The sequence below is a fragment of the Cupressus sempervirens genome, chromosome 4, assembly GCF_028749045.1.
Source record: "Cupressus sempervirens isolate cs-2001-9-10 chromosome 4, ASM2874904v1, whole genome shotgun sequence".
Classification (NCBI taxonomy): Eukaryota; Viridiplantae; Streptophyta; class Pinopsida; order Cupressales; family Cupressaceae; genus Cupressus; species Cupressus sempervirens.
Genome location: NC_143121.1, coordinates 27,239,560 through 27,311,648, shown reverse-complemented (window position 1 = coordinate 27,311,648; position 72,089 = coordinate 27,239,560). Strand labels below are relative to the sequence as shown.

At 36.0% G+C, this 72,089-nt stretch overlaps 1 protein-coding gene and 1 pseudogene across 1 annotated transcript; both read left to right on the top strand.

Moving 5' to 3' along the window:
- Nucleotides 1-20,388: 20,388 nt before the first annotated feature.
- LOC149559779 (glutathione S-transferase U28-like) lies at nt 20,389-21,645 on the top strand. Its single transcript, XM_089823503.1, has 2 exons — nt 20,389-20,739; nt 20,968-21,645. Exons 1-2 carry the CDS (start codon nt 20,419-20,421, stop codon nt 21,322-21,324), a joined length of 678 nt encoding a protein of 225 aa, XP_089679629.1. The 5' UTR covers nt 20,389-20,418; the 3' UTR covers nt 21,325-21,645.
- A 4,657-nt stretch (nt 21,646-26,302) lies between these two features.
- LOC149559778 (glutathione S-transferase U21-like) lies at nt 26,303-60,482 on the top strand (annotated as a pseudogene).
- The last annotated feature ends 11,607 nt before the right edge of the window (nt 60,483-72,089 follow it).

The following is a 72,089-nucleotide window of genomic DNA, read 5'->3' as shown; positions in this document are numbered from 1 at the left end:
AAGAAGAAGAAGTAGATGGAGTAAGAAGAATATAGACAAGAAGAGGAAGAAGAATTCCAAGTGCTTTGTCCACCTATAAGCTTGAAAAATCTGCAAATACTATGAGATAGACTATGAGTTCCTTTGTCTTCTTCATACTCATGTGGACCTACAAAACCAATTTATACAATCCTACCAATCACAAAAATAAGAAAAATTAGCCAAAATAAGCAAATGACATACAAAACTTGACTAAAAAAGCTAATGAAGATGACCCATGTGGGGTCCCACCGGGCGTGCCAAAATGTATATGAGCAATGTTAGTATGCTAATAGAAACCAAATTTAAATAAAGCTTCTACAAACTAAACAAAATTCATAAACTTCAAGATAGACTAAGATGAACTCTCAATTGAGAATATGAGCCATTAATGGGCTCTCTCAATGAGAAGCTCTCTTGTTGAGTAGCTTTGTCTAAATAGATAGGATGTATGCTCAATATGCTTCCAAAGGCTTCAATGGATGATTGTGGATTTTTGGTGTGGATAGATGGCTTTAGTATGGATTTGGCTCTCAAAATAGCATTATAACTTTACTTCATGGATTGTGTTATTTTGCAAAGGGGAAGGATCCAATTTATAGGCAAGAGGCTTAAGGGTTTGAGGGCTAAGATGCAAGGATGGAAAAAAGCTTATGGAGGGCTCAGATTGCATGAGAGGAGAGCACATGGATTGTGCTTCCTTATAGCCAATCAAGGAGTGACACATGTCACATGGTGAGAGGATGGAGGAAAGGGGAAGGATGAGTCAACAAAGGAGGCTCAAGGGATAAAATCTTCATAAAGACCCTCATAATGACTTGTAAGAGCAATAAAAGGGCTTGTAAGAGTCATTTATGACCTAGTGGACTTCATAAATTTTTATGGTTGAGATATTTTGAGGGTGATGAGAGCAATTTCGACTTGGACTTGATTAGGAAGGTTCTAAGCTTGCTTAGGCTTGTGCAAATGATTAGAGGATGGATTAGGATGGTTTAGGATTAGCTTAAGGATAGGCAAGTGGATGGCATTTAATGAGGGTGGGTGAAGGAAGAGATATTTGTTAACTTTGGCTTGGGTTAGTAAGTTTTAACCCATGTTTAGGGAATGTGACAAGGTTAGGAGGGGATTAGGATTAGGTTTAAAGACATCTTCTAGAAGAGTCTAGTCTTTGGATGAGGATAAAGACTTTCTAGAATAGTCTAGAATTTCCTAAGATGAGGATGAAGACTTTCTAGAAGAGTCTAGAACTTCTTAGGATGAGGATAAATTAGATTTTTAGGAAATAAATAAAGTTTTATTTATTTCAAGGGTTTGGGTTGAGGAGATATTTATTAAAACTTTTTTAATAAACATGAGGATTAATATTTAATTTTAATTAAATATTTTGAGTTGGGGTTAGGGGTAGGAAATGATGAGATTAGCCTTTAATCGAAATTAAAGAAGGATTAGAAGATTTTGGAAGAGGTTATTGGTCATAAGGAAATTGGCCAAGTTTTGGGCAAAAAATAAATTTTTTATTTATTTTAGGATTTTTGGTCAATTTATTAATTAAATAATTAATAAATAAGAAAATAATGTTTAAATAAGATTTAAACATTTTTGGGAGGGATTCCTTAATTAAATATTTTTAATTAAGATAAAGGGATTTAATGGCATAAAAATTAATTAATTAATTAATTAAATAATTAATTAATAAATGATGATGTCATCAGGACTTTTTCAAAAAATAAGAATACTTTATTTTCTAAAAGTTTTTAGGTGTCTACAATAAGAACTCTCAAAATGGAACATGAATCATAGGCTATAATGATATGTAAAATTACTAAACAAAAGAAAAGAGCAGTTGATGATAAGGTCATGATGGAAAATGACAAGAGGAATCTTGCAAACAGACTTGAAGAAAAATGTACTGAACTGACAAGGATCTCAAACATGCAGATGGATACACTTGCCCAAATGATGAACCTTCATCATGAACTCAATGTAAAGGATATTGAGATCTCTACCTTGAAGATGCAAAATGAACAAATGTAGAATGAATTGAATAGAGAAAAAGAGGTAGCAGAGAATCTCAACAAATCAAATGAAGCAATCAAGTATTTTGAACAGTTGCTGAAATCACCAAAATCTGCTCATGATACATCAGGACTAGGATACAATAGCACTGAAGTTGGAGAATCATCAAAGAGTGCTGAACAAAGAAGTGATAAAGGTAAGAATTCAAAACCCACTTGTCATTTTTGTAATAAGAAGGGACATACAGCTAATGTGTGCAGAGTAGAAGATTCAATCAATCAAACATACCCAAAAGTTTCTGTCACAAGTGCAACATGCAAGGACATATGACACAAAATTGCAGATCCAAAGTCACAAGGACTCAAAGATTTGATGGACATTGTTATAATTGCAAAAAGTATGGACATAGAGCTTTTGAATGTAGATCAAAGTCTAAGTGGATAGTAAATCAACTAGCAAAGACATCAAACCATGAATTTTGGGATTATAACACCAGGTACAGCTGTTACTATTGTCAAGAATATGGACATATCCCACAGAACTGCATAAGAACACATTTTAGAGGGAACTACAAAAGATGGTTGAGTCAAACCACATGTTTCAGTTGCTTAAAAATTGGTCATGTCAGCAAAAATTGCCCAACAAGGTCAAAGGCATCAAGTTCTGAGTTCAACAATGGAAAGGCAAAGATAGATGTTGGACATATCAGGAGTGAAATGAATAAGACATGGAGGAAGAAAGATGATTCTAGCACATCAAGTATAGAGATCACTTCACCTAATAGGTCAAGTGATCACACCTCATCAAATTAAGCAAAGAATGAGTGTGTGGGATTGATAAACCTAGTTACATCATAAATCAGTCCCAAGACATATAAGAATTGCAAAAATGAAATCAGCATAAATAGAGATGCTAAGTCAAAATTGAGAATTTTTGTGAAAATCTGACAAAGTTTCCTTTAGGAGCCGAGTTGCTAACAACGACCGAGTTAATAGTTGATGCCGAGCTATGAAATATCAATGGGAGCCGAGTAAAGTAAAACATAATGGAAGCTGAGTTAGGTCAAAATTTCTTTAGTACCGAGTAGACAGTTGGCAGTGTATTAAGCATTTATTACTCTATTTTGAAGGGTACATAAATCCGATTTTTGATCATTTTCCCACCATTCGAATGAGAAGCAAAGCTGAAAAAAAGTGGAGAAGATCGAGATCAGCTCAGAAGCCATTCGTGAAGACTTCAACAGCGATTCAAGACAAGTTTCATTGATTTAAGGTATTTTACTTAAATGTCGAGCTACGTAGGACTTATAAAATTGTTTAAATTATAAACCCTAGTTTGGAAAACAATGGCATCTAGGTCAAGAATCACTACGGGTATAGACAGTCATGAAGTTCAGTTGGTCAGCAAAAAAGTTAAACAACCTGAATTTAAGCCCATTCCAGAAGTAGCGTACAAGAATGATAGGAGCAGGTGCATTATCAGTTATTTCGAATAAAGTTGTTATGGTCCAAGATGTTCACAGATGTTATAATTGCAAAATCAGTGCCATAGGAGACTTAGAAATTCATAATGCATATGATAAACTATGTGAAAACAAAGTACTGAAAAATTAGTTTTCAATAATTGAAAGAAAAGGATTGACCAAAACCCTAGCATTTTCGACTGTTTTCAAAACTGAATGGGTACAGATAGTTTTGAGCTGAATACATGATGGAGCTTTTTGGTTAGAGTTAGGACCAGTAAAATTCACCAAGAAAATTGTTCATAGGGTTGCTGGTATTCCAACCCTAGATTGGCCAAAGACCCTGCGAAGTGACAAAAGGGAAGTTATAGAGAAAAATACAGGTGCCAAATGGAACAATAGAGGAATGACTATCGACACAGTCATAGATCCCCTACTAGATTTTGCTGTGAGAATCATTTCACACAAATTCTATCAATCAAGCAGGTTGAACAATGTACCTTGTATAGCAGTTGATGTTGCATACAAGATAATCAAAAGGGATCATACTTATGATTTGGCAAAGCTCATGTTTCAACAGATTAATGAAAATTTGGGAGCCATAAGGAAGAGCAAAGGAGCTTAATGCAAATTTGGATCAGTTTTGATGTGCATGTTTTTCTATCTGATGAAAGAATTTCCTTCTAAGGGTAAAGTAAAGTGGAATCCAAATAAAACAATTGTTGAACAAATTAATGGATACATTGAACAGATGGGTGAAAATTTTGATGCCCAAATGACTGGTTATTTTGAGGACTTCAAAAAGTCCATGAAACAAAGAATGAGAATTCCAGTCTCATTAACTGAGAAATATGAAAAAGATATTTGTTTTCTTGTAGATATAGATTATACCTACATACAAGCAGTTATACCTAGAGTAAGATGGCTTAGGCCACTAGGTTATGAACTTGATGTTGATCAAGCCTTTGCAGCAATAACAGCCTTACTTGCAGAAGAAGCTGATAAAAATGCAAAAAAATTTGGAACTTATGATGTTGTCAAATCAAAGGTCAGACTCAAGAGTCAGGAGAAGAAAAAGAGGAAAGTGTTGAGGTAGAAGAAGCCAAGGAAGCACCAGTTAAGAGAAAGACCACAACTCCTTCTGCTCCTAAATCCAAGGGGAGGAAAGTAGCTGCCCTTGCATCAAAGAGACCTACCACAAGGGCTACAGCACAAAAAGCCCAAGAGGAGGAAAAAGGAAAGAAGAAAGACTCAAAGAAGACTGCTGCTGAGTCAAAGAAAAGGAAATTTATTCCCCAGCCTAAAACAGATGAGGAGAAAATAGAGTCAGAGGACAATAGTCAATTTCAAGTGGTAAGACACAAACCCCAGACTGTTGTTGATAAATTATGTTCAAAAATTAGGAATAATGATTTAAAAGGTTTAAAGAACTTGAATTTTTCTAAGCTCACCAAAGAAGAGAAAAATAAATTAGAGGAATCTGTGTATGCTATGATGGCTGAGTATAAGCACACACCTCTAGAATTAGATGAATCTATGCCAAGAGAATTGTATAAAATTGTAGAGGATAAATGGCATTTTTGTTTACAAATGGAAAAAGAAATAAGGGAGTCAACATTAGCTAGATTGTTGCCTAATTTGACTAAAGATCAAATAATAAATGCAGTAAAAAGGCATAATAACAATTCACTCCCAAGTATAGAGCATTCAACATATTGCAGAATAAAATTGAAGAAGTAGTGACTAAATCCACAAGATTGTGGAAAATAGTTTACAAGAAAATAGAAGATGTATATAATGAAGAATATAAGGTAGAGGCAAGTGCCAAGACAAAGGAAAGGAAAGTGTCAGAAACCAAAGAAAAAGAGAAGAAACTAGTGGAGGAGAGTAAAGAAGAAAAGGAAGAAGAGGCACATAATGAGGAGAAAGAGGAAGAGAAAGATACAGCTGAGCCACAAGATCAAAGTATGCAAGACATACATGTATTCCCTCCTAGTCCTCCTCATTCCACCATCACACCTGCAAATTTCATAAAAATAAAGGATGTTACAGATACTTCAAATCTAAACATCAATCCATTAACTACAGAGGATTTGGAAATCCTTGACCAATCGTCACTAGTAGCAAAATTACATTCAAATCCTATATTGCTCAGTGTTGATGAATTACAGAATCCAGAAGTTAAAATAGAGATAGTCAAGGTAAAAGCAAAAGTGCCACCTTTGACCATACAAACTACTGGTATTATATTTCTTCCACCACCACCTCCACCAAGTATAGTCACTTATACACTCCAAATGCCGAGTACAGCAGCAGGGGAAATAAAAGAAACATCTAAACAACCAACAAGTTCAACCCCACCTAGCATTCATAAAAGGGATATTCAAGTTGAAGAAAAAGATGAGACAAAGAAGAAGGAGGAGACTGCAATACAAACATTGGTTTCTTTACCAAAATCTGGTACTCTGACACAAACTCTTCAGCAGCCGAGCACAGATGGATTACAGTTGAAAATCAGAACACCAAGCTTGAGCTCATCAAAGGCAGTTAGGAGACTTCACTATGGAGTTCTTGAGCTTGATGAAGAAATAAAGATCCCATATTATGAATCTAGCACTCTTACTAAAGAAAAGATTAATGAAATTTAGAGTGCATTGGACAAAAGAAGGAGACAAGAAGCACTAAGAAAGGAATACAAGCATAAGCTTACATTGAATGAAATTAAAGATATATTCACAGAAGATTTTTGCTTAAAATCTCCAGATGAGTCAAGACCAATTATGGAACAACTATCTGATATAGTTGACCAGGTGACTAATGAAGACTGGGAAACAAATGCCAGATTGCTTGAATGGTTAGAAAAGAAGTTCCAAGGTAAGGTAAATAGTAAAATATTTGGTGATATAGCACTGTCACAAGAAGAACTGGCAAAGAAAGTTATAACAGTTAAAATTGTACTAGGAAACATCTTTTTCCCTATACAACAAGTTGTGTGATTTTTCCACATTCACACAGGACACTAGCCAGAAAATATTGAGCTTGGAAAACAATTTGAAAATTTCTACCATGCAACTCCCCACAGATCTAGCTCAGAGTGAGAAGCATTTTTTCCAATCGCTTCACACACAAAGAGAGTTAGCTATTTTAGCAGTAGAGGAGGCAACCACAAAAGCCAAATTGATACAAATTCAATCGTCAATGACCCCTCATTTGGAATTACTTCACAAGGAGCAAATAAATGCAGAGACAGTCCTTAGGAAAGACCCCAATCTTTCTTCATCTGATGGACTTGTACACCTAGCAGCAGAGATTGCCATCCAGCATAAGACATTGGATGTCGCCTTAGCAAATTGGGATGCAACTCTGAAGGTACTCCTTGAAGTAAATGGCACATTTTTGGCTAAGTGGTGCATTTCATTGTAAAGACCCTTGACATAAGTGTCAAAAAGGGGGAGATAAATAAGTAATAAGAGTTAAGTACAAAAATGAAACGATAAGTATGATAAAAGGGGGAGATAGTAAATTTTGGGAAGTATGATAAAAGGGGGAGATAGAAAATTTTGAGATAGCAAAATTTTGGGAGCAAATTTTGAATGTAGGATAAATTACTGAGTCACATGGATCTTAATTAAGTGTTTTTGCCACTCATGTCAAAGGGGGAGATTGTTAGCTCAAAGAATAAATTTGGCAACTGAGTGTCAATACACTTAACCAAGATCAAAGAGTAAGTGTCGAGTGCAACAGGTACCGAGTGATATCAAGTGCCTAGTGATAACAAGTGCCGAGTGCAACAAGTGCTGAGTGACAACAGGTGCCGAGTGATAACAAGTGCCAAGTACAACAGGTGTCGAGTGTTAACAAGTGCTGAGCACAACATGTACCGAGTAATACAGTTTTGTTCATGTGCTGAGCTATCTAGGAAACAACATGTGCCGAGTATCAGAAATACTTCAGGAGCTGAGTAACTCAGTAGATCAGTATAAAAGTTTGAAATTGCACAAACTATGATGCAAATAGTTTTTTGCAGCCGACAGAAGGTAAACTTCGAAGGACTTAAAGATAAAATTGAATCTTTTATTTTTCCCATGCAATTCGCATGTAGCCAATAAGAAAAATGATAAAGGCATGTAACCAATCAGAAAAAGATAAGTATTGAGCGAAAAATTGAGAATCAATATGGATCGTAGATCCAAATAAAACCCTAAGTCTTTGAAGTCTTTATAAGGAAGATGAAATTTCACTGTAAATATACATATGGAAGGACATACAAGGGTGCATAAGCAAATCTATTTTCAGAAGCAAGAGTTATCAGATCACAAAGGATCAAGATCAGGAGAAGGCGGAAAAGGAGCCTGTATTCAACAATCAAGGATTGTAATCTATCAGGTTTATTGTATCTAATACTCTCTAGCAATTGTATTAGAATGAAAATCCTATGGTGATAGGTTAGCTTTATAGCTATTTTGAAAGAACCTTTTGATTAGGTGATTAAAATCCTTTAACCAGGTGACACTTCATGTTAAGTGTTTGAAATCCTCTAACCACGTCACTATTAACACAGTGTAAAGCCTTTAACAAGGCAGGCCTTTAACAAGGCAAGCCTTTAACAAGGCAAACCATCAGAACTGGTTGAACAATATTGTTGCAGTAATTTTTGTGGGTATCATCCCCACCTTAATTTTACCTTCTTATTCCTGGAGGGTTTCTAGGTTACCAAATTCCAGTGTTATGAGTTATTGATGCATGAGTTTTGTTACATGTTTATTTGATGTATTTACATGCATGCAAGTTAGAAGTTTTATTGGCTAAAGTATGATACTTATGATTCACCCCCCCCTCTCATAAGTACTCTTTCCATATTTGAATATTCCAACAGCTCACAACATAATTTTATCCCATTCTGCTACTATCAATATGTACAAGCAACATTTCAAGGTCTCAACCTACTTTTTCAAATTGTGGAGGAAGGCTAACTCAATGGAGGAAGGTACTTTCTTTGTGAAATTTTCATGGATTAGCTAGGAATCAAATCTAAGTATGAACTTTTTAGATGATCTTACAAGTTAAATGATATTTCTTGCATGCAAGAGAAACATAGAGGGTGCATTGGTATAACTCTTGATGCCAAGTGGTTTGAACTAATGTCGGATTTAGTTGAAGATCAAGATGCTACTCAGAGAGCATGAGATTTTGAACTTGCATGGTAAATACATTCAAAGAAAGAGGATGAATTATTTATTTTTAAATTATTCTTCATATTATTTTTTCACAATCTATAAACTAGAATATGATTATTTTTACTCTTAAACATTTACATTTTTCAATCAAACACATTTAATGATCCGTTATCAAAATGAAAAAAAAATAAAAATCCCAATATCAATTGGAAAACTTTGACATAAATTGTAACCCTTGATAAAAATATGGATAATAATTTTACATAAGCAATTTTAAACATTATCTCCTTAAGGTATCATCCATAACTCCTACAATCAAGACCATAGAATTACCAAACCTTAGCATTGTATCCACCAACCAATGACTTGCATGAGAATATTATTCTCACTTGGTTCAAGGATTTTATGTTCATACATATTCCCTATCACAAGATTAGTTCTCAATCTTCACCTATATACACATAAAACATCATTATTTTATCATTTGAAAACTCTTTCATAGTTCATTATCTCTCTCTCCCTATTTAATTTTTTGCATTCACCATGATTGCATTTGTTTGACCTACCACAACACTATCCTATTTCAGGCCAATCATCCTTCACAACAAAACATGACAAATCTAATTAGGCTTTGCATGACTTAATGAGGATACTAAGCCCTTCCACAACTTCATTTTGATGAAAAGCTACACCTTTGGAATACTTCACAACGAATCATGATGTGATCAACATTTACATTGCCCATATCCCAAACTTGACAAGTTTTCACTTTCCTATTAGCATATAGGTTAATGCAACCATCTAGTAACCTTGACATATAGTATCTTCCTTACCTCTACCATTAAAGACACTCTTATCATGATGTGATCAGCATTTACATTGCCCATAACCCAAACTTGGCAAGTTTGCACTTTCCTATTAACATATAGGTTAATGTAACCATCTAGTAACCTTAACATATAGTATCTTCCTTACCCCTACCATTAAAGACACTTTTAAACATCTCTATTGATTTTCCAAAACTCCAACCATCTTGACACACTAAATATCTTTAATCAAATGAAATAAAAACAAGTTTTATAACTTGCTATCATGTCATGACAATCTACTCCAAATTTGCAATTTCTTGTATCCAATCCAAAAATCTTATTTTCAGACTTAATACAGATCTTTCACACATCAATATACTCTTATTATACTATTTTCACAATATTATATCCATATTTTAACCACCCACCTAATGGACAAAGCTCTATTGCAACTTCACACACTCAAAAACCTTACCCTATGACAGTTTACTAGTCACATTCTAGTAATCAAATGCACATTCTTTCCTTGCATCGGTTCCTAAAAATTACTTGGAAATTTTTTGTCTACACCTCTCCACATTATTTACCAAATGTCAAGTTTTATTCAACTGAAATCACGCAAAATATTACATTGGAATGCTCTCGAGTTATCCAGGATTAAAGGTTTTCTTGTCAATCTTCAAAAGTCGATATCTTCCAAAGTAGACCATTAAATTAAGTGATTCAAAAGATTATTTGCAAATAATTTAAGATAGTAACATTATTTTGCATTTTATCCTCAAAAAATACATGTTCAACCAATAGAATTCAGTCTGCAAGTTGTTGCAAATTTTTGAACATGAAAATGTAGATAAGCACTCTTTATTAGCATTCAAAAGTTTATTACACCAACTAAAGAGAAAGACATTAATATACATAGTTATTGAGGAATAATAACGTTGTGGAGAACATGGGATATGTAAAGATCAATAACATAGGATTAATCAATCTTAGAAAGAATATAAATGAAATGTCCCTTTACTGATTTTTATTGATATTTCCAGCCTCAAATCAGAACTTTAAAATCAAACAACCAATATTACAAAGATCTGCCAATTTCCCAATAAAACCCAAATCGGGTATGTCCAAATTAGTGCCAAAAACTTCACAACTTCACAAATTATTAATAAATCTGAAAATGGACATTTTTTACAGAAATTTCAGCAGCATAACAGCCTAAAAAATGACATTTCCAGATTTGTAGAGTCTTTATACAACATCTCACAAATGTAGGGCAAAACTATGCTCAATCAGGCTCCCGAAATTAACACAAAAATGCCCGGAAACACCACAAAACACTCATAAACTATCTCAGAAGTTTAATCATGACCCAATACATATATTCAGATCTATTTTAACATCATAAAGTCTAAAATAAAGCAGCAAACCAAACTGATATGAAACACTCAACTGAAAACCCAAATTCAAACCAAAAACAACCCCGAAAACACCCAAATCGGCACTATCCAGCACAAAGGAAAACTCTGTATGAGCATGCACATGGAATGGCTTCAAACTCCCATCCTTAGCCTTCCTAGAAACCTACAAACTCCCGTTCTTGGGTCTCCTTCTCCACAGGTTTGGCAACCTTTGAAGAACAACAAGAAAATTAGCAAGAATCAAGATGTAGAATGAGCCCAAAATGCCTCCAAACCCCTTTTAAAGAGGGCATAACCCTAACTCACGTCCAAGAGGGGTTAATAAAATATAATTAAATAATAATTTTTATTTATTAGTCCATTGGTTTCCAAAGATTAACCCCTTTTTCCGAAATTTCACCTTTTTGGAGCCTACCTGCCTTAACAAAGTTTTTTTTTTTTTTTTTTAATTATTTGAATAGGGGACATGACAAGTCCTCCCCTCCCAAATATTGCTTGTCCTCAAGCAATGAAGGTTGGAATTCTCAAGAATATGTTCTCCTTCCCAAGTTGCATCCTCTAGTGGTAATCCTTTCCATTTGACCAAATGCTCTATGATGCTCCTATTTCTCAACCTTTTCTCTCTTGTATCCAAAATCTCTTCTGGTATTAAAACTAATTTCCCTTCATCATCAAGAGGTGGTAATTCTGTAGATACTATGGTTTGCTGGCCTAGAACTTTCTTTAAGCAAGATACATGAAAAATATTATGTATTTTGCTATTTGGTGGGAGCTCCAATTCATAAGCTACCTCTCCTACCTTCTTGATGATTTTATAAGGCCCATAGAACCTTGGCTTGAGTTTCTCTGCCCCACTTCTCTTCAAGGTGCTTTGCTTATATGGCTGCAACCTAACAAATACCAAATCTCCCACCTCAAAAGATCTTTCAATCCTTTTCCTGTCAGCATATATCTTTTGTTGGTTTTGTGCATGTTGTAGATTATCCTTGAGGGACCTTATTATGTCTTGGCTTTGCTTGATGAAATCACTTGTTGCGGGTACTCTGCTATCGAAAAGTATTAGATCAACAAAGGAAAGGGCATCATAACCATAAAGAGCATGAAAAGGAGGCATACCAATAGACATGTGATGAGATGTATTGTAACAATACTCCCCTAGGTGTAACCATTTCACCCAAGCATGTTGTTGATTTGAAACATAGTTCCTCAAATATCCTTCTATCCATTTATTAACTATCTCTGTTTGTCCATCTATTTGAGGGTGATAGCTAGTACTGGGAGTGAGTTCAGTTCCTACCAAATGAAAGAGCTCCTTCCAAAAAGATCTGAGGAATCTACTGTCCCGGTCACTAACAATGTTTCTAGGAAAACCATGTAATCTAAAAATTTTCTTGAAGAACAATTTGGCCACTTGTGATGCCTTGAAATCAGATGTGATAGGAAAGAAATGTGCATACTTAGTTAGTCTATCTACCACCACATATATGAAATCCTTACCTTGAACCTTGGGCAACCCAGTGATGAAATCCATGGAAATACTTTCCCATTTTTGTGCGGGAATAGGAAGTGGCTGCAACAACCCTGCAGGAAAATTTTGCTCACTCTTGCTTTGTTGGCATACCATACATTCCTTAATGTGTTTAAGGACATCCTCCTTCATACCCTTCCATGAAAACCGCTCTCGAATTTGCCTGTATGTCTTGAAGTATCCCTGGTGACCAGCCAAAGGTGTGTCATGAAAGGCCCTCAATATCCTCTCCTTAGTTTTTGACCCTGGCACTAAGAAGATCCTGTTCTTGTAATAAATCAATTCATCAACAACCTTGTACCTGTTATCATCCACTAACTTATCCAAAATCTTGGTGGCAAATGAATATTTAGCATACTCTAAAATTATGGAGACTTTCCAATCAGCAGAGATAGATGATAAGGAACACAAAGTGGGCTTTCTTGAGAGAGCATCAGCAACCACATTATTTTTTCCTTTCATGTATTCAATATCAAAATCATAAGCTTGCAATTTTCTTACCCATTTTTTTTTACGATCATTCAAATCCCTTTGGTTCAAGAAGAACCTGAGGCTATTATGGTCTGTCTTTACAATGAATCTCCCACATACCAAATATTGTCTAAACTTATGAAGTGCATGCATGATTGCCAACATTTCCTTATCATAGATGAAGTACCCTTTCTCTGATTGATTTAATTTTTGACTTTCAAATGCTATTGGATGTCCCCTTTGAGTTAGGACAGCCCCTATACCTTCTCCCGAAGCATCACATTCAACAACAAAAGGTAAAGAGAAATCTGGAATTGCAAGCACAGGGCATGAACTCATTACCTCCTTAAGCTTATCAAATATTTTTTGTGCCTCTTCTGTCCAAACAAAAGCTCCTTTCTTTGTCAAATCAGTCAAGGGGGCAGCAAGCTGAGAAAATCCCTTGGCAAATCTCCTATAGTAGCTACACAACCCGAAGAAACCTCTCAACTGTGTAAGATTAGTGGGTGGAGGCCAATCCAAAATTGCCTGGATTTTTTGTTGATCAACCTGTACTCCTTTAGAGCTTATAATATGTCCCAAATATAGGATCTCTGTCAAACCAAACTCACATTTAGATAGCTTAGCATAGAAGGATTGCTGCTCCAAGATTCCCAAAACAGTGTCTATGTGCTTTAGATGCTCTTCCCATGTTTTACTGTATATCAAGATATCATCAAAAAATACCAAAATAAATTTTCGAAGATGCTGACTGAATACCTTATTCATACAAGATTGGAATGTTGCAGGTGCATTAGTGAGTCCAAATGGCATAACAAGAAATTCAAAGTGCCCATAGTGACATCTGAAAGCAGTCTTTTCCACATCTTCACTCCTCATTCAGATTTGATGGTAGCCTGATCTTAAGTCAATTTTTGAGAAGTATACAGCACCATGTAACTCATCAATGAGTTCATCTATGCATGGTATGGGATACCTATTTTTTATGGTCTTCTTGTTTAGAGCCCTGTAGTCTATACACATTCTCATTGTACCATCCTATTTCTTGACAAGTACCACAGATGATGCAAATGGACTAGAGCTAGGCCTTATGAATCCCATGTCCAGGAGTTCTTTAATAGTTTTTTCAATTTCTTCCTTATAACCTCTTGGATGGTGGTATGGGGTTGTTATAACTGGTTTGGCACCCTGTTCTAACTCTATAACATGCTCAAAACCTCTATCTGGTGGTAATCTTGGAGGCAAATCATTGAAAACTATACTATGCTTATCAAGAATATTTTGAATTTCAAAATGGAAATTACCTTGATTCTTTGGAGAGCTTGTTGGTTGGATTATGACTCCTGCTGCCCATGTTACTTGTCCTCTTCGAAAAGTCCTCTCCATCCTCTTTGCAGAGACTGCCTTAGGTGCTCCATTCGATAACCCTCTCAATATGACTTCTTTCCCATTGGAATGAAATTTAAACTCCATAGTTTGATGGTTCATGTAATAGCCTCCGATAGAGTGCAACCATTGAACACCCAATACAAGATCTGTCTCCCCAATACCAACCACATAGAAGTCATCACATAACTCATAATCTCCTAAGGTCATCTTGAGTTGTTTCACCACCCGTGTGCAAGGCATAGTGAATCCATCAGCTACAGTAACATTGAATCCCTCAAAATCTTTTGCTTTAAGCCCTCTTTTCATGACAAATCCCTCATCAATAAAATTGTGAGTTGCCCCACTATCAAGAAGAACAGTCAACCTTTGCCCTGCTAGTACCCCTCGAATTCGAAAGGGATGGTATCTTGGGACTCCTGATATGCTGCTAAAGTGCCATCCTTGCTGATTTCTTTTTCTTGGGCATCAAAGCGTTCATCATATCCACATATTCTCTAAAAGGAACTGAACTACGAAAGTCATCATCTAAGCCATTGTAAGTAGCTCTTAATGTAATCAAATTACCTGTAACCTCTTCCACTGGATTAATGGCTGGATTTGGTACTGGTGGCTCATCTGCAGGCAAGAAAATAGATTTGGTTGATTTAGATGGTGTGGATCTCCCATTTCTCGGCTCCTCTGAAGTGCTCCCTTTCTCATTAATAGATGCAATTCTTTGTAATTTTTCTGTCAATATTCGCAAAGCCTCTCTAGTTTCCGCCAAACCATCCACTGTTTGCTTCTGAGTATTTTGGATGTCTTGGAAGAATTTCTTTGCCATCTCATCTGGATCAGCCATACTTTTTTCTTCCTTGGATTTTGTACTTTTGCTTTCAACTGGGGGTTTGATCAAAATTTCTTTATTCTTTTCTCACTGCAAATATCTTTTTTCTCTTTCACTTAGTTGCATGCAATCATAAAATATGACATGCAAGATCTGGGTAGTTATCAAAACTTGACATGCAAGATCTGGGTAGTTGTTAAAACTAACATGCAACTTCTACAAACCCTCAGGCTGGCAAGATCACGGCTCTGATACCACTGAAATGTCCCTTTACTAATTTTTATTGATATTTCCAGCCTCAAATTAGAACTTTAAAATCAAACAACCAATATTACAAAGATCTGCCAATTTCCCAATAAAACCCAAATCGGGTATGTCCAAATTAGTGCCAAAAACTTCACAACTTCACAAATTATTAATAAATCTGAAAATGGACTTTTTTTACAGAAATTTCAGCAGCATAACAGCCTAAAAAATGACATTTCCAGATTTGTATAGCCTTTACACAACAGCTCACAAATGTAGGGCAAAACTATGCTCAATCGGGCTCCCGAAATTAACACAAAAATGCCCGGAAACACCACAAAACACTCATAAACTATCTCAGAAGTTTAATCACGACCCAATACATATATTCAGCTCTATTTTAACATCATAAAGTCTAAAATATAGTAGCAAACCAAACTGATATGAAACACTCAACTGAAAACCCAAACTCAAACCAAAAACAACCCCGAAAACACCCAAATCGGCACTATCCAGCACAAAGGCAAACTCTGTATGAGCATGCACATGGAATGGCTTCAAACTCCCATCCTTAGCCTTCTTGGAAACCTGCAAACTCCCGTTCTTGGGTCTCCTTCTCCATAGGTTTGGCAGCCTCTGAAGAACAACAAGAAAATTAGCAAGAATCAAGATGTAGAATGAGCCCAAAATGCCTCCAAACCCCTTTTAAAGAGGGCATAACCCTAACTCACGTCCAAGAGGGGTTAATAAAATATAATTTAATAATAATTTTTATTTATTAGTCCATTGGTTTCCAAAGATTAACCCCTTTTTCCGAAATTTCACCTTTTTGGAGCTTGCCTGCCTTAACAAAGTTTTTTTTTTTTTTTTTTAATTATTTGAATAGGGGACATGACAATAAAGGCATCAAAGATTAATAGACACTAAGAATAATCAAACACATTTAATGATCCATTATCAAAATACAAAAGAAGAAAAAAAATCCCAATATCTTTGACATAAATTGCCAACTCATTTTCTATAGGTTTATGGATCCCATCTACAAAGGGGATTACCCACCATATGAGGTAGATGGTGGGTAACAGGCTACCCGATTTCTTTAAAGAGAAATCCAAGTTGCTTAGAGATTCTCTTATGCAACATTATATGCTCAAAATGACAAAAGTTGAATTCGTAAGAGAATTCTAAATGATGCATGTTCAGATTATGCAGTTATAAGAAGTCATAATTTTTTTAAAATATGAATAAGTTGATCAGTCATGAACAAATAAATAAATATGTGTGTGTTTGTGTGCATATGTGTGTGTGTGTGTGTGTGTGTGTGTGTGTGTGTGTGTGTGTGTGTGTGTGTGTGTGTGTGAAAAATGGTTTAAAAGACACAAACTCACTTCCTAAAGAGTTCATATAGATCCAAAAGGAATATTTTTAAATCAATAAAATATTAAAAGTTAGTAAATTAAAAAAGATAAATCTTAGAAACTTCTTCTACTGATTTTTTGCATTCCTCCATTATAATAGTAAGACTTAATTCAAAACTGTATCGTGTGATTGTAGCCTTTCGTAAGGGAGTTTCAATAGGAGATCGTGTATGCTATAAAAACTCTATAATTGATAAGATTTATTCATTTTACACATCTCCTTAATTACTATTAATCATTTTGTTTTTATCTAAATGATTATTTAATCCTATAGGCTTCCTCCATGTGGGTCTACATTGTTCCGTGGGGTATCAAAAATCTCATAAATTACATCAACCAAAGATATGGAAACCCTCTTGTAGTTATCATAGCATTCCTAAGAACACTGTAACCCTTTTTGTGTTTGAGAAGAAAAAATTTGTGGGGATTCTGCTTTGGTGAGGGTTTACTACTTGTAATCATATTTGATAGAAAATAGGTAGTATTGAAGGGCATTTGAAACAATAGTGCAAATGGGAGCTTAATTTGTTATTCTTGCATCACTACTCAGGTGATTAGTTTCTTCAAATTTGCATAAACCACACCCCAAGGGAGGAAGAAGTAGAGAGAAGTAGGTGTGGAGCCCTTCGAAAGGTTGAGTATGATCACATAGCTTGACTGCTGACAACATTTAGCTGAAGAGAGCTCACAATCGTGATGGACAAGTTCACCCATGAGTTGGGAAAGGTAGTGTTTGAGTCTATCTTCAGGGGTCCTACCAAAAAATACACTTGTGATGTATAAGGGCAAGATAGGTAAAGTTGAGATCCTCTAAGATGGTGCCCCAAGAGTGCTTGTTTCACAATTCATGTAGCAACTTGGCAAATTAATATAGAGGGGGGCCCTACAATTCTATGGCAACCCCTGCAATTCTAATGGGGTGGTTGCCCAAGGGTTCCAACCATTGCTCCATCAAACATCAAGGGTTTTGGATTGTCCTTGCGGGCATAGCGTAGGTGGAGAACCATGTGGAAACATTATATTGTCTACTTGGGACTCCAAAAAGCCTTGGTGAATGCAGTGCTATAAAAAAATTAGAGGGTTTTGTGCAAGGAGAAAAGATATTCCATGTGAAAATAAGCATAACTCAAAAAACAAATTACCTAAATTAGGCTATGGGGTTTCTATGTAGGGATTTTAAAGAATGCTTGATTCTGAGTATATACAAAATGGATCTCTCAACTTTTGCATGCATTGCAATGCATTAGCTTAAAAAGAACTTACCGCCTTTGTATGCGAACATGCCTCCTTCCGTGAACAATGAAATTTGTGTTTCAACTTTCTTTCTTTTTTTCTAATATAATCTCATTTTCATCACTATTTAGACATCCCATGTTATTTTGATGAACACATGAGCATTAAAAATAAAAAATAAAAATGTTCACAAGCCAATTTGGCCTCTCATTGAAAAATTTCGTCAAAAATAGAGGCCAAATGTACTAGTGTGGGACCGTTTGGCCCATCCCCCTTCTAAGACCTCTTTTCTTCAAGTTTCTTGGATTATTGGCCCTTCCCTTATTTTATGGCATATTTGGCTTGAGAGAAATAGGAGGATCTTTCATGATGTAGAGCTGGGGATCAGGCAGTTGTGGGGGGAAATTGCTCATTCTCTTCATGACACACTCCTACCTAAATGTGACTTTGGTGGAGGTTTGGACCTTGGAGATGTTGGTATTTACTCACGCCTTTCTTTTCCTCTTCAAGGCGATGCTCCCTCTCTCCCCCACAGACGCTCTAGAAATAGAGCTAGGCAATGCTCTCAACATGTTAATCATGAGGGGCATTGGACTCCTCCCCATGCTGGTTAAAATCAACACTGATGGCTCTTCTTGAGGAAATCCTAGACCGACTAGCATTGGGAGAGTTGGGCATGATAGCGCTAGTGAAGTTCAGTTTCTATTTTCTATCTACAAGGGTTACCATACAAATAACCTCATGGAAGCCCTTGTTATCTTGGTTGCAGTGGAACAATGTTGTCAACGTGGCTAGAGAAGAATTACCTATGAGACTGACTCAAAAGTGGTTGAGAATTTATTGAATAGATAGAACCTTATGGATGTGGACTGGCATTTGACTCTGGTTATTTGACAGATCACTCAATTATGCAATTCTCTGGATTATGTCTCTTTTATGCATATCCCTTGGGAGTGGAACAGTGTGGCTGATTGCTTGGCTAAATGGGCTTTCGAGCATGCGTTGGATTGGAACATTGTTGATCATAGGATGCTTCCCCCTAATTTATCTCATAAGCTAGTTCAACTTGTTGATCAGGATAAAGCTCTTTAGTGCTCTTTGTTTCCTCTATTGTTCTGTTCTCTTTGGTATTCAATAAAAATTTTACTCCTCTTTTTAGTTTAAAATACAAAACCTAATTATTTTTAAGTGAAAATAAACATAAATTATACTAACTAAATAATATTTATTATTACTTTCTAATAATCACGTCTTTTAAAAAATTTTAAAATATGTATGAGAGTATATATTTATGATTATTGAAAAGTGATAAATTAATTTTATCGTACCTAGTTATGAAGACATTTTTACAATTAACAACCCCAATTCAAATACTTCAAAGACAATAACAATTAAATAAGTAACTTAAAATATCATATAAAGGCTGTAAACATCTAATACACTGTTATCTAGATGTCAGATTCATCCCTCCTTTGACTTATTCCTCATTTATATTAACTATCAAAAGCAAACATATTACTCGGCAAACATTGGAAATAATTATTGTTTGTGTTTTGTCGATGATACAGAGCAATTTTTAATATGGTAACAGCAAAATAGATTAGAATTTCATTCAAGCATTTAAGAATGCAAAGACTTTCTATTTACTGTCGTCAGGCCACTTACTTTCACTATAATTGGCACAAAGTGTATACTAATAATTTTATATATATAACATCTATAATGAAATGTTACGTTAGTATTGATTAAAATTAATTTTGTAATTTCATTAAATTAACAGTAACAGATTTCCATAATCCATTTGTAAAGTACTGAGTTTTCTGGATTAGATTGTGTTTGTTTATTTCATCAACGTTTCGGATCACACTACATGATCCATCATCAGGATAAGAAAGTGCAAGATAGTATTAAAATTAAATCAAGTGTCTTTCAATTTAGATCACAATATTAATTAGATAATAAAAAACCATTTAAACTTCCATACATTTCAAAACACAAAACACAAAACATAAATGAACCAATCATTTCTATAATCTTCTGTTTTCAACCAACAAAGTAAAAGTCAATCGAAATCTGATCAGTCATTATTATAACAGACCCGCTTCTCTACATAATGCTTTGTTTTATGTTTTTTTTAAATGCAAGTTCAGATAGCTGCCTCAGTTTATGCCTATTTTCATTCACCAGTTTTATTTAATAGTCGTCACACATTCATTTTACATAGAAAGAATCAACTACCAGGCTCTTTCCAGGCAACTACCTCCGTGCATTATAAAACATTAGGTTGACCCACTTTTGCTTAGCAACGAAGCAAAGTGAAGAGCCCAAAACAACTATAAATGCAGCACAGATTTGCTCTTCTGTTTGCATAAGAACTTGAGTGAGATTGAAGGAGCTGAAATAGGTGAAGATGGACAATGGAGATGATGTTAAGGTTCTCGGCTTTAGTGTCAGCCCCTATACTCTCCGAGTCTTGATTGGGCTTGAAGAAAAGGGCATCAAATATGAGTTTGTAGAAGAAGATCGGATGAATAAAAGCCCCCTTTTGTTACAAATGAATCCTGTCCATAAGAAGGTACCTGTTCTTATTCACAATGGCAGGCCTGTCATTGATTCTTCTATTATTTTGCAATACATTGACGAGGTATGGAGCAATGGTCCCACTTTTTTACCATCTGATTCATATGACCGAGCTACGGCTCGGTTTTGGGTAGATTTTGTAGAAAATAAGGTATGTCTATTCAACTTTATCAATAGATCAAAACGAAAAAAAACTTCACTTTGTTTCATATTTTGAATTGTAAATAGAATCTTTAACTTCTCCAATTTAATGTGCTATACTAGTATACTTTATATCAATATATAGTACTTCTCAATTATTTAAACATATTGCACATTCCATTCTTTTATATTTATGTGCATTCTAATATTTATTAGTAATAATTATGTATTATTTCAGATCTGTAATTCTGGAGGAAGAAACATAGCATTAAAAAAAGGAGAAGAACAAGAAGAAGGAAAGCGAGAATTTATGGAAGGTTTAGCAATACTAGAAGAAACTCTCAAAGGGAATGATTACTTTGGAGGGAGTAATTTTGGAATTGTGGATATTGCACTTGCCCCACAAATATGTTGGTTTAATACATTAGAAATTGTTGGAAATTTTAAAATTATGGTTGAAGATAAATTTCCCAACATTTTTGCATGGATGAAGAGATGTATGGAGAGGGAGAGCGTGAAGAAAGTACTCCCACAACAAGAACAAGTGCTGAACACAGTAACTCAAACTAGAAAGTTTCTTTTTGGAGAGGTTTAGTTGAGCTTTCTTGTAGAAGGCTTAGTTTTGTAATGCATTGAATTGTGTTATGCTTTAGTTTGTCTTAGGTGATGTCTATTTATATATGTGGTGTTTAGTAGTTTAATTATATAATTACTATAAGGAGGTCAAAACCAATAGATTTAAATAATAATATTATTTAAATCTATTCTAAGTAAAAGAATATTTCAGAATTATGTAGTTGGTTGAGAAATATGTGGGATTAGGTAAATTGTTCATCCACTTCGATAAAATTATGAGCAACTATGTAATTCTATATGTATTTCCTTCAATATTGAATAAAATGGGTTTTGGTGTGAAGATGAGGTTTCAGAGGATTGGTATCAAAGTGAATTACCAAGATCCTCTTTTGTTGTATTACATTAATAGATAAAGACTTTGGTGCAAATGTGTAAGTGATATTGAGGAAAATGAATTTTAATAGAGAGATGAAATTTTATAGCATTTGTATCAAGTGATCAATTGATACAGATTTGTGAAATAAGTAGACTTGTAGAACTTGATGCACAAAAGGGTTGAGGGCCTTGTGGGACCTTTTTGGTGGATTCATTTATTTGAATATTCATTAAGTGGCTAGCACAAAAGACCTTGTGCTCTTAATTTTATGCTTTTATGTGGAATGTACAATTAATTATCTAAGTAGATAAATTTTCATGCATAATTTTATATTTGTATTAATTCACATAAGTTAGTATTTTATCATTTCTACCTTCATTCTAGATCAATAAATTATGTGTCATGTATATATGTCTCACAACTCAAATGTATACCTCTTGGTCTAGGAAGGTCAATCTGAAGTTGACACATGGTTGGATAGTCTTGACCATCTTTATTTTACATGTTGGGAGTACAAGAACTCATTTTAGTGGTCAAGTTTGTACTTCATGTAGCCTTTTTTCTACAATTTGACTCATGCAAATCTATTTAACATTATTTTAATTTTAAATTAAATTTAAACTAAACCATTGTATCTCTATAATTAGTTAAAACATATAAATGTTTAATATATAGATATCTCAATGTAAACACACAATATTGTGTGGTGTAACTCAAACTAATCATACTTCTCATTTCTTTCTCATGATATAGTTTTGAGATCCTTATAAATATTACTACAATGACAATGGGTAGATGAATTTCCAATGAATTTATAAATCTACTTGACATTTTATGGATCCTTACCTCTTCCAAGTATAAAACAAAATCTCTTATTAGATGTTCTTTGTGATCAAACCTAAAAACTTCAAAGTCAATTGTCAACATAGAAAATTGGTAACAACACCTTATTGAATGTCTTTTAAAAGATCTTTATTGAGGACTCGGTTATCCTCCCTACAAAATGCATTGTTGACCAAATTTCAAAATATTGAAAGCACACTGAAATTTTTTAAATTTTGATCTTGATGATTTGCATATTTTGGAATTGAAAACAATAACGAAATTGAGAAGAACTTTGTTTTATCTTTGATACATTTTATCTGGAAATCAACCAACGCCCTTTGCCAAAACTTTTGACATTCAAATATGCCGCAATTTTCCCTCAAATGCCAATCTTTAATAAATGCATTTTGTCAAAAGTCTTTATAATTGACAATGTCACCATTGTCCTCATGGTCTTCCTATAGCAATAGAGTAATAGAGTACATATGATAGAAACATTGGACTAATTTTCAATGTTTTAAAGAACAGAAGGTGTGGAAATGGGTCAAACTTGGATAACCATCATTATGTCAAGAACTATGTAAGCAATTGATTTTTTTTGGCCTCAAGATCTTTAAACTTTTACTTACAAAATCAAATTACTGATTCTACACCTAATTCATCTCATATATTAGATCTAATATCAAAATTATAATGCTGAAAATATAACATCCATCCATGAAAAGATTCAACACATAACAAAAGTGATTTGGTAACCTAGAAACACTTGTGAAGGTAAAACTAGGGTGGGGATGAAACCCACAAATCTTCATTGTTGCAACAATAAAATTAACCTGTTAGGGTTACAATGTTTGATCATAATATATGGTCTACGTCATAAGGGGTTTGCCCTGTTAAAAGCTTCAAGACTGTTAAGCCCCACCTCGTTAAAGGATTTTACACTTACAATTAAGTAAGGATTATGTTAGGAGATTTACATAGATATGTTAGGATTATTTGGTTAAGAGATTTTTCCTAATTCAATCCTATTAAAAATTGATTCAGTACACGATCCTCAATTTTCTATGTAAGTTGATTTTAGATCTCCTTTATATAATGTCTTATATAATGTCTTGATTTGATCTCTTAATGGTTACACTATGCATAGCATTTAGGGTGGGAGCATGCTTGATGATGACACCCATTCATTTGCTTTTCTTTACTTCAAAATTTTGCACTCTCATGCAGCTCTCGTGTTTCTTTTTTGGAAATGGAGGGGTAAAAATTTATTAAGACAGAAAGGAATACAACAAGGAGCTCGATCCTGAGCAGCTCTCGTGTTTCTTATCCATGGATAGGGTTGTCAATTTTATTTGCTATATCCTAGAGCCTCCTCCTCATCACGCCAGTTTCTATTTCAGTCACGACTGCAATAAAATGATTTGTGGCATTGTTAAGGAATAGAAGAATATAATATCTATTTTACTTTTTTCTTTCTTGTAAATCAATGCTCTGTATAACTCACTAGGTTGACTGAAATGTAATAAAATATATTGTGTGCTTCAATTTCATAGTTCAATTTGTTTTTGTTCTTTTAATGTTAGTCATTTCCTCCATTTGCTTGGTATGATAAATTGGCACCAACATTTGCCTTAATACCCAGCGTATAGTTTTAGGAAAATGATTAATTTAATGTGATGCCTAGGTTTTACATACATTTTTAGAAAAGTAAAAAGGATATGCATCTAGATTTGTTCCAGTTTTAATAATTAATTCTATTTAATGTAACCTTAAGTTAGTAGATCTAGATTTTTGTCGAAACTAATTTGTTAAAATTTCATATTGATGTGACTGATTGGAGGGGTCAGAACTAAAGTATATAAACTAGCATTATGAATTACACAATTACAAAATAATTGTTGATATAGTGACTATATCCCTCATAAGATCCCCTTCCACCACCAGTACCCCCACAAGATCCTTCTGCACCACCAGCAAGTACTTTTGATTTGATGGCGAAATCTAAAATAATGTTGGGATACTTTGATGTTGTGGGTACAGGATTCCTGATAGCAATAGCATGAAGAATGGAGGACACTAAATCAAGTGCAGATTCCAATGCTTCATCTGGGTCAGGGTCAAGCAAAACAGGACATGCAATTGTAGGAGGAGGGCTGAAGGGGCCATTGGGACAGCCAGATCAGAACACATCAGAGCAGTTTGCTTGTCAGTTCAAAGGTGTAGTCCCTCAGCACAACAAGAAATGGGGAGCTCAGATATATGTAAGCCATGGGAGAGTATTAAAACTGGAATAAATCTAGAATTAATTATTATAGGTGTAGAATCGGTAATTTGATTTTGTATGTAAAAGTTTAAAGATCCTGTAAGTAAAAGCTTAGGCGTTCTTCTTGTGGAGTAATGTTTCCTCTCTTTAGATCAGGCCTCAGATAATTGATCCACCTCAGCCTACAACTTTTCCCACTTCTCTTCAGCCCTGCTAGATATATATTGATCGTCAATGAATAAGCTCATCCATGCCTCACAAATTCTGAAACTTACTAAATTGAATCTCCAAGTTTAGTATAAACCATATTTGCAAGAGATATCTATCTAGATGCTCATGGATTCAATGCATGACAAGATGATGCAATACAGAACTAAGGGCACTTTTCTTCTCTAGGCCAGCTAATATCTGGTCTTAGCTAAAACCGTTGGATCTCATATACTTAAACAAATAAGGTAAAAAGATGATATTTATCATATAATGAAGTTTGATTGCAAACATTGATGAAAAAATTATATTATCATCTGAAAGCTGAATCAACATCTCATGTACAATTGAATTAGAAACCACCATTTGTGAGTGAAAATCTATTATTGTCATGTTCATTTAAAACACGAATGGGAACACAATATCTAATCCCAAAAGCTAGTTAGACCGAAGTGCTGATCACAGTATGATAAACCCATTTACTTGTTAACATAACTAAAAGTTTTAATTATCAGTATTAGGACACTTGTTTCTTCTAGGATTGAAATGTTACCAGAATTCCTGGTTAGAGAATTCCATTGGATCTCATATACCCAACAGAACCAAATAATGCATAAGATACCTACCAATAGAGGTGTTCGACAATGAACCCTTATTATATCATCGTTATATTTTCCTCTATTCATATTGTCCAGGTTATTTCTAAACTATCCTCTTTCTGTATTGATTTTTTCTCTGCATGATTCTAACAATGAATGAAGCTAAGTTTCTCCTCTTTAAGTTACCTAATATTCTGATAATAGAGTATGATCCAATATTCTGATAATAAGATCTACTCAAACAATTGATAATCTGATAACAGAATGCGAATGAGAAAGTTGAAAAACTTTTACAACTAAATTTATAAATAGAAATGGTTAACTGTTAATTAATGATATGCATCTCTCTTTATTGCTGGTGCATGTAAAAAATAAGCCAGAGAAAACTATCTAATCCCAACGGACAGTTGGGCAGAAATGCTGATCATGATACAACTAATCCCATTCAACTGTTAGCACAAAGTACAGTTCATGTAGCTTAACTTCAGATTATAATGATTAGAACTATTGTTTCTCCTGAGATATAGATGTTACCTGAATTCTTGGCTACAGAATTCCAACGACCTTCACCACAGAGATTAATATAGTTTGTGAGAAGCATATCCTCCTCTAAGGTCCATGGACCTGACCTTATGTCTTCTTCTTCCTAGATATCCATAACAGCTACTATAGTTCTTGTTCGGCAGAGAAAGTTTAATTGAAGATTGAAGGAGAAATAGCTGAAAAAATGGCAGGAGAAGATGAGGTTAAGCTTCTTGGCTCTTGGGTCAGCCCCTTTGCTATGAGAGTGATGATTGGGCTTGAAGAAAAGGACATAAAATAGGAGTATGTCGAAGAAGATTTGTTATATAAAAAGAGCCCCCTGTTGTTGGAAATGAATCCCGTGAATAAGCAGGTATCTGTTGGAAGTGTTAGAGTTCTAAGAGGGGTGGTGAATCAGAACTATATAAATTTAATTCAAAAAACTGATTTCAGTCCTTTAACAATTCATAACTGAATATAATACTGTGCTGGAAATTAAAAAATAGACATGTATTTTGCCGAGTGGAAAACCCTCAAAATTCTTCAAATAGGATTCATCATAGAGGAAAAAACCACTCCACGAAGCTATAATCTTTATTGAGCTTCAACTCCTTTACAATCAGCAGCAATAATTGCTCAGGGTGTTCAACCCTTTATATCTCTTGCTATTCTTACAATCTCATATACACATACAAATGTATATGTTGCATCTATACATGTATACAAGCTTATAATATAACTTTTAAATGTAACTTTTTTCAAGTTTTCCTCAGATGTATGTGTGTCTCTCTTTAATGCATTTTTCACACATTCATTTCAGATTTTACAATGTTCTCTCTATATAGAGATGAATCTCGAAATAAATCAGTTACAGAACCAACTGAACCAGTTATGGTTGTTTTCAAAACTCCTTTGAAATGCTATTATTAAAACCAACTGATAAGCCCCAAATTTATCCATGTTCTTTAAACTGTTAGCCATATAAATCCATGTAGGATTTTGTATTTGAAACCATCAAAGAAATGTCTTTTCAACAAATTGAAAAAATCTTCAAAAATTGCCATTTTTAGGGTTTGAAACAGTGACCCCATTATATTTGAAAAAACTGAAACTATATGAAACAAAAATATTTTGTCTTTGGAAAACTAGTAATAGTCATTTTCATCTTTTTCTTTCAAACGAATATCATTTGAAACAAATGAAACCCCTTAGCCTTTTTTTAAAAAAATCTGTCAACTAGGATTTACAAATTTCCCTCTGAAAAACTTTATTTCAAAACCAGATCTAAAATAATCCTTTGAAAAGAAATGATATATATTTCACTGTATAAAAAATTCTTTGAAACCCTTGTTTGACTTTGTTTTTTCCAATCCTTTTCGAAACTAAGAAAAAATTATCTTCTTCAAGAAATTTGAAATCCATACTTCTCACCTAAGCATGCATACTTGTGAAAATTTTCTTTTACCTTCGTTGTTTTGATTGCCATTGTTTACACAAAAAAACCTCATTCGAAGTCCTCCTTTATTCCTCATTGAAAAACTTCTTATTTTTGCCCTAGTCACTCATATAAAAAAAAGGAGATCAAATGTAAGTACATGAACAGGAAATAAACTGAGCAAACATTTGTTTATTATTGATACTTTACCCAATAAAAATCTTTCTTCAAAAGACTTTCATGGCAGCTCATAGTTTTATAGAAAAGAAGCCCACTTTCATATGCCATAAACCACAAAAAAGATCAAAAGAACTTCCTTCATGGAAGACCTCAAAAATTATACATGCTTGTAGGGAAGAAAAGCATTTCACAAAAGATATCCGCAGAGATTAAAAATGATCTAACAAAATACCCACAACCTCAACTGCATTCTAATTATCTTTGGAGTCTACCATACAAATCTAACAATTGGAGAATACATGCAGTCTTTTACTTAATGCTACAGTATTTCACATTTACTATACCGCTAGTATATGTGTTGTGTTAAAAAAAAAAAATTTCCTTTGCCATGTTTAATTTCAAACTCACCTACCATTTAACGAAGTCAAATTTGCCATGAAAAATATTTTGCTTTAAACTTGCTTTTACCACCTTAAGAATGGTCAATAATCTCCCCCGCTTTTGAGGAAAATTTTTTATCTACTAATATATACAAGATGATATAAAAACAACATAGACTCAATCGCTTCCTTATATACCATCTAATATATATACACTGAATGAATATGAAGAATAAATATGCTAGATGAGTATGTTGTAAGAATATAATTTTGAACACACAATGTTGATACAATGCTGATACATAATTGACCACTAAAGAATACTGATCACAAAGTGTAGATCACGATATGCTAATATGCTGAACAAAATCAATTGATATGTCAAATTCCAAGTAAAATGAACTGAAATAAAAATATGTCAACTGATATGCCAAATGGGTAAGTGCACCAAGTTGTGGTGCCAAAAGGGGGGTATAAGTGGACACCTTTTTCCTGAAATCTACAAATTTTGAACTTCAACAAGAATTTGAAGATAGTTACGCTCAAAATTTTAAGATATGACAAAAAAAAAGTCGTAGTCTTTTGAATCTAGTTTCTTGACTACTAATTTTTTTTCAAAATGGTTTAGTTTTAGGTCCTCAAAAAAGGAGGCCACAAAAAGTGGTACTGTTTATTCCAAAAAAACATAACACAGTACAAAGTGTGGCCCCCCTAACATTTTAACTTTTTTTTTGAAATTCTTTAATCACTCTAGTCAAAAGTTACTTAACACTATGTAGTTTATCCCAAATTTTTCAAGTAATTTTATAATGTGTATTTATTTTTTAATCAATTTTTTAACTACACACATTCCAAAAATGTGAAATAGCTATGTGCTCCCCCTAGAAATAATTAAAAACTAATCTAAAATCAAAAAAAAAATTCAAAGTGTGTAGAATGGAGTTTAGTTTCTAAAAAACTAAGTTGTTGCAAAATTTGATGAACAAGCTAAAATCTATAGCCCAATTAGTACATGGTGGTTTTTAACAAAAAATGAACATACATTCAAAAGAAATTATAGATGAAAGGCTTGAAATAGTTCAAATTAAAAATAAATTATATGGTTAGATAGCTAACACAGAGACCTATAATGCTATGTAACCTGATCTTATCGATACCCAACCATGAGGAATCTTGAAGGGGAGCACACAAGAAAAATCAATTATTTTTGGTATGTTTCCTGGAAAACACGTCTCAGACCTATTTATAAACTCCAAACCTTTGGGTTGGATCTCCAAGGCAAAACTAAGCCTTAGGCTTGGGTTTAATGCAAAGCTTTCAATAGCGCGTGTGCCCTATAGTGCACATGCGTTGTTGGAAGCATTGAATTCTCAGTAGCATGTGCGCACTATAGGGTGCACACCCTATTGAGGCCTAAATTACAAACCAAGACCAAAAGAGACCGGGGGGGGCATGAGAATGGCTATGTGTGAGAGAGAGAGAGAGAGAGACAAAGAGAGTAGGCAGTGGGAGACAGAGTGGGAGAGGAAGAGCGAGAGAGAGGAGGATGGGAGTGCATGTGTGTGAAAGAGAGAGAGTATGGAATGGGAGAGGGGGAAGACAGAGTAGCTCGAGAGAGAGTAGGGGATGGAAGAGAGAGTAGGTGATGGGAGAGGGAGAGAGAGTGGGGATAGAAATGTGTGTAAGAGAGAAAGAGAGAGAGTAGGGGATAGGAGAGAGTAGGGGGTAGCAGAGAGAGAGAGAGCGAGAGAGAGAGAGAGAGAGAGTAGGCAGGCAATGGGAGAGGGAGTGGGAGAGGGAGAGCGAGTGACAAAAAAAGTAGGGGATGGGAGAGGAGAGAGGGGGGATGGGTGTGTGTGTGAAAGAGAGAGAGTAGGGAATGAGAGAGGGGAGAGAGAGATAGAGAGAGTAGGAAATGGTAGAGGGATGGGAGAGAGAGGGAGAGAGAGAGAGAGAGTGTGTGTGTGTGTGTGTGAGAGAGAGAGAGAGAGAGAGAGAGTAGGTGGTGGGAGAGAGAGTGGGAGGGAGAGAGAGGTGGAATGGAAGTGTGTGAGAGAGATAGAGTAGGAGATGGGAGAGAGTAGGCAGTGGGAGAGGGACTCCGAGAGAGAAAGAGGGAGGGAATAGGAATGTGTATTTATTTATAAGAGAGATAAAGTAGGGGATGGGAGAGAGTGTGAGAGTTTGAGACAGAGTAGGAGGTGGTAGAGAGAGCTTATATGGGATGGGGGTGAGAGAGAGAGAGAGTAGGGGATGGGAGAGAGTGTGAGAGAGAGTAGGGGATGGAAGAGAGAGAGTGAGAGTAAGGGATGGGAGAGAGAAAGTAGAGAGGGAGAGAGAGTACTTGAGAGAGAGAGAGAGAGATAGTAGGTAGTGCAAGAGGGAGTGGGAGAGGGAGAGAGAGGGGGGATGGGAGTGTGTGTGACAAATATAGAGAGTAGGGGATGGGAGAGGAGAGAGGGAGAGGGGGGACGGGAGTGTGTGTGTGAGAGAGACAGAGTAGGGGATGGGAGAGAGTGTGAGAGTGTGAGAGAGAGTAGGTGGTGGCAGAGAGAGCTCGTACAGGATGAGAGAGAGAGAGAGAGAGAGTGTGTGTGTGTGTGTGTATGTGTGTGTGTGAGATTAGGGGATGGGAGAGTGTGAGAGAGAGTGAGAGTAAGGGATGGGGGAGAGAGAGAGAGTAGAGAGGAAAATAGAGAACTTGCGAGAGAGAGAGAGAGAGAGAGAGAGAGATAATAGGTGGTAGGAGAGGGAGTGGGAGAGAGATAGGGGGGATGGGAGTGTGTGTGACAGATGTAGAGAGTAGGGGATGGGAGAGAAGAAGAGTGGGGGGAAAAGAGTGTGTATTTCTATGAAAGAGAGAGAGTAGGAGATGGGAGAGAGTGTGTGAGAGTGTGAGAGAGAGCAGGCGATGGGAGAGAGTGTGAGAGAGAGTAGGGGGTGGCAGAGAAAATGGGGGAGAGAAAGTAGGTAGTGGGAGAGGGAGAAAGAGAGGGGGGATGGGAGTGTGTGTGTGTAAGAGAGACAGAGTAGGGGATGGGAGAGAGTTTGAGAGTGTGAGAGAGTAGGGGATGGGAGAGGAGAGAGAGAGTACGGGATGGGGGAGAGAAAATAGGTGGTGGGAGAGGGAGTGGGAGAGGGAGAGAGTGTGAAAGTGAGTAGGTGGTGGCAGAGAGAGCTCATATAGGATGGGAGAGAGAGAGAGTAGAGAGGGAGAGAGAGAACTTGAGAGAGAGAGAGATAGTAGGTAGTATGAGAGGGAGTGGGAGAGGGAGAGGGAGAGAGATAGGGGGGATGGGAGAGAAGAGAGTGGGGGGATAAGAGTGTGTGTGTCTGTGAAAGAGAGAGAGTGGGGGATGGGAGAGAGTATGAGAGAGAGTAGGATGGGAGAGAGAGAGTGAGAGTAAGGTATGGGAGAGAGAGAGTAAGCTGAAGAGAGAGAACTTGAGAGAGAGACAGATAGTAGGCGGTAGGAGAGGGAGTGAGAGAGGGAGAGGGAGAGAGATAGGGGGATGGGAGTGTGTGTGATAGATGTAGAGAGAAGGGGATGGGAGAGAAAAAGAGTGGGGGATAAGAGAGTGTGTGTCTATGAAAGAGAGAGAGTAGGGGATGGGAGAGAGAGTGTGAGAGTGTGAGAGAGAGTGTGAGAGAGAGTAGGGGGTGGTAGAGAGATAGTATGACGATGGGGGAGAGAAAGTAGGCAGTGCGAGAGGGAGAAAGAGAGGGGGGATGGGAGTGTGTGTAAGAAAGATATAGTAGGGGATGGGAGAGAGTGTGAGAGTGTGAGAGAGTATGGGATGAGAGAGGAGAGAGAGAGTAGGGGATGGGGGAGAGAAAGTTGGTGGTGGGAGAGGGAGTGGGAGAGGGTGAGAGAGAGGGGGGATGGGAGTGTGTGTGTAAGAGAGACAGAGTAGGGGATGGGAGAGAGTGTGAGAGTGAGTAGGTGGTGGAAGAGAGAGCTCGTACAAGATGGAAGAGAGAGAGAGTGGAGAGGGAGAGAGAGAGCTTGAGAGAGAGAGATAGTAGGCAATAGGAGAGGGAGTAGGAGAGAGAGAGGGAGAGAAATAAGGGGGATGGGAGAGAAGAGAGTGGGGGGATAAGAGTGTGTGTATCTGTGAAAGAGAGAGAGTAGGGGATGGGAGAGAGTGTGAGAGTGTGAGAGAGAGAGTAGGGGGTGGCAGAGAGAGAGTACGATGATGGGGGAGAGAAAGTAGGTGGTGGGAGAGGGAGAGAGAGAGGGGGAATGGGAATGTGTGTAAGAGAGACAAAGTAGGGGATGGGAGAGAGTATGAGAGTGTGAGAGTAGGGGATGGGAGAGGAGAGAGAGAGTAGGGGAAGGGGGAGAGAAAGTAGGGAGTGGGAGAGGGAGAGAGGGCGGGACGGGAGTGTGTGTGTAAGAGAGACAGAATAGGGGATGGGAGAGAGAGTGTGAGAGTGAGTAGGTGGTAGCAGAGAGAGCTCGTACGAGATGGGAGAGAGAGAGAGAGAGTGAGATTAGGGGATGGGAGAGTGTGAGAGAGAGTAGGGGATGGGAGAGAGAGAGAGAGAGAGAGAGAGAGAGAGAGAGAGAGTAGGTTGTAGGAGAGGGAGAGGGAAAGAGATGGGCGGATGGGAGTGTGTGTGACAGATGTGGAGAGTAGGGGATTGGAGAGAAGAGAGTGGGGGGATAAGAGTGTGTGTGAGAGATCTAAAGAGTAGGGTATGGGAGAGGAGAGAGGGTGAGAGAGGTAGAGAGAGTAGGCAATGGGAGAGTGAGAGCGAGAGAGAGGATAAAGGATGGGAGAGGGGAGAGAGAGAGTGTAAGGGATGGGAGAGGGGAGAGAGAGTATGAAGAGAGAGAGGGTAGGGGATGGGAGAGAGAGTAGGGAAGATGGAGAGTGATACATTTCCACATAGTGTGTATGCACTATAGTGCGTACACATTTTAAAGTGCGTACACACTATAGTGCATATGCACTATGAGAAATCACCTAAAAATGGGCAAAAAGCAACTTTGGGGCCCATTTCATCCATTCTCTACTTTTGGTCTATTATGCACTTTGTTATTCCGATAGAAATCATGGGTTTCAGCATAGCAAACACTATTTCAACACTTTTGGAAGCTAGCAAACACCAAATTTAATCATTGGATACGTGATTTGAAGACTCTTTTAATATTCCTTGTATATAAAAGGTTAGTGCAATCTATTTTAAATATTGTTTGTTGATATATAGATACAAATTTGATTATAATTTGACATTTTGTTTAATATATGGTGAATTCATTGAAATTTGTATGTTTGAATGAAATGTTATTTCAAAATGGTTAGAAATTTGACAAGTCGTTTGATATATATTGTGTATTCATTCAAATAATTATAATTTTTATATGTATTTAAATAATTTGTAATTTACACATTTTAAGTAATTCAGATGTTTGAATAATTTGACATGTAGAAATCATCATGATGCCAAGGAAGAAACCAAAAATTCAAACAAATGAAGATAGAGAGAGAGAGAGAGAGATTTGGAAATTAAAAGAGATAAAATGAAATTACTACGTGAGCAAAGAAAATTGCAAAGCAATCATGAAGAATTGACTTTCAAAGAGTATCAAGAACCACCGGTACAAAGAAATAAAGAGGAAGAATTGGAAAGACAAAGAGAACAAATGAGACTGTTACGTTCAAGAAGACAATTGAATTGTGAAGCTACACCATCTTCCAATATTGGAGTCATATCATCCACTACACCATATTCTAATGTTGGAGTCATATTGTCTGCTACACCATCTTCCAATGTTGAAGTCATATCATCCTCTCATGTTGAAGAGACACTGATTTGTAGATCCGACAATATACACACTCCATCATGTTATGTTAAAGGCACAACATCAACACATCAAGTAGGTGATATTCCATCTTTTGCATCTTATTGTCAAGGCACATCATCTTCAGTTCAAAGTACACAATACACTCGACCTTATGTTGATGTTCAAAATATTTAGGGAATGGAAGAGATTATAACACCTTCTAGAATTCATTTTAGAAGACCAAAATATTTGATTGATATTGAAACTAACATTTTGAAATCAATGCCTGACAAGATTAGCAAGCATACTTGTCAAAGAAAAGTTAATCGTATGTGGAGATTATTTTTTGAAAAATTAAATATTACAGGTCAATGCCAATTATTTGTTGAAATGATGAGGAATTTGAAATTTAGGCCTATCATGAAGATTCTTGGGCTAAGAACGATGGACAATTCAAATGAAAAAAATATTGTAAAGAATCTAATGAGTGCTTAAGACAAAGTGGGTTCTAAATTACGCACCAAAGATAGTAATATCACAAGATGAGTACTTAAATTGACAATAGTAAGTAGCCAAATGAAGAAAGCTTGACTCATGAGAAAGACAAGAAAAACATTAAAAATTGTTAGAGGTACTCTACGGAGAGCCATGCTAAGGCGTGAGAGATTGGAAGATCTAACAAAAAATGAGTTATGGATATTTAGCGGTAGACTACCATGAAAGGATAAAGAGATTAGTGAAGCCTTGAAATCATTGATCGAAGATTTTTGAAAAAATAACACACGTGTTTCCCCTAATCAAAGAGATGTTGTAAGAAGGAGGATTGGTAGCCAAAATCGCGACCCACATGCAAAACATTTTTTTGATTGAACTCAGACACAATTTTTTGCAAAATTTATTGGTATGTATCCTCAAATTTGAATAAGTCAAAGATTTTTTGAGATGGGTAAACCTTTTTATGTGAAGATAAATCACACACGCACAACTTCTTGTTGTAGGATACATATTGAATTTTCTAACCATTTTGATGTTTTTAGGCATATATGCGTAGTTTTGCATTCTCAATTTGTTTTTCAGGATTGTGACATGAATGAGCCACCAAGATCTTCAAGGGAATTCATATCCAACATTTTATGTGAAATAGGGGACGGCAAAATTTTTTACAAGACATCATGCTTGGATGGTATGTGCTTATTTTGTGGTTCTTTGCAACTTTTATCAACTTGTCGACATATGTATAGTGCACATGCAATTGGAAATGAAATAGTAGATAACGAAAAATTTAAGACAGTGAAATATGCTCTAAAAGATGGGAAACATGGTAAAAGATGTGATTTAGTCATTGAAAAGATTCCAGTGTATGAGTTCATGAAGATTTTTCATGAACAGATTATTTACGAGTATGTAAGGCATACCCATAGAGCTTGATGGCTGGATTTGCAATTCAAGTTGTGCAAGGATACGTTTCCACTGGATACCATTGTTTCGGTTGTAGATTTCATAGAGAACTACACACTACAACCACAAAATGAGGTGCAAGCAAAGTATTATACTTCTCAACAGGTTTCCATATTTGTTCACAGAACATTCATGCATTCACCAAGTACACAGGATGATAGAAAGATTTTGAGGGAGTACCATTTTTACATCAGTGATGATCGATCACATTCTACGAAGTTCATACATGATTGTTTTCAACTATTTTATGGAGATTTGGCTAACAGAGGCATAACATATCATCAACACATTATTTGGTTAGACAATTGCGCATCTCAATTCAAGAATGCATGGATGTTCTATTGGTTGAGTAGGATACATAGGTTGTGTAGAATTCAATATATGTGGAATTTCACAGAGGCTAGTCATGGTAAGGGAGAGCATGATGGTGTAGGCGCATGCATTAAAAGAGCATTGGCTTGTGAAGAACTAAAGTACAAAGATGGAGCAATATTGATAGATGCAAAATCCATCGTCCAATGGTGTAACGCTACAATGGGTCCAAGTAAGGAAGGTGAGTCTACAGTTCATAGATTTTTTTGGTTGATAGATAATACTAACATTGTACCATATCAGGATTGTTGCACACTAACAGGATTTAGTGAGTTACACTCTTTTAGAAGCTCTGATGTAGGTTTATGGAGTATCCACACATGAAAAATGACATGCTATTGTCCATCATGTGCAGAGAAAAATTGGGATGACTGTGAGTCAACTAAATGGGTGGACAAATGGGATATATGGGTTTTAGACCCAATTGACACCTATCATCCCCCACAAGCAATAGAAATGGTAGAGATGGATTTTTCTATTGACTTTGACCGCTTGTCAGATCTAGTGCAACCTGGTAATATATATATATATATATAGATAGATAGATAGATAGATAGATAGATAGATAGATAGATAGATAGATAGATAGATAGATAGATAGATAGATATATATATATAGATAGATAGATAGATATATATATATATATATATATATATATATATATATATATATATATATATATATATATATATATATATATATATATATATATATATATATATATATCTTTGTAATTTCAATATGTAACTTTTGAAATGTCCCTTTTCTGATTTTGTATGATATTTCCAACCTCTAATCAAATTTTCAAGATCAAACAACTAATATCACAAAGATCCACCAAATTTCTCAAGAAACCCCAAATCGGGTATGCCAGAAATTGTGCCAAAAGCTTCACAGCTTCACCTATTATTAATAAATCTAAAAGTGGACATTTTTACAGAAATTTCTTCAGAATAACAGCCTACAAAATGAAATTTCCAGATTTGTATAGCCTTTACACAACATTTCTCAAATGTAGGACAAAAACTATGCTCATCGGGCTCCCGAAATTAACACAAAAATGCCCGAAAACACCACAAAAACACTAATAATCTATCTCAAAAGTTTAATCACGTCCCAATACATATATTCAGCTCTATTTTAACACCTTAAAATCTGAAATACAGCAGCAACCCAAACTGATATGAAATACTCAACTAAAAACAACAAACTCATACAAAAAACACACCCGAAAACTCACAAATCTGCACTGTTCAGCACAAAGGCAAATTTTGTATGAGCATGCACATGGAATGGCTTCAAAATCTCATCCTTAGCCTTCCTAGAAACCTACAAACTCCCGTTCTTGGGTCTCCCTGGAAACCTGCAAACTCTTGTTCTTGGGTCTCCTTCTCCACAGGTTTGGCAGCCTCTGAAGAATAACAAAGAATGAGCAAAAATCTAGTTCTGGAATCAGCCCAAAATGCCTCCAAACCCCTTAAAAAAGGGCATAACTGTAACTCACATCCAAGAGAGGTTAATGAAATATATTTTAATAATAATTTTCATTTATTAGTCCAACGGTTTCTAAAGATTAACCCCCTTTTTCTGAAACTTCACTTTCTTGGGCCTGCCTACCTTAGCAAAGATTATTATTTTTTAATTATTTGAAAAGGGGCCATAACAATTCCTCCCCTCCCAAACATTGCTTGTCCTCAAGCAATGGCTAAACAATAAACCAATCAATCCACCTGGATCCCAAATGTAGTCATGAACTATACTACTACCCATTAACACAAGCTCCTGCAATATCCTCTGCAATATGACCAAGAGGAATCCATAATCAAACTGACAATTATAGCTCAAACAAACTCCAAAATCACCACTACCACAGTCAAAAACCCATGAGACACAAACTCTTAGAACATCAGAACCCAAGTAAAGTGGACAAATCAAACTACCAACACAGTAAATACCATCAACGCATCCCACTGGCCTATACAGAATGTACAATCCAACTCTGCAACAATGGTGAACGCTCTCGAATGAAATTGTACCAAGTATGGAGAATCCACACACTGTACAACTCCTGCAGTCAACACAACTTTGCAAATCACTAGCCACTATCTCATAACCATAACTCCCATGCACTGCATGAACAAGTGATACAACCCATTGTGACTGATCACTAGCTAAGTTAGGAGATGTCACAGCCAAAGGAGTAGAATCAATAACAACACCCATTGAAGCATCACTCCCAAACTCCTGCTCTAAGTCACATATTATCAAGTTGTCAACTGCAGAACCTATCACAATGCCATGCCCATCACAACTCTCATCTTGAGGCATCAAACTGTCCCATAACTGATGATAAGCACTAGGAACCAAAGTACATCTCTGTATCATCATCTCATCAACATGGTCATCAAAGGTAAATTGATGAGCGTACCTCACAGTGTAATGCCGATAGAATTCACCAATCTCAGTCAGTGGCTCGGACTGTAATCTAGATGAAACTAACTACAATTGATCATTAACCATGTTGGAACTGACTACTACCTCCAAAGATATCACCAAGGGAGTAGTATTACTAGTAGGATCCATGCCAACTGCCGACTCACCAACATCACACATGATCTTTGATACATCTCTAGTCTCTGTGCCATCAGTACTAGAGGCCATCCCCATGTCAGGCATACCACAAAAATCTACTACACCACCCAACTCAACTGAACCTAACTCTAATGGGAATGAATCTGATATGCCAATGTTAGTATCAAGGATGGATGCATCCCCATCTCCACTGTCTGTGACAATCTCGGCCATGGACATCCTCGGATCACCAAACACCACAGCTTGTGACTGTATAGAATTAGGTAAAGACTGTAGTCGCTCTAACTCCATGGTGCCTTAGCCAAATGAAACTGTGACTCCTTGAAAGCCAACTGTGTACTCTCAAGAATCTCAGAAGTCACCTCAAGCAGCTCAGTAAGCTCACTCACCTCATCTTCCTTGGCCAACAATGCATCATATGCTGTACTGCCCCACTCCATAAGATAATCTCTATTGGCTACCAACTGCATATAATTCTGTCTCAAAATCTGAATAACCTCCCATAAAGAGTGGATCTCTGTCAAGGAAATATAACTGCCTTCCTGCTCATCACTAGTAGGAGAATCCCATCCATAAACTGCTAACAACTGATGAGCAGCATCGAAATGCTGGCAAGTGATAGCAATGTCTTGGTCACTAACTCTCAACTGATTAGACACATGATGGCACTGGCTTGACTGTCTCCTACAAACCTCCTCTGATGCACTATCTAAAGGAGTATCCTCAAAGTTACTAGTCTCTAGAGTATTACCATCCATGTCCTGTGAATCAACTCTAAAGCTCATATCAACATACGGAGTATAAAAAAAATTTAGCACTGCTATCCAACTCCTCTGTACCCAAAGAAACTAAGTCTTCAAAACTGCCCACTACATCCTCCTAGATGTCATCAATGCCAATATGATCCTGGGACTCATCTATACACACTGCCAAATATGAAATATCATCAACACATTCCAGCAAGTATGGTCGACTAGATATATGAACAAAGCCCAACATCAGTGTATAAAAACTAATACCAACATCAGACAAGATACTGGCACAAGAAAAGACAACACCATGTAATCTGCTAATCAAATCCATGATAGCACCCAAACAAACACTGCTACGAAAAAGTTTTAAAGATCTCTAGTCAACTAAATCCCAAATGCCAATACAACAATCTCGAGTGCATATTCGTAAACTATAATCAACTGGTAACTCAAGAAAAATCCTCACCTAAGTAATATGACCAATACCAACTAATTCCACATACCTATCATGATGAGATAATGAAGTCACAATACTATCTTTGTTCACCTTCAGCTAGTTGGAAAAATCATGTGAAGTACTACCAGCCTCAACCTCATGTGATGAAGCATCTAACTGTGCCTGGTACTCTTTCTCAGCAAAGTCATGAATGCTCAATGTCTGCTCATCTCTACCAGGTATCTCACCATCCTGCACAACAACATCCTCATAATCATCATCTGAACCCACTACACTGTAGTCACTGCCTGTTGTAACTATACCATCCTGAATCCCTGTGGCATCACCCTTTGACGACCTATAAACAATTGTCTCAATTTGAGTATCAAGTTGACCGTTAATATCAATCTATGTAATATCATTTCCCACCACCTCCTGTGGCAGAGTAGAATCTGAGACCTCTACCTAGCTATCAGCTAGTTTCTCAAACTCCTCATACAAGTTCTTGGTAATTGTGTCATCAGCCCTGTGAGAAAATCTGCCAAATAGAAATCCAGTCAACTTATCCACCTTAGCTGGGTCAAAAAACATGTCATTCATTATACGGTGGTGCTCAACCAACTTTTCAAACATGTCATGGCTTATTTTTATAAGTTTATCTCGAATGTCTAAATAACCATCCTTTCTACTATTTTGACTTTGGATATCAATTGTCCAGGATCGTGTCCTTTGAGACTCTGTACTATACCTGTCCATTCTAGATAAAGTAGAGTGTAACCCCAATAGGATATAACTTCTTCAAACACCAAGAACTAACATGCAAATGATTAAAAGTAGCATGCAACCATAGATTTTGACATGTAACTGATTAGAAGCAACATGCAACCACCAAATTCACCAAGAACTAACATGCAAATGATTAGAAGTAGCATGCAACCATAAATTTTAACATGCAACTAATTAGAAGCAACATGCAATCATAAATTATGACATGCAAGATCTGGGTAGTTGTCAAAACTGACATGCAAGATCTAGGTAGTTGTCAAAACTGACATGCAAACTTCTACAACCACCAAATTCACTAAGAACTAACATGAAAATGATTAGAAGTAGCATGCAACCATAAATTTTGACATGCAACTGATTAGAAGCAATATGCAATCATAAATTATGACATGCAAGATCTGGGTAGTTGTCCAAACTGACATGCAAGATCTGGGTAGTTGTTAAAACTAACATGCAAGCTTCTACAAACCCTCAGGCTGGCAAGACCATGGCTCTGATACCACTTAAATGTCCCTTTTCTGATTTTCTATGATATTTCCAACCTCTAATCAGATTTTCAAGATCAAACAACTAATATCACAAAGATCCACCAAATTTCTCAAGAAACCCCAAATCGGGTATGCCAGAAATTGTGCCAAAAGCTTCACAACTTCACCTATTATTAATAAATCTAAAAGTGGACATTTTTACAGAAATATCTGCAGCATAACAGCCTAAAAAATGACATGTCCAGATCTGTATAGCCTTTACACAACATTTCTCAAATGTAGGACAAAAACTATGCTCATCGGGCTCCCGAAATTAACACAAAAATGCCCGAAAACATCACAAAAACATTAATAATCTATCTCAGAAGTTTAATCACGTCCCAATACATATATTTAGCTCTATTTTAACACCTTAAAGTCTGAAATACAGCAGCAACCCAAACTGATATGAAATACTCAACTGAAAACACCAAACTCATACAAAAAACACACCCGAAAATCCACAAATCTGCACTGTTCAGCACAAAGGCAAACTCTGTATGAGCATGCACATGGAATGGCTTCAAAATCCCATCCTTAGCCTTCCTGGAAACCTGAAAACTCCCATTCTTGGGTCTCCCTGGAAACCTGCAAACTCTCGTTCTTGGGTCTCCTTCTCCACAGGTTTGGCAGCCTCTGAAGAATAACAAAGAATGATCAAAAATCCAGTTCTGGAATCAGCCCAAAATGCCTCCAAACCCCTTAAAAAAGGGCATAACCGTAACTCACATCCAAGAGAGGTTAATGAAACATATTTTAATAATAATTTTCATTTACTAGTCCAACGGTTTCTAAAGATTAACCCCCTTTTTCCGAAACTTCACTTTCTTGGGCTTGCCTGCCTTAGCAAAGATTATTATTTTTTAATTATTTGAAAAGGGTACATAACAACTTTATAACTTTTAGCCAAGTATTTTCTGAATTAATGACCGCATTTTGTACATTTGTCACTGCAGGCCATGTTTTTGTTGTTATTGCACCTGAAGACAATGAAGAAGGGATAAATTATTATTTGTGTCATTGTGTTGAAGCCAAACAAAAATTGGATCACTCGGTTATAGATGGTGAAGGTTTAGAGTACCATGTTAGTGCAGTGGTTGTAATAGGCACATGGCTTAGACGATATTCTATGAAGAACCCTAACTTGTGGTTATTCGAGGATTGGAAAATAGAGAGGAAGATTCTTCATTATTCAAACCTTGTTGTTGCATCAAATGTCCACTTGATAAAATATGGTGGAAAACCACATAATAAGATTCTTTGGAAAGTTCGAGAGTTAGACCATGAGGCAATACTTGAGACATTAAAATGTCAAGCTGATCCAGTTGGCTCATTAGATTGAATAGGGGGAGAGAGAGAGAGAGAGAGAGAGAGAGATAGAGAGAGAGAGAGAGAGAGAGAGAGAGAGAGAGAGAGAGAGAGAGAGAAGGTCACCAAAGAAGAAGGCTAATAAAGTTGACGCACAAGTGATAAAGGGTGAGATGCCAAAATCATCTGTGAAATGGTATTATCAATTCACATCCTCAATATTTATTAGTGTTCTTTGTTCAAGTACCATTGTATGTTAATCATCTTATGATAATTGGGTAGTGACAGATATAGTTCTCTCTAAGGATAATGTAGCTATTTAAATCATGCATATTTAATGGCCATTTCCCTCTATTTTGTACTCCTTTTCACAACACTATTTCTAATATGGTGTTGTTCAAGTTCATGAATGATCACAATAGCTGTGACTATACAACAAGTGTGTGTGTTTGACGCAAAGCCCTCCTATATTCCCCTAGGAACCACAACTCAACTTTGGGATTCTCTTCTATTCTTGGAATCTACCCAAGGAATTAGACTCTACTAGGTTTCAAGAGGAGGTCTCTAACTTGGTAAAATCTTCCTACAACCATGTCTAAGAGGTTATAACCCAAATCTTTAGTTTGTCTTCTAAACACTCACATTGTTCACCATGCACCTAGTGTACCTTGATGCCTCCAACATACCAAAACTCATCCTTGGCTTCATACCATGACCCCAACACCTTCGATTATCTCAAAAAATCCCATCTAACATGTTCCAACTCCTTGCACACTCTCAGCAACTCATCTCTTACACTTTCTCAATTTTGCCTCTTCTAGGCTTGTTCCAACTAGCCCTTGCCAATCACTAATTTGTTGTTTTCTCCAAAATTGCCCACAAAAATTCCTAAACTATTGGGTGATTAAAATACCCTTTTCTTCACTCTAAAATATACTCCAAAACCAACTACACTTGTTTTGTAAAATATCACTCAAAACTGGCTATTTCAGTCTGCCAACTAGGCCTAGTTTAAGGCCATTTACAAAGAAACTCACAATCCCTTGACTTTTGGAACTCCCATGAACCAAAAAAGTCTTAAGAGATGACTCAAATGCAAGGATTCTTCTATTTTTTTCGTCTCACGATCAACTTTACAATGGTTTTTACAAAACCCTCCTTTCTAGCCTCTTTACCCTAGGGCTTTCTAGAAATCTTACATTGCAACATCTCTAGAACCCAAAAATGGTTGAAACACCTTCACTTTGGTTATATTAGATGACTTCCAACATAAAATTCAACTCTTGTTTGGAGAAAACACTAAATCCACCTTTGGAGCAATCACATACCCCTTTTTATGCACTCAAATTTTAGGGAAAACTATACATTCATTAAGGCTTACATTAATGCTTTGATTATAATATGATCAATCTATGATCAAAACAAGATCACACATGTCCATGATTAAAATCATTACAATTTTTAATGACCTTAGAAGGCCATTTGTAACAATGAGCAAATAATAACATAAAGAGGTCAATTAGAGTTAATTTATGTCCTCAATTAGCATGTGTACAATAATTCACAAACCACTAATAGATGTTTGACCTACCCATAGCTAGGAATCCCTCCTAGAATTTGTGACAAAATTGAAAAGTAGTGAAGTTCTCAAGGGAAAACCCCAAAAATAGTTCCAAAGAGAAAAAATAAGCTAAGCCCTATGTCTCATATTCTAAAGATTTCTTAGCATTTGGAAATTTAATATTTATTATGTTGATATGTTGGTCACATAATTATATAAATTTAGGTAGTTATCCTTAATCAAGAAAGTATTATGAAATTAGTAACAAGACTAGATCTTAGAATTTTGAGGATAAGAGATTTGAATTTGAAGTTAGAGTTGTATGGCTAACATGTAAAACTACATGTTATAGGCTCATTGTAACTAAATTTCTAAATCTAGTAGTTTCATCATCCTTGTCTCTCAAAGAAATATCTTAGTATGAAAAACTATACTAAGGAAATTTATTTATTAGATATCAGATCCAGGGTTATAGAGATGATGAAGTTAAAAGGTTTGAAAGGTATTTGAATACTTTTATAGAGCTTCAATACAAGATAAGGTTAAATAAGTTAAGTTTCAAAACATAACATAAGATTATTAGTACCCTAAAGACTAAGTATAATTTAAAAAAAGATTAGAAATCGTAAGGTGGAAGAGGTGGAAGATTTCAAGATGGAATTTTTAGGTCAACTCAAAATAAGCAAATTTGTAACAATGTGCCAAGTGACCCTTCTAGGTCCTGATGGGAAAATCCCACAAACAGTCAACTCTAGGATGTTTTTAGGCTTTAATAGGATTGTTCTAGCCTATCTACCATGTTCCCATCAACACCTTTTAGTTTCCATACCCTACAAGCCAAAATGCATAATTCACCCAAATGTTGTCAATGCATTTTCACAAGTTTGTGACAGCAGCAAGACAAAATGATGGATAACTTTTGATTTTTTCAAATGACTCCTTGAATAAATGACCTTTCCAGATACCCTTTATGCTTGTCTAAAACATATGTATGACTTAGATGCAACTCCTTTAGAAAATATCTGAGATTCTACACTCTGCCCCTGTTTTCATTAATGAAGCAATAGTGCATTTACAAAGCAACATATAGAAATACTCAATGTATGGACTTAAAACTTTGAATAGGCTCCTAAAATGACTTCAATTAGACAAATCCACTCTCAATTTCAGTCTATGGGTTCCCTAACCCCAAAAGCCCCAATTCACCTTCTCAAAACCCTTGTTCCTAGGGCATCACCAATCTCACACATGCCAAGCCTTCTTGGACTATTTAAAAATTCAGACATCTATCATAAACATGAATCAACTCACAAACACTACCCTCCTTAAGGAAAATCTCTTCCTAATTGACTGTCCCCTCCAAATAACCCCTGTTTTCACAACTTTATTTGATTTGGTGGCCACCAATCTCAAGTTAGATCTTCATTTCATGGTTAGAAATATTTGTAGAAGTTAGATAAATGGCATCCCATGAAGAAACAGTGAGCATTTCATGGAACGACCATGATTAGATGCAAAAAATTGTCAAAATGCTTAGAAATAAGACTACTACAGCCAACAGTATAGAAATTTGATGAACAAAACTTCAAGTTTGAATGTTAAACTGAGTAAAGAATCTCAAAACATGTCTGCTAAGATGTTACCAATCATTCTAATATGTGAAAGAACTCACAAAGCAAAGAGATCTTCAAATTACTCTTGAAACCAAGCACTTTCCTTCTATTTTTCTGAGACAGTCCGTACAATTTGTGTTTATAGTTCGTACAAAACAAATAGTTATAGACTTCAGAGATAGAAACTAACCCCCTTAACCAACTCCAACCAGTTTCACTTCCTATTCCTTCATAAAATTTAAACTATTGAGTTTCCCTCCAAAATGCCCATGTAGCCATTACATTCAAGATTTAAATTTTTTAACTATTAAACTATGTTTTTAAAGACCTTTTTGAATCTTTTAACTTATGAAATGACATGCTAAGGTTATGATAACCTATAGGACCCTATCAAAGGACTCTCCTACCCTATGAAATCCCTAGATCCTATTCAATGGCTCAACTACAACTTTTCCAACATTGAAATCCATTAAGACATCATACAACATTATGCCTTTTTTATGCTTTCAGATGCCATGATTGGTTGAAGGATTGCCCAATTGACTCTAGGAGATTCTCCATGACCTCTGTGATGACTTGGACCTCCAATGTGTCTCTGATAAGCATATGATGCTCCTACATCATAGCCTAAGCTTCTCTTGAAACTTTTTTTATAGTTCTTAATTTCAAAATAGATACAACTTTTTCATTGTAACATGTAGGCACAAACCTCATAATTTTACTCATGTTCATCATCATCACTTAATGGTGTAGGGACACCAAGGTCACTCTATGAAGATACATTCATTTAAGACACCAAGGACTAAGGATCCAATGGAATTCTAATATAGGGAGATTCTACCCTGCAAGTGGACTCCACTTCACAAGCCCAACCCTCAAACTTAGGGTACTCAAACAACTTGGATCAACACTTAGGAACTCCCTGCCACCAATAGGCTTACAAAGGAAAATACTTCTTAAATGGTTTCAACACTCAACTTTTAAAATGGAAATGGTTATTATAGACTCAAACCAACAAGAAAAATCTCAAACTTGAGGTTTCTCAACACTCAACAATCAAATTTCAAAATTGTTACCAACACTTCCTACTAGGACAATTTCTAGTTTTAACGGTCAAACTCCCAAAACATAAAAATGACCCCCTACTATTTTTGCATTTTTAAACACTGTTCAACATCCCCTAAGAGATTCCAAAAGATTAACCAACAACTCAGCTCCAACATCAAGTTATGCCCACTTTGTGTCAGAGTCCTAAATGGCCAGTTTAGGATGGGTTACACGAAAAACATAAAAAAATGGGTTCACAGACTTGGTTCAACCCCTTGGATCTCTACTATATATCAAACTTGTCCTTCTACACCCTTCACTTGGGTCAAATTAATTAGTTTAGGATCTTTTCTATATGCTAAAACTTGCAGTATTGGCCAGTACAAATTTGCCAACTGTCAAATCTCTCTCACCTTTCATCGTGGGATTAAACTGTCAGCTTTGTTAGCTCTAGGTGGCTGTGTAAACCCTATCTCTAACCTCATCCTATCCCCTTCAGTGCTGGAATGTTCTTGGGCATGTCGAACCAGAATGTCCCTAAGGGTCACTAAATGCCATAGGGTTGTGATCTTTGATGGGGCATATCTCAAAGCTCGTGTGAGGTATGGATGCAATTCAAGTTCCTACAAGATGGTGTTATAGAGACCTACAATAACCTCTCTCACTTTTTGGAGATCATACTCTATTTTCATTTTACAATGCCATCTCAGGTGATGTTGACACTTGCAGTATTGGCCAGTACAAAGTTGCCAACTACCAAATCTCTCTCACCTTTCGTCATGCAATCAAACTGTCTGCTCCATTAGCTCCAAGTGGCGAGGTAAAACCTATCCCCAACCTTTTCCTATCCCCTTTAGTGCTCAAACATTCTTAGGCATGCCGAAACAGAATGTCCCTAAGGGTCACTAAATGCCATAGGGCTGCGATCTTTGATGGGGTATATCTTGGAGCTTGTGTAAGGTACGGATGTGATTCTAGTTCCTACAAGACCATGTTTCAGAGACCTACAATAACCTCTCTCACTTTTTGGAGATCACACTCTATTTTCATTTTACAATGCCATCTCAAGTGATGCCGAAACTTGTAGTATTGGCCAACACAAAGTTGCCAACTGCCAAATCTCTCTCACCTTTCATCATGGGATCGAACTGTCTACTCCATTAGCTCTGGGTGGCTAGGTAAACCCTATCCCCAACCTTGTCCTATCCCCTTCAGTGCTCGAACATTCTCAGGCATGCCGAACCAGAATGTCCCTAAGGGTCACTAAATGCCATAGGGCTACAATCTTTGATGGGGCATATATCAGAGCTCGTGTGAGGTATGGATGTGATTCTAGTTCCTACAGGACCATATTATGGAGACCTACAATAACCTCGCTCACTTTTTGGAGATCACTCTCTGTTTTCATTTTACGACGCCATCTTGGGTGATGTTGAAACTTGCAGTATTGGCTAGTACAAAGTTGCCAATTGCCAAATCTCTCTCACCTTTCATCATGGGATCAAAATGTCTACTCCATTAGCTCTAGGTGGCTAGGTAAACCCTATCCTCAACCTCATCCTATCCCCTTTAGCGCTTGAACTTTCTCGGGCACGCTGAACCAGAATGTCCCTAAGAGTCACTAAATGCCATAGGGTTGTGATCTTTGATAGGGCATATCTCGAAGCTCATGCAAGGTATGGATGCAATTATAGTTCCTACAAGACCGTGTTGCAGAGACCTACAATAACCTCTCTCACTTTTTGGAGATCACACTCCATTTTTATTTTATAATGCCATCTCGGGTGATGCTAAAACTTGCAGTATTGGCCAGTACAAAGTTGCCAACTGCCAAATCTCTCTCACCTTTCGTCATGGGATCAAAATATCTACTCCATTAGCTCTAGGTGGCTAGATAAATGCTATCCCTAACCTCATCCTATCCCCTTCAGTGCTTGAAGACTCTCAAGCATTCTCTAACATTATCTACTACACTAATTACAAACACTTTTGAGTTGTTTAGGAGTCTTTAAGACCTTCAAAATTGACTTGTAACTTTTTATCCCAAATTCAAAAAAAAGAAATTTTATTACATTAAATCTAGGCATTATCTTTCAACAAAAATTTATTAGCATTCTTATTTAGCCCCATCCAAAGTTTCGAGAAAGGTCTAGGAATAATTTGAGCTGAAATGTAAACTTAATTTAAATAGTAACCTTATGCAAATTCAAGGTTGACATTGTCCATGAACAAATCATTGCTCAATCAACCTTGTCCTCTCAAATTTGGAGTTCTCCCTTCTCTACCAAATTAGTCTACAAAGAAACTCCAAAAAGCCTAATCATTCTCAAATTGATTATGTTTGAGAAGGGTACATTGTACTCACCTTCAAGATGTGAATATCTTTGTAATGATAACATTGCTCTCACAAAAGCCATAATATTGAAACCTAATGAATGCATGGAAATACCACATTGTAGGTCATGTGTCTAATGGCTTCTTGTTTAATCATTTTTTTAATATTCATTACACATCCAAATTGTCACCAACTCTGTAACCCTCTATCCTCCACTAAAAACATCAAATTGCTAGAGGTAACTCATTGTTCTATGTTTTTTGTCATGACTAGGGATGATAAGAGTATGAGTAGATATAAAATATTTTCTAAAATATATAAATATATTCCTATGTGACAATGGATAATCAATATTGACTAACTTTAAATATGTTAAGAAAAAGGGGAAATTTAGTTTAAAACATTGATAAATTGTTAATGAAGATAAAATATTTAATGGACTTATATCAAAGGTAGTGATGTAAAAATAGAAGATATGAGTCAAAGGGGGAGAAATGAACTATTAGCGAATGCTACTTAGGGAGAGAAGTGTTATAGTTAAGATATGAGTCAAGCAGAGACATGAAGTAGAGAAGTGTTGCAAGGAGGAGATGAAGGGTTTATTAGTTCTATGAGTATTTTCATAAGGGGGAATATATAATAGAAAAAAGTGGAAACATTATTGTGTTTCATCATAATTTGAAGATGATAAATATTGGTGAGTAGAGGAGGTTTGAGGCCATGCACCAATTATCTAGTAATTACTTTGAAAACCAAACCTAGTGTGACCTTATTAGGTCTATGTACTTTACATGGGTTAGGTGCTACAGGAATGGAATTGGGAATCTAGGCTTTGGAGTCTTAAATAAATTTCAAAATGGTCTCTAAATCTACCCATAGAATAGTTAGATTTCAACCTAAGAGGAATTTAAGTCTAGAAAATTAGAGTAGGAGACCTATAAGGAATTCTATGATAGTCAACATTTTATACTATATGACAATTGTAGGGTTAAACCAAGAGTTGATTCTCAATTAGTTCAACATAAGGAAGTGTCCCAATAGAAACTTGGGGTTGGTGAAGCCATTGGTGAAGAGTTACAGTTATTGGCTTGGAATAGGGCTAGTATCCCTAAAACAAAAAGGTGCAAGATCTTGATTGGAGAAATACTCACCTTGGATGAGTTCACAAATGACCCTATCACTTTGGATAGGCCAAAAAAATGATATCCTAAAGGAGTAAGATATTAGGAAGGCCACAAGTTTAGTTTGGTAGATTAGGAAGAAGAAAGTGCTTAAACCTCACTTCTTGCTCAACATCTCTGCATTAGTGAGGGGGAGATGAAGAGGATAGATGGCTACGTAGATATGGAAAAAATAGAAATATAAAGAGGGGGAGGAATAAGAGAGAGTGATATACAAGATAGAGTGAGATACAAGGATAACATGAGCCAAAACTACCAAATTGCAATGCTTGAATCCTTCATTAGAAAATCGACACCCAAATTTGAATATGAGTCTACAAAACAACATGTTCCTTCCACTTTAAACATGAACAAGATCATAAATCATATGATGATGACATATTGCAAATGATTAACTTATGCTTAAACAATGATAAAGTTTATTGTTAATCAATATTCTATCAAATTTTTGAATAGATTAGGTATTGAATTTAATGTCATACATAAACATATCTAATTTAATGTCATACATGCACATATCTAATTTAATGTCATACACGAACATACCTAATTTAATGTGATACATGAACAAAAATATAATATAAAATGATAACCAATAATGTCATGTACATTAACAAACACATAATATATTATGATAACCAATAATGTCATATATGAACAAACATATCATATATTAACCAATAATGTCATAAGTCAAATAATGTCATACATCAAATAATTGTCATACATCAAATATAGAATGTCATATACATCAAATGTGTATCGAATATGTCTACTAATGCCTATATATATATACATGTCTAGATTAACTACATCTTTTCCTTCCCACAAGGAGAAGGAAACAAGTCTCTTGACGTCCTCTGTCGTCGTGTGGAGGGAGACGGTGGAGATGATGGGGTCCTCCTGACACACTCACTCGACCTCTTGTTGAGGCTCTTCTCCAACTCCAACTGATACAAAAAAAGTAGATATGAATCAATATTTATTATACATTGAAATCAAATATATGTACACACAAAATCAATTATTTTCTTACTACCATCAAATAGTCACTCTATAAGTCCACCTTGAATGCTTGTAGACGATCAGGTGTGAGGAGACCCTACAAAAATTCAATAAATATAATCACTTATAAATAAAATTAGAAATTTTGAGACTAACTATTATAAACAAAAACTAAAATGAATAAAATTCGTTCATACCTCTGTCAATGGCTGTGAGCTAGTCACAGTTGTGGCCACTCCACTATCAATTGACTGCCACAGATGAGGAGGTGTGTCTGACATCATGAGCTGCATGTCATACAATACATGTTACATCTAACATGAAACATGAAATAAATATAATCAAATGAATTAAATTAGCATGAAACAACTGGACCTGTGTGAAGCTCGTACGATGTCTATGCTCCAAGTCCATAGTAAAGGTTGAGGGTCCTATGGAGAATTGATGCACATGCATAATTTTTTTTGTCAATCCTTAATATGATTATGTAATAAATATATGTATTAATTAAAATGATTAAATTGATACATACCTCTAGACTCGTGGAAGGGACAAAAAATGGGCTTGGAGGATCGCTGCTAGGCCCAACAACACTCTGACCCTGAATTTTGAACAATGTCAATAGATGCTAATTAATTAATCATTCACTATACATATGAAATGTGATCAAATTAGTAAATTATAATTATAATTTACCTATGTGTCAATGTCAAATGTGTCATTCAGGAACTGATCGGTGACAAGCCCATCATCTGCACCATCTCCAGCATGAGTGACAAATGTGCATAGGGATCCACATGAAGTGCACATGTGACCATGATGCACAGAAGGCTCCCCTTCAACTAATGGGCTCATGAAATGGATGAGGGTCTGTGTCAAAGCATTAATGGTCCCTAGAGTGCTGGCCTCTACATGTTCCTTCACAATAGAAGGAATAGTCACATGCTCAAGTTGTGGCTTGACCACAGGTGCCCTAACTACATTAGGGTCATGACATGCTCCTGGCCTCTCAAATGATGACCCCCCACCTCTACCCTGGGAGTCTAATATATCAAAATAATTAGGGATGTCCCCAAGGACAAACTCACAATATAATTTCTTCAAAAAATACATGGGGACCTCGTGATTGTTGCAAGGAGGGGCATAAAAAACCATCCACCATCTATCCTAAACATTATTTCTAATAGCATCGTGTATGCACCAATGGATGGGGAATCATTTAGTACCCTCTCTAATAGTATTTTGCTCACCGAGTTTTCTAAATAATGCACATATACTACCTTTTGGTATTTCTTTTTTTTTTAACATCTTCATATGACAATTTATTTGCATAAAATCTTTTTTGTTCTTCCCTCTTAAGTCACCAAATATCTAATTGACCACTAACTGAGGCTATCTGGGTGTTAATGGATTTGAGGGATGATGCCAATTAAGCCCTCATTGGATTGGTTTGTCCAGATTCTTTCAACTGAGCAATGAGTCTTTCTAATTTAGTTTTGCCTCTCTCTATTTCATTTATCATATTTTCTTATGTGCTTGGTGGAGGTCTTGCAATTGGTTCGGGTTGTGGAATTTGTTGTTCTTCTTGAGGAGGGTTTTGGTTTTGAGGTTCTTGTGGATTTTTCGATTGATTATGGACATTTCTTTATAAAAAATCAATTCAAATCCAAATAAATAAAAAAATCTAAATGAAATTTGTAAAAACCCTACAAAATAATATAAAAAACCTACAAAACAATATGAAAAACATCTCAAACAATGCAAAGTTAAGTTTATATCACTTACGACGTCGTGGTGGGTGCACTTGTGGTCTTGGATTTCATTGGTGAGGAGGCACTTTGGAAAAGGATGGTGAAAATGTTGTATTTTTAACTCATGTACATGCTGCTCTCTGTAGGAATAGCAGAAAACACTAATGAAAATGATGGGCTATGGGTGTGCATCCCATCATATATACTTTTTTGATTTTGCTAAAAGCACATACGTGCTATTGAAAATAGAGAAAAAAAAAAAGAAGAAAAGCTTGTCACCTTTTTGGCACCACAACTCAATGCATATGCCCAAATGAAATATGCCAATTAATATGCCAAATTCCAAATGCCACTAAAACCAATGGAAATTAAAATGAAAATATGCTTTGCCAATTGTGCCAACTGATAGATAAACTAAATAGATATCTCCCCCAAAAAATTTGCATCAAAAAAATTGGCCAACTGCTTTCCATAAAAAATACTATGATTAGCAGTAGAAACCTAACATAGAATGTTTATTGGCAAGAAGATTATATTAGCATTGATTGAGAGAAAACTCTCAATAAGTTCTTAACTGTTCAAACAGTTCCCTAGGTAGAGCTTTGGTAAAAATGACAGCTACCTATCCTTGAGTAGGCACATTGATCAGTTTGAATTCATTATTGAGAACTTTGTCATGCAAAAAGTGAAGTTTAATGGCCACATGTTTTGTGCGTGAATGCTTTACTGGATTTTTTCTTAATTGAATAGCACTCATATTGTCACACATGATAAAAATAGGCTTTGAAAACTAAATACCCAAATCAGATAATTGATAGTCCATCCAAATCAACTGAGTACAACATGCTATAGCAACAACATATTTAGATTCACAAGTAGACAGAGTGACACAATCTTGTTTCTTACTATGCTAGGAAACTAGGCAATCACCAAGGAAGAAAGTTGCACCATTGGTGCTCTTTTTATCATCAAATCCACCCTAATCTACATCAGTATAACTAGAAAGTTTAAAATTATTGCTATGAAGATACCATAAACCATAATCAAGTGTGCCTTGAATGTATTTCATTATTCTATTCACTACATTTAGATGAGATTATTTTGGATCAGATTGAAATCTTCACACCATACATACTACTTGCATTATTTCAAGTCTAGATGCTGTAAGATATAACAAACTTCCAATCATGGATCTATAGAGAGTTTGATTTTCTGAAGGTGATTCATAATTCTTTGTTAGTTTGCAGCCTATCTCAATAGGAGTACTTACTAGTTTACAGGCATCCGTATTAAACTTTCACAACATTTCTCTTGCATATTTTGCTTGTGAAAGAAATAGTCCATGTTCAAGCTGTGAGACTTGCAAACCAAGGAAAAATGTGAGCACACCCAACAATGACATTTCAAACTTAGATTCCATAATTTTTGAAAAATGTTTTGCTAATTCATCGTTAGTAGACCCAAAAATAATATCATCCACATAGATTTCAATTGCCAAAATGTCGTCATTTATGACTTTGATATACAAAGTATTGTCTACCTTTCAATGAGAAAATTCATTTGCACTTAAATGTTTATCCAACCTAGAATACCAAGCTCTAGGAGCTTGTTTCAAACCATATAAAGCCTTTTTGAGTTGGTAAACATAATCAAGTTTGTCAAGAGATTCAAACCCTTCTGGTTGTTTCATATAGACTTCCTCTTCAAGATACCAATTCAAGAATGTAGTTTTTACATCCATTTGGTAAACAATGAATTTTTTATAATTGGCATATGCAAGAAAGATTTTAATTGATTCCATCCTTGCAACTAGTGCAAAGGTTTCACCAAAATCAATTCCTTCTTGTTGATTATAACATTTGCATACAAATATGGCTTTATTTCTGATCACTTTGCCATCTTCATTCAGTTTTTTATGGAATATCCATTTTCCACCTATGACATTTTTGTCATTAGGTCTAGGAACAAGTTCCCAAGTCTTGTTTTTCTCTATTTAGTTTATTTATTCTTGCATAGCATTTTTCCAACAAGAGTTTGATAAGGCTTTAGCAACACTTTTTGGTTCAAAATCTTATATCAAGCAAAAATGTTCAGCAATGTTTGCTTATTCATCTGTTTTGGCTTTTCTTCTAGTTAAGATCCCTTTTTCTATATCCCCAATAACTTGAGACTCGGGATGTCTCTTAGCTATTATTCTAGAAGAAGTTTTAGTTTTGAACTAGTGCTTGTTATTTTGGGACTTGAGCAATTCTCTGGTTCAGTTTCATCAGTAAGTTTAGTTTTATTATTCTTAGGATGTTCATCTTGTAAAGTTTTCAATTTTTGCAAAGATGTATCTTCATGATTTTCTTTGTTATTATAGCCCACATAATTTTCATCAAATACTACATTTATAGCTTATATAACTTTGTTCAGCCTTTTATTATAGCATTTATAAACTTTTCTATGCATAGAGTACCCAAGGAAAATCCCTTCATCGGATCTTGAATTGAAATTCTCTAAAGAATCATCATTCTTTTTTATAAAACAAAAAAATTTGACATTTGTTGTTTTTCCATTCCATAGTTCATATGGAGTATAAGCTATTCTAACTCTGATCTGTGCTCTATTTAGAATGTAGACAGCTATACAAACAACTTCTTTCCAAAATTTATCAAGAAGTCTTGCTTCATTAAGCATGGTCCTAGCCATTTCTTTTACAGTTCTATTTTTTCTTTCTACAACACCATTTTGCTGTGGTGTCCTAGCAATAGAGTATTGCTTTTTTATGCCACATTTTTCACAATACTCAATGAATTCCTAAGAGGTGAATTCTCCTCCCCTATCTGATCTTAAACATTTTAGTTTTAAGTCAATCTCTCTTTCTACCATTTTTTTGAATAATTTTAAAATGGTCAAAGGTTTTTTATTTATATTTCAGAAATGTTACCCAAACCATTCTTGAATATCATCTATGAATAGTATGAAATATTTTTCACCATTTAAAGATGCAGTTTTAGTTGGACCACACAGATCAGTATGTACTAGCTCAGGTGGTCTATTTGATGAATATTCTTTTTTTTTTAAAGATACTCTCATTTGTTTGCCTTTAATACATTCTTCACAGATACTTGTTGGTTTGGTTATTTGTGGTAGTCCTCTAACCTTTTTGTTCTTACTAATTCTAGCAAGATTATCAAAGTTTAGGTGTCCCAATCTCTTATGCGACAACCAATTCTCTTCTATTTGACTCATAAGACAAGTATTAACAAATGAAGTCTCTTGAAGAGTAGAATAAATTAGGTTATAAAGATTTCCACCTATTCTTAATCCACTTGCAATGACTCTATCCCTTCATTTTTGATATAGCATCCTTTTGCATTAAAAGAAATAGAGTACTCACTATCACAAATGTGACTAACACTCAAAAGGTTATGTTTTAAACCTTCAACAAAGTATACATCATGAATTGATGTATCCTTGTTTAAAATTCTTGAGCCTCTTACGATTATATAGGCTCCTAAATTATCACCAAACCATACAAACCCTCCATCAAAATCTTCCATGGTTTTGAATTTTTTTTTACACCCAATCATATGGTGTGAGCAACCACTATCCAAAACCCATGTTGTAGGTTTTTGAGAAAATAGGGTTGTTTCAACAATTAAAGACTTTTCAATTGTCTTTACTTGCTTCTAGATTTGTTTAGGTCTCAAGTTCAATTTGCATTGATTTGCATAATGGCCATAGTGAAAACATCTAAAGCACCTGATAATTTTTCTTTTGTCTTGATTTGTGATGTTTTCACAGAAAATAACCTTGTGCCCAAAAGCATTACAGTTGAAACAATAACCATTGAAGAAGAATTTGGTTTTTTGATTTAAAGACTCTTTGGATGAGCTTTGCAAAGCAATCAATTTCTTATCCTTTTCTTCAAGTAAGAATTTTTTATTTTCTATAATCAAATTTGTTTCTTTTACTTCTTCTTGAAGTTTTTGATTTTCAGTTTCATGATTTGAAATTAACTTCTTTAATCTTTTAAGTTCCTACAAAGACTTTAGAATTTCTTCTTCAAGATCTATTTCTTTATCTAAATCAGATGAAGATTCAAATTCACTAGTTTTAGGTTTAGGGTTGTGGACTATTTCAGCCAAGAACATTCTTTCCCCTTCTTCATCAATATCACTAGATTCTTTGTTTGAATCTTCTTTAGACAGAAAACTTTTCTTTTTGAAATCCTTGAATCTTTTGTTTTGATTCCAAGGTTTCTTTTTAGAAAACTTTTTATTTTTCTCATCACAATCTTCTAGTTCAACATTTCGATATTTTGCAGAAAAATGTCCTAACTGACCACAGCTGAAACATTTAGGGTTTCCTTTGTACTTCTTTCTCATTCTTTTGACAAGAAATGCTTCTAAATCATCTGTTAGGTCTAAATCACTCTCATCATTTTTTTTATCATTAAAAGCTATTTCTTTTGATGAGGAACTAGCTTGATTGCTAATCCTCATTTCATATGCAGTTAGAGTTCCTTGTAATTGATGCATGGTCATTTTTGAAAAGCTTTTCTTTTCTTCTGGTGTAGATATTTTAGATTCAAATTTAGGTAATACTGACCTAATGACTTTTAAAACTATATCATGTTCTTCTATCTGTTCACCTAGACCCTTTCTAGCATTGATTACTTCATCAATTCTTAAGAAGTATGCTGTAATGGTTTGATCTTCATTAATTTTTAGATTATCAAACTATGTTTTGAGAGTTAGCAGTTTAGATTCTTTTACTTTTTCATCTCCTTGATAGATTGTTTTAAGTTTGACCCAAATGTCATTTACTAACCTCCAATATACAACTTTACCAAAAACATCTTTTGTGAGACCACAAAGAAGGGCATATCTTACCTTTTTATCTAATTCAAATGTCAATTTATCATTTGCATCAATAGGGACTATTGGTGGGACAATATATTGTGTAATAACAACATCCCACATTCTTATATCTAAAGAGTGTATAAAGGCGTCCATCATTACTTTCCAAAAACATAATAATTTCCATCAAATAGTAGAGCCCTATTAAGGGAAGCTCCTTCAGCTTGTGCCATAACTTCCACATAATATCCTTGGAACAATTCCTAAAAGGGATCCTATGCTTTGATACCACTTGTTGGAAGTGTTAGAGTTCCGAGAGGGGGTGAATCAGAACTATACAAATTTAATTCAAAAAACTAATTTCAATCCTTTAACAATTCATAACTAGATATAAAACTGTGTTGGAAATTAAAAACATTCACAATGACCAGAAAGAAATACCAACTCACAAAGTATAGAGACACGTATTTTGCGGAGTGAGAAACCCTCAAAATTCCTCAAATAGGATTTTTCATAAGGAGAAAAACCACTCCATGAAGCTATAATCTTTATTGAGCTTCAACTCCTTAACAATCAGTAGTAATAACTGCTCAGGGTGGTCAAACCTTTATATCTCTTTCTATTCTTACAATCTCATATACACATACAAATGTATATGTTGCATCTATACATGTATACAAGCTTATAATATAGCTTTTAAATACAACTCTTTTCAAGGTTTCCTCAGATGTATTTGTGTCTCTCTTTAATACGTTTTCCACACACATTCATTTTAGATTTTACAATGTTCTCTATATATAGAGATGAATTTTGAAATGAATCAGTTATAGAACCAACTAAACCAATTAGGGTCATTTTCAAAACCCCTTTGAAATGTTATTATTAAAACCAACTGATAAGCCTCGAATTTGTCCATGTTCTTTAAACTGTCAGCCATATGAATCCAAGTAGGATTTTGTATTTGAAACCATCAAAGAAATGCCTTTTCAACAAATTGAAGAAATCTTCAAAAATTGTCATTTTTAGGGTTCAAAACAATGACCCCATTATATTTAAAAAAATTGAAACTATATCAAACAAAAATATTTTTTCTTTGAAAAACCACTAACAATCATTTTCATCTTTTTCTTTCAAAAAAATATCATTTGAAACAAATGAAACCCTTTAGCCTTTTTTTAAAAAAACTATCAACTAGGGTTTACAAATTTCCCTCTGAAAAACTTTATTTCAAAACCAAATCTGAAATAATCCTTTGAAAAGAAATGATATATATCTCACTATATAAAAAAATCTTTGAAACCCTTGGTTGACTTTGTTTTTTTCAATCCTTTTTGAAACTAGAAAAAAAAATTCTTCAAGAAATCTGAAATCCATACTTCTCACCTAAGCATGCATACTTATAAAAATTTTCTTTTACCTCCGCTATTTTGATTGCCATTGTTTACACAAAAACCCTCATTTGAAGTCCTCCTTTATTCCTGAATGAAAAACTTATTATTTTTGCCCCAGGCACTCATGCAAAAAAAAAGAGATCAAATGTAAGTACATGAACAGGAAATAAACTAAGAAAATATTTGTTTATTATTGATACTTTACCTAGTAAAAATCTTTCTTCAAAAGACTTTCATGGTAGCTCATAGTTTCATAGAAGAGAAGCCCACTTTCCTATGCCATAAACCACACAAAAGATCAAAAGAACTTCTTTCATGGAAGACCTCAAAAATTATACATGCTTGCAGGGAAGAAAAACCTTTCACAAAAGATATCCACAGAGATTAAAAATTATCTCAAAAAATACCCACAACCTTAACTACATTCTAATTATCTTTGGAGTTCGCCATACAAATCTAACAACTAGCAAATACATGTAGTCTTTTACTTAATGCCATAGTACTTCACATTTACTATACCGTCGATATATGTGTCGTGTTAAAAAACTTTATTTTTCCTTTGCCATGTTTAATTTTAATAGTAACTTGGGTGACCGAGGCAGCGAAGTTTGAGGACGGTTGGATTGCAGTTAAAGGGAAGAAGGCTAAGCCTTCTGCTCCCCCTTTAGATATGACCCTTCGGTCGCGTAAGGGTAACCTCATTTTAAAAGGATAATCTTTTGTTCCCTTATTCTAACTGGTTCTTCTGGGTTGGTGTTATGGTCTTGTCACTGGTTTTCTGGTATATGGTTTGGATAGCCTTCGTAGCTGCTTTGCTCTAGTTTGTTTGTCCTTTCAAATTTCAGAGCTTTTGGTTAATTTTACTGGTCATATCTACTGGTTTCAGGTCCCTGCAAAACCTGGTTTAGTTTTTTGACTAGTTTTAGGTCCTTTTAAAACTTGGTTGTGCTTAATGGTTTATCTTTATCTTTGATGTAATGGGTTTCGGGGCCCCTTCAAAACCTTCTTTTACCTTAATCTAAAACAAAGTCAAACTTGTCACCAAAAATGTTTTTCTTTAAACTTGCTTTTATTACCTTAAGAATGGTCAATAGTACCTACTCTTATTCAAAATGGTATGCCTATAGTTGAATCTGCCATTATACTACAATATATTGATGAGGTATGGAGTAATGATTATGCTTTCTTACCATCTGATCCATATGATAGAGCTATGGCTTGGTTTTGGGTAGATTTTATAGAAAAGAAGGTATATGAGGCTAAAAGCATATTTGATATTTAACTAAAAATTAAATTTCTTGTAAGATTTTTAAAGGATCATGTTATAACAGTGTTTTATTTTTCAGCTTATTATTGTAGGGAGGTTGTTAATTCGAACCAAGACAGAAGAACAAGATGAAGGAAAGCGAAAATTTATAGAAAGCTTAGAAATCTTAGAAGAAACTCATTATTTGGAGGAAAGACTTTTGGAATGGTAGATTTTGCATTTTCTCTAATGATATGCTTATTTCATAGTGATGAAGTACTCGGAGATTTTAAGCTTATGCTTGAGGATAGATTTCCAAGGATTTATGATAGGATTAAGAAATGTACTAAGAGGGAAAGTATCAAGAAAGTACTTCCACAACAAGAATGAGTTTTATAATTTATGATGCAAATAAAAAAGCATCTTGGTTCACAAACTGAGTAAAATCATGTTTCATTAAAGTTTACTATGTTCTAATATAGGTTATTAGGGGACATGCTAATCTTATGGAGAAATGCACTAAAGACAAAACAAAATCTTTTTTTTTTTTTCAGATTCATGAAAACACAATTATATTTTTCCAATTTTTTTGTTGTTTTTTACTACAAACTATGTAAATCATGAAAATCAAACATTGAAATTTTCAAATAAATCTATGTTGTTTTCGAGTTTTTGAAAATTGATCAATGTACAAGTTTCTTGGAGGATAGCTATGTCCCTTTTATAATGTATTGAGACTTGTTTTCTTATAGTTTATTAGATATTTAAAATCATGAAGGACATTAAAATCATACAATTGTATTACCTTGGAACCCATTATAACTGTTGGTCATTTTTGCCTTCCTGCCAAAATCACCACATTTGAATTCAACGTAGTAACATTCACAAGTTTTAAATATCCAAATATTCAAAAGGGGGCACAAAATACCTTATGATAACCTTACAATATTTCTTCCCTATGCATTTTAATGTTTTCACGGGCTCGCAAGTCCTCATCGTCAGATCTAAGGGAAATCAACGGTTGGCGATATCTCACTATCAGAAGTTACACATTGTTTTTCCATAGCGACATAGTGCCCTTTTGCCACATGGCAGGTGGGTCCTCCTTTTCCTTGTTGTTTCTCCGGTGCCGAGTTTTGCTAGATCCATGGTGGGCGCTATGGCACTATCAAAAAATTTGTATTCCTTGTCGTTAGCGACATAGCGCCCAGACAGAAAGTGATATTATGATGAAATCAAAAAGAAGGTGGGTCCCAAGTATGCCCTGTCGAATATCAATGATGAAATTTTTCAGACATGTTGGTAGTTGATCAATCTTTTCATTGGCCAAGGTATGACTGTGTAGAATGTGGGTCCTACTTCATTTGGTGGACCACAAATGAGGACTTGTTAGACAAGTTGGCACGTGGCTAGTTCTTATTGGTTGGTATACTAATAGGTCAGATCCATCTTGCTCACTGCTAGATCTTAGGAAATCAATAGTGACATAGTGCCTCGACGACGCGTGGCACAGATGACATAATGGGCCTGCCCTTCTCCAAAGTAATATTACAACTCGTCCTCGGTGATAGTTGTTAGGTGGGTCATAGTGCAATGGTGGTTTTTTCATCGGTCCATTCAGCCAACTCAGTGTGCAGCTGTACATTTTGTTGATCACTGTAGATCTAAGGAAATCGATGGTAGGCACTATCTTGCTATGGAAAGTTGTGAGGATGTTACCCATAGAGACATAGCACCTCAGCGATACATGGATGGGTGGGGCTAGGTCATGCCAAGATGAAGATGCCAGGTTGTGCCACGTGGTTGCCAAGTGTTTCGTGGGCCCAAAAATTTTAAGGAGATAGTGCAGTAATACGGTGAGTCTTCACGATCCTCAGATTAGTTCGGATCCATGGTAGGCACTATCTTGCTATGGGAAAGTTCCTAGAGGATATGCATAGTGACATAGCACCTCAGTGACATGTGTCCCAATGGGTCTGGTGGAGGTAGTAATGGTTAGATGTGCTGGCAATTAATGTGATTGTCGCAGTTGGAGTTTGAGGGCTGGCACAGTTAGTAATGAAAAGAGATGGTCAACCACGTTGGACTCTTGTGAGATGGAAAGATAAAAGGAGGTTATTAGCCCATGTAGCCGATTTTGGATGCAGAGTTTAGTTAACTTTCTCACCCTGCTGATTCAAGTGCTCAGGAACGAAGAGATTCAAGAATTTTTATGCGAATATGATCTTCATGATCAATTCCAACCACTAGAAGTGAATGTGAAGCATGTAGAGACACTCTCCCCCTCGATCCAACCTATCTACTTGGTCAGAGCATAGTTATGGCATCGTTTGTATTCTCTCAAGGCATTATTTGATATAGAAGATTAGATATCATTGCATCTGGATCTGTATCCAAATTAGATTTTCTTCATGATTGTTCTCTGGAGGACTTAATGGTAGGTTGTTGCGAAGTAATTATATTTGGAGGACATCCCAGTTATGCTTGAGCTATAAAGGAAAAAAAAATATAAATTTTGAAGGTCAACCTTTCTCTATTTTCTCTGTTACTGCTCTACAGATTCTTAGTGTAAATTCCCTTATGCCTTTGAACTACATGATTTTTTGTCTTATCTCCTTCAACCATTGGTATGAAAGTGCAAGAACTCTTTACCTCTTACTGGTGTTTTGTAGAGATCTATGATCTGCATGACTGTATCTCCTTGGCCTATGAATGATAATATAAGTGAATCTCTCTTTCCTTGTGTCATTCCTCTTGGTCTTCTAATCTGCATGTGATTATTAGATTAAAGCAAGTTTGAATGTGTATATCCTTAGTTTCATTCTGGTTCAATAGTGCATATATGGGCAGGGTTTGGTCCGAACACTCTATTTTGGTGCATCACCTCTTTAGATTAGATTAGGTAGATTTTCTTTCATGCTGTCCTTCTCCCTTTTCCTCTCCAAAGAATAGTTAGGTGCACCCTGATAATAAGAGGAAGTCGGCCTTCTCCAGAGACTCAACCTCATAGTTCAATTCTCACAGCTTGGAGGTTGTTTCCATGTTTCGCAAGGTCATCCTTAGGTAGCAACTTTGGACAAGGGTGCCGACTTCAGTGACAATAGTTTTTGGCACGCTCGGCGGGACAAAAATCTTCAAAAAAATTTAAGCCTACTGGTGTCACAAGGGAAGATTTCAAGATCAATACCGAGGAGATAGTACTGGCTTCGATGTTCAAGCCTTCAAGAGGCTCATTCTTCAAAGTACTTGGTGACTCTGAGCTTCAAATACATATCTGGTTCCAGACCAAAGTTGCAATGGTTCATGCCCAAAGCTGAAACAAGGGCATCTTCTAGAGGTAAGTTTCAGTATCAAGAGCTTTCATTTTCAAACCCTAGAAGAAGGAAGACTAGAATATCTTTATCACCAGTTAGGAGTGTAATAGTAAAAAATACACTTACAAGATCTATCTCTACTCCTACTATTAGATCTTAGCCTAGACTACCATCAATACATATCAATAGATCACTTGTTTATATGGCATTCCCTAGAGCTCATATGTTTTCCACCTTTAATGGTGGGAGCCCCCTCTTATTAGCCTAAAGACATGACATACCAGTAGCTGCCCTTAAAAGTATACCAGAGTTTACTGGTCAAACTTCTATCTCTCCCTCAGAACACATTCAAGAGGTTACAAATGTCTACAATATCCATGGTATTACAGAGGATGATGTTGCAGTTAGGTTCCTAGCCTCATCCTTGAAAGGAAAAGCACTACAACGATATAGAGGTTTAGCTCATGGTTCTATAACAGATTGGGACCGATTAGGAGCAGGATTGTGCAAACATTTTGAAGATAAAAGTGACTATTTGTCACTTTTAGAGCAGTTGACTACTATAAAAAGAGCCCCCCATGAATGTATGACTGATTTTAATTATAGATTTCAAAAGACATGGGATAGAATACCTACTTTAGTGAATCCTACCCCTAGTAATGCCTTCTTGCATTACCTTAGAGCTTTTAATAGTGATATTGCCACTACAATCCAAACTATGGGAGGAGATACCTTGCCTAATGCTTATGACATAGCCATAAAATCAGAGAACATCCTAATACAAGGAGGTAAACTAGCTCCAAGGCCTCCTATGCCCTTCTTTCTTGATGTTTCAAATCATCAACCAGTAATGGCTCCCCTTCCCACAACTCGTACATCACAATCCCTTACTCTAGTCCCTCAAGCTTCCACATCCTCAAATGGGATAGATGAAATCAAAGAGATGATGCAATCTCTGATGTAGAACATGGATAAAAGAGAAAAGAACCTAGAGAAAAGATTGCAAGATTATGGGAAGAAGCTGAAGGATAACTCCTCTATGATGCAGAAAGTAAGCAACAAGGTGATGACTTTAGAAAGATAGCAAGCTCAAGGTAGTAAGCCTCGCCAATTGCAATATCAAACTCCAAGCAGTGGTAGGCCTCCAAATCCTCATCATTGGAACAATTCTTTTGATTAGAGTAGGCAAGGTGGCCATGCTTCAACCTCAAATGTAAACCAAAGTAGGGCCATAGTCCCTCAAAACAATATGGCTCAGGATCAAGATTTTTGTCCCTCCTATAGCTACTCCTATGCCTATTGTATGTGTCAGAAGGTTGAATCTTTTATGGCTTTGACAGTACAAGAACCTGTAGCAAAACAATCATACTAGGAAGGACAATTTAAAGATGCATCAGATATGCAAACATAGGGTGATTGCTCTTTTATGAATCATCAAATGGAGGAGCATTGTAATGTAAACTAGGATTCCATTGCTCATAACACTAGAAGAAAAAGAAGAGCTATGGAAGATGTTGTCCCCCATCCTCCCAATCAAGCCTCAACTTCAAATGTGATATCTCATGAGCAAGCAGCAAATAATCAATCAAGTACCTTTCAGCAGTCAAGGAAAAATCATGGCAGAAAGGATGCAAGTGATCCTCAGGTTATTCCATCTAAACCTCATACAATCGTAGCTCCCAAAGGTTCTACCAAAAAACTTTCTATGCCATTCAATGTGGTAGAGAAAATGAAGAAGACAAATGTGAATATCTCCATGTGGGATGTTGTTGCTACTATACCGACACAAAAGAGGTTACTGTAGCAAGAATTGGAAAGAATTGAACCAAAGGATTAGACACTCAGCATGGAAAGTGCCACAAGCCTAGTACAACCGTCAAGGGAGGTAGAAACAAGTAAGAAGGTTAGACCTCCTCCATTCTATGTTTCTCTAATTATAAGGGGCAAACTAGTCCACAATTGCTTGATTGATTCAGGGGCTAGCAGTTCAGTGATGCCTAGGTGTGTTGCTAATGCTTTGGGAATGAAATATGAGCCCATTGTTAGGGATGTATTACAGTTGGATGGTAGTAATATCAAGACTATAGGGATCCTTAGGAATGTGGAGATGGCCTTACATGCATGCCCTAGTTGTACTATAACCCAAGATATCTCTATTACAAAGGTCAAGCCATATTTTTCCATCTGTCTGTCAAGAGACTTTACAACCCAAATAGGTGGTTACATATCTTATGATTGGTCATATATGTCTTTTAAAATGAGATATGGAGCCAATGCTTCAATCATAGTAGAGCCTCAATCCCTCCATCATACAGAATCTTACACACCCAACCCCATCAACATGAATTGCCCTATCCTAGAGATGGATGAGAGTGACATAGTGAATGAGCCTGCCACTCCCCTAGTAGAGATACCTGATTTTTTCTTGGATGAATGGGCTAATGTGTATCAATTCAACCCATGTTAGAAACCCTTGAGATAGGCCTCAGTACATATTGTATATTGGAGAAAGATGCTCTAGTTCTGAATCTTGTGGAAACTAAAGAAGATATGAGTGGGATATGGAGTATGTACTTTGATGGATCAAGGAATAAAAATGGATCAGGGGCTGGTGTGATGTTGATTTCTCCTACACAAGTAAGGTACTACTTCTCCTTTAGGCTCCAATTCAGTTGCAAGCCGAGTATGAATCCTTGATTCAAGGTCTCCTACTTGCTCAAAAAGGAGGAATTCAAGCCTTAAGGGTGTATGGAGACAGTGAGTTGGTGGTTAATCAAGTGAAAAATTAGAATACCACCAAGAATGGTTTCCTCAAGTCTTATAAAAATAGGGTATGGGATTTGCTTGAAGGTTTCAATGCATTTAATATTCAAAGCATCCCTAGAAAGGAAAATAGATATGCTGATAGACTTATAGCAATAGGTGCATCTTATGATGTGCTAGGGAATCTTGAGGAGGAGAAGAAGCAACAAATCAGAGTGGTAGTAAGGCCTGCCATCCCTCATAACAACATCTATTGGCAGGTGTTTGAGTCTGACGAGAAAATTGTGAGCTTCTTGCAGAATGAGGTAGAATTTTTAGAGAGAAATCATTCAAGACTACAGGATTAGTATGGTGACCAAATCATTCATCTCAGTTCTAACAAATTGCCTAAGGGTCTCATTACCTTAGAAAGTGTTTTCAATCCTGATGACCAAACAAGAGGTAGAGACATGAACCTAGCTGCTGATGAAGATGATCATATTCCAATCATGGTTGCTGATGGAAAATCTTTGAACATGGGTAAGGTATGTTCTGGAATTGAACAAGAAAATTTTATTCATCTATGTCAAGAATTTAATGATGTATTTGCTTGGACATATGATGACTTAAAGGGCTATGACCCAAGGTTGTTTTAGCATACCATATATTTAATTAATGATGTAAAACTACTAAGAAAAAAATAGAGACCAGTGAATCCCAAAATTGAACCCTTAATGAGAAAGGAGCTATCCATATTGATTGAGGCCCACATAATTTTCCCTATCAAGCACTCATCATGGGTAGCAAACCTTGTCCTTGTTAGGAAGAAGAACAGAGAAATTAGATTATGTGTGGACTTTAGGGACCTTAACCAAGCTTCCCTTAAAGATTACTATCCTCTCCCTTCTATGGAGTAGATTTTTTCCAAGGTGAGTGGTTCAAAGAGATTTTAATTTCTTGATGGATTTTCTGGCTACAATCAAGTGCTAGTTAAAGAGTCTGATAGGTACAAGACTACATTTACCACTAAATGGGGTACCTATGCTTATTGTAAGATGCCATTTGGGCTAACCAATGCAGGTGCTACATTTCAGAAGGCAATGGAGATGGCCTTCAAAAGATTGATTGACAAGTTTGTCTTAGTTTACCTTGATGATATTACAGTGTATTCAAAGGATGTAGAGGATCATTTTGATCATCTAAGACAGGTATTCCTAAGATGTAGAGAGTTTGGAGTTTCTCTTAACCCAAGAAAGTGTGTCTTTGCTACTAACCAAGGAAAATTATTAGGACATATTGTATCTGAGGATGGCTTAACCATTGATCCAGAGAGAACAAAAGCAATACTTGCCCTCCCTCTTCCTAAACACAAGAAAGGGCTGCAAAGTTTCTTAGGTAGGATAAATTTTGTGAGAATATTTATCCTTAATCTTGCTACCATGGTGAAACCTCTTACAGCTATTCTTAAGAAAGGTATGGTCTTTGCATGGACCAAGGAAGGGAAGGAAAGTTTTGAAGAGATCAAGATAGCCATAGCCTCAACCCCTACTCTCATGAATCAAAATTTTGAGAAAGATTTCATCCTTTATACCCTAGGTGGTGAGTCAAGCATTTCTGCTATCCTGACTCAAAGAAATGATAAAGGTGATGAGCAGCCCATAGCTTTCTTTAGTGAAGGGCTTAAAGAGTATGAAGATAAATATAACTATGTATAGAAGGAAGCCCTTTCAGTCATTAGAGCTTTAAAGAAATTTAGACACCTCCTATCTCATAATAAGATTCATTTGTTAGTACCCCATGCCAACGTGAAGGATTTCCTTTTGAGCAAAGATATTAGTGAGAAAAGGGTTGGCTGGATTACTAAAGTAATGGAATATGATATTGACATTTAGATTACCAAGCTGGTAAGAGGGAGGGGGTTGTGTAAACAGATTTTATCATCTCAAGAACCAGATGAGGAAACTGCTATGATACTAATAGAGTGACAAGAGGTAAGAAATAGCGACCCAAGGAGTTGGATGGATGATATGATGAATTTCTTATTAGGCAATGGATACCCTCAAAGATTAGATAGAACTAAAAGGAGATAGTATAGATTATAATCAATTCCTTATGTCATAGTTGACGGTGTCCTCTTTAGAAAAGATTTTAATGGAGCCCTATTAAGATGCCTTGATACAGACCAGGCTGAAAGAATGATCAAAGAACATGATGATCCTGATGGTGGCCACTTCTCAACAAAGACAACTACAATGAAGATCATGAGGGTTGGTTATTATTGGTCGTCCCTGTTTCATGATTGTCATAGGTATGTGAGGAAGTGTGAGAAATGTGCTTTCTTCTCTAGTAAACAAAGACTTGCAACTCTTCCCCTTCATCCTATTCCAGTGGACCAGCCTTTTGCTCAATGGGGATTAGATTTCATAGGTCCTATCAATCCTCCTTCTAATTCAGGTCACAAATGGATTTTAGCTACTATAGATTACTTCACCAGATGGACAGAGGCAGTTACATTAAAGGATGTCATTGAATCTTTAGTTGTTGAGTTCCTTGATAGAATTGTGACTAGGTTTGGTGCCCCTTCAACCATTATTTCAGATAATGCAAAATCTTTTATTGGAGTTCATATTTGTGCATGGGCAGTGGATCATAATATCTATTTGAGCACATCCACAAATTACTATCTTGAGGGTAATGGTTTGGCTGAGTCCTCCAACAAGAACCTGATCAAAATCATAAAAAGGAAAATAGAAGATAACTAGAGGTTTTGGCATTAAAAACTAAAGACTGCACTGTGGGCTGATAGAATAATGCCTAAAAGGTCAATAGGGAATTCACCATTTGTGTTAGTCTATGGTAGAGAAGAAAGGCTTCCAATTTTATTGGAGTTCCCATCCCTAGAGCTAGCTCATCAGCTGGAGTTGATTGAAGATGATGCCATGACAGTAAGAATGGCAAAGCCAATGGAGCTGGAAGAGAAGAGAAGTAAAGCTATGCAAACCCTGGAGACACACCAGAAGTAGGTTAAAAAGAGTTTTGATAGGAAGACTAAGGTCAAAATCTTTAGGGAGGGAGATTTGGTTCTGAAATGGGATGCAGATATGGAAAAACTAGAAAGACACTCAAAGTTTGATGCATTGTGGAGTGGTTCCTATCTGATTATCAGTTGCAAGCAGGCCAATGCTTTTTAGTTAAGCAGGCCTAGTGCTGAAATTTTGCCCATCCTAGTCAATGGGATCTATCTCAAACCATGCTTCTGATGAAGGTTGAAGGTTTCATGTATATAAGTAGAGTAGTTTCTTTTTTTTAGCTCTCCTTTTTTCCAAGAAGTGCACAAGCACAGGATTGTCTCCGTGACATAGCAAGTTTTGAAATTTTGAAGGTTGCAGAAGAAGGTTTTGGTCTCTGGTTCCAATTGTAGATATAGGAGTTTTAGGGTTTCCCTCTTAGAGGTAGGGTTAGGGTTTCACAGTATACACAGGATCCACATATTTTTGACTCTGTAGCCCAATGGATGCATAAGGTCACTGATCTACACATAGCTGGCTTGCGTCCCCTCTGAGTCGCCAGATTTGTTGGTCATTTTTTCCTTCTCGCCAAAATCACCACATTTGAATTCAATGTAGTAACGTTCACAGGTTTTAAATATCTAAATATTCAAAAGGGGGCACAAAATACCTTATGATAACCTTACGATATTTCTTCCCTGTGCATTTTAATGTTTTCGCGGGCCCACAAGTCCCCATCGTCAGATCTAAGGGAAATCAATAGTTGGTGCTATCTCACTATGGGAAGTTGCACATTGTTTTACCATAGCAACATAGTGCCCTTTTGCTGCGTGGTAGGTGGGTCCTCCTTTTCCTTGTTGTTTCTTCGGTGTCAAGTTTTGCTAGATCCATGGTGGGCACTATGGCACTATTGAAAAATCTATATTCCTTGCCATTAGCGACATAGCGCCCAAACGGAAAGTGATACTACAACAACATCAGAAAGAAGGTGGGTCCCAAGTATGCCCCATTAGATATCAATGATGAAATTTGTCAGACACGTTGGCAGTTGATCAATCTTTTCATTAGCTAAGGTATGACTATGTGGAATGTGGGTCCTGCTTCATTTGGTAGACCACAAATGAGGACTTGTCAGACAGGTTGGCACATGCCTAGTTCTTATTGGTTTGTATACTGATAGGTCAGATCCATCTTGGTCAACACCAAATCTCAGGAAATCAATAGTGGGCACTATCTCGCTATGGAAAGCTGCGAGAATGTTATCCATAGTGACATAGTGCCTCGATGATGTGTGGCACAAATGACGTAATGGGCCTGCCCTTCTCCAAAGTAATATTACGGCTCATCCTCAGTGGTATTTGTTAGGTGGGTCATAGTACAATGGTGGTTTTTTCATTGGTCCATTCAACCAACTCAGTGTGCAGTTGTACAATTTTGTTGATCATCGTAGATCTAAGGAAATCGATGGTAGGGGCTATCTCACTATGGAAAGCTACGAGGATGTTACCCATAGTGACATAGCACCTCAGTAACACATGGATGAGTGGGGCCAGGTCACACCAAGATGAAGATGCTAGGTTGTGCTAGGTGGTTTCCAAGTGTTTCGTGGGCCCAGAAGTTTTAAGGAGATAGCGCAGTAATACAACGAGTCTTCATGATCGTCAGATCAATCCGGATCCACGGTAGGCACTATCTTGCTATGGAAAAGTGCCCAGAGGATATGCATAGTGACATAGCACCTTAGTGACATGTGTCCCAGTGGGTCTGGTGGAGGCAGTAATGGTTAGATGCGCTGGTAGTTAATGTGACCGTCGTAGTTGGAGTTTGAGGGCTGGCGCAATTAGTAATGAAAAGAGATGGTCAACCACATTGGACTCTTGCAAGATGGCAAGATAAAAGGAGGTTACTAGCCCATGTAGCCTATTTTGGATGTAGAGTTTAGCTGACTTGCTAACCCTATTGATTCAGGTGCTCAGGAATGAAGAGAGTCAGGAATTTTTATGTGAATCTGATCTTCATGATCAATTCCAACCACTAGAAGTGAATGTGAAGCATGCAGAGACACTCTCCCCCCCGATCCAACCTATCTACTTGGTCAGAGCACAGTTATGGCACCATTTCTATCCTCTCAAGGCATTATTTGACACAAGATCAGATATCATTGCATCTGGATCTGTATCCAGATCAGATTTTCTTCATGATTGTTCTCTGTAGGACTTAATGGTAGGTTGCTGCGAAGTAATTAGAGTTGGAGGACATCCCAGTTATGCTTGAGCTATAAAGGCAAAAAAATTATAAATTTTTAAGGTTGAACTTTCTTTGTTTTCTTTGTTACTACTCTGTAGAATCTCAGTATAAATTCTCCTGTGCCTTTGAACTACATGATTTTCTGTCTTATCTCCTTCAGCCATTGGTATGAAAGTGCAAGAACTCTTTGCCTCTTACTGGTGTTTTGTAGAGATCTATGATCTGCATGATTGTATCTCCTTGGCCTATGAATGATAATATAAGTGAATCTCTCTTTCCTTGTGTCATTCCTCTTGGTCTTCTAATCTGCATGTGATTATTAGATTAAAGCAAGTTTGAATGTGTATATCTTTAGTTTCATTTTGGTTCAATAGTGCATATATGGGCAGGTTTTGGTCTGAACACTCTATTTTGGTGCATCACCTCTTCAGATTAGATTAGGTAGATTTTCTTTCATGCTCTCCTTCTCCCTTTTCCTCTCCAAAGAATAGTTAGGTGTGCCCTGATAGTAAGAGGAAGCTGGCCTTCTCCGGAGACTCAACCTCATAGTTCAAGTCCCACAGCTTGGAGGTTGTTTCCATGTTTCATGAGGTTGTCCTTAGGTAGCAACTTTGGACAAGGGTGCAGACTTTAGTGACAACAATAACCTATACAGAATTATTGTGGGAATTGTGAAAAATACAACT

Excerpts from the sequence above, each read along its gene's own strand:
- LOC149559779 (XM_089823503.1), top strand. The coding sequence starts at position 20,419 with ATGGACAATGGAGATGATGTTAAGGTTCTCGGCTTTAGTGTCAGCCCC. Across the intron at positions 20,740-20,967 it reads TAGATTTTGTAGAAAATAAG|ATCTGTAATTCTGGAGGAAG; the intron begins GTATGTCTATTC and ends GTATTATTTCAG.